Raw genomic sequence first — 58,565 nt, 5'->3', positions numbered from 1 at the left:
GCTTGAGACTTTGCTTTGGGGCATTCAATGTTTGACTCTAAAATGAAAATAGACTTACCGGTTGTTTGTTTGTTTTTGTAAAGATGGTATACAAGCCTATAGAAAATTCATATGATAGGGGGGAAAAAATAATAATAATAAAAAAAAGTAAAAACCACCCCTATCCCACTCCTCAGAGGTAAGGAATCTTACAGTAAACTCGACTCTGCAGAGAGGAAGTGAGCTGTTCCGAGGTAGACCTGGGGTGTAGGACTGTGGCTTTATTTTTGCAAAAGACCCTTAATGCCACCCCTGGACTGCTTGGAAAATGTTCAGGGGGATCCAATAATTCTGAAGCTCTCACAAGCAGAAATGACAATGTCATACAGATATCACACACACACACACACAAGCACGCACGCACGCACGCACACACACACACACACACACACACACATTGGTGGCCAGGAGTTCATCTCTTGGCAGACATGCTACTTTTTCATGCAACATTGTGGCAGCCTTTCCACAATCAGTCACACATACAGACTTTTCAACTCCTGGAGTGTGTTAAGGAAAGGAAGGGGGCCACCCCTTACCTCTTGATACAACACCTTCAGAATCTTAAAACGGAGACGGCAAGGGATTTACCGAAAGTCATGGTGCTAACAGGTTTGAAAAGGGACTCTGGGGCGATACCGAACTTGAAAGGTGTTCATTAACTTTCCTTTGAGTCATAAAAAGGATCAGCTATGTCATTTCCACACACACATACACACACTTCCCACTGTCAAACAAAAGCGAATGGTCGGCTGAGGCAACACTCGGATACCCTGGAAACATTTCTCAGAAGTAATTAGCTAATGGGCATCACATCCCACGCTCCTAGAGACTGAAGGGGGGACACTGGCCCAGGTGCCCACAAATGGAAACAGAGATTTGGGGTGCACACAACTGCTCCACCTCAGAACTCTCCCCTACTCAGGACGTTCCCGTTCTTGTAGGAAGAGATAAAAGTTGAAACAAACTTACATATAAAGATAGAGCTGCAGATAAAGGCCTAATACAAACACTAAATATCCAAATGTTGACATTAGCTCCACGTCTGGTTAGTTTTTTGTTTTTAACCTTTGTATATCTATCTGAATTCCTAAGTGTCCTACCTGGATGTTCTTGGGGAATTAATTTTAGAGTTTTAAAAGGGAAGTAATTCATCCACAATCTAGGTTGGTCTATTTGGATTTCATTTTTCACTGTAGAAAAATACAGATCGAAAACCCTAAGAGGGCCCGCCCCTCTGCCCAGTGTCACAGAAGCAGAAAGGGTGTAAGAGGCTCAAACCTCATGAAGACTGCAATCCAGTAGGAACGCTCACTACCCCTACCACCCGGACAGACAGACACCAGGATGAACAGACGGCAGGAACTGCTCCTTTCTTTTCAGTCGCTAATGTGTATGGAAAATGAAGATTATAAATCATTTTCTCCTTCAAGTGCAATTACCCCCACACACACTCCCCCCCCCTCCATGAGTTCACAGACCTCTGCTTCCTGAAACAGTGTCCGATGCATCTGTCCCCAACCCCATGGCCCCCAGCCACAAAATTATCCATGCCACTTAGAATCTGCAAACCTCACTTGGGGTGGTGAACCCACAATATACAGCCGATGAGTTACAGAACTGGACACCTGAAACCTACATAACTTTATTAACCAAGGTCACCCTAATAAACTCAATAAATAAATAAATATCTGCAAACCTCCTCCAGGAACCCAATTCGAGGGAACCCCTTTTTTCCAAGTCTGTTTCTAAAAAAGCTATCCCTCCTCTTCTGCAAGTTTCACAAACACGGGATCCCACCCAACCGACGCAGAATCTTTCCTTCTACCAATTACTAATCATTGTTGACTACAATCCACAGAGCCGGAGGGAAGATTATGTTAACAGAAAGGGTTAGTTTTCACGGAGCCCAAGAAAGACAAACAGGAGTTAAAGAGCAAAAAGAGTTTGTTAGCGTGTCCTAGCCACAGCGCGAAATGGGTGGGGGTGGGGAGGCAATAGCCAGAAGACAAAAACATGTCTTTCTGCAGTTTCATTTCTCGTGGCTGGTTAATACACTGAGTGTATGTATCAGTCTCTTCCAAGTTTGATTAGTAAGTCAGTCTCCCGGGGCCCAATCAGCGCTGAGAGTCCTGCGAAAACTGAATTTTGGGTCTATAAAAACTGAGAACCAGACCCTAAAGCATACTGACCCCGCCCATATAAAGCCACCTCCGGCAGGACATCTGTCTCTACTCTTTAACGGCCAACACCCACCACTGTAAGTATCTGATATATATAATATTCGCTGACAGCTCCCCATGGTATACAGAATAAAATTCCAGCTTCTTGACCTGCCCTTCACGGCTCCAACTTGGCTTTCCAGCCTCGTCGCCAGACAATCCAAGCCTCTCATGACTGACTCCATGTCTTCACACATGGTTCTCTCTACCTAGAATGTCTGTTGCCCACTCTTGCCTGTAAAATTCCTATTCTTCCTCTGAAGCCCAGTTCAAAAGCCACCTCCTCCCAGAAGCCTTCCCCACGTCCCCCGGCCTTGAAGTTCTTACTGCTCCAGATAGGTCTCTAATTACAGGTATGTTAGAGAACTTCTTAAATACACTGTAGCTCATCCTTTTAAAATACCTTACCTCCCCTGGATACCCTGAGCTTCTTCAGAGAAGGAAGTCACTTTGTATCCGTAAGTCCTAGCACAATGTCACAAATGAAGTGGGAGATTAATGTTGAATGATTGATCACATACATGGAACATGGTAGGAGGAAGTTATTTAGAGGAAAAAGGAGGGAATGAGAGTCTCGAAAAATTCAAGAATTTAATTATCTATATATTTAATCTCCTCCAAAAAGACTGAAATATGCTGAGAGGCAGCGTGGATGCTTAAAATGTTTAAACAGTAATAACAACTCATATTTGAGCTAGGCATCACAATGTTTACATGGCTTAATTAATGTGATCCACATGTCAACCTTATGGGATGGGTCCTTTTTATCTTTAGGTAATCTGGGGAAAGCATGAAGCTTTCCCAATCAGGAAACTGAGGCACAGGACAGGTTCACTTACTCAAGATCATTCAGTTAGAAGCTGTGCGGAAGCAAGATGCAAACTTGAGTCGTCTAGCTCGGGAGCCACGGGGCTCTGGAATCAGGCAGACCTGGGTTTGAATGCAGATTGTGTTACAGAGGTGGTTTAAGATAAGTTGTCTATCCCCTCTGGGCTTGTTTTCTGTCCCCTCTGGGCTTGTATCTGTCAAGGGGCAGGACAACCCCTTTCTCTTAGGGTGCAGAGGGGATTAGATTAAATGCGATAGCCTAAGCAAAAGTCTCTAAAACTGATCGCCCAGCCTAGCACGCGCTCCGTAAATGCTAATTCATTTTCCCTTCCCTTCCTAAAAGCTGGGCAACGGAGACCCGCTGAGGAAAAGGGTCTCCCCCAGACTGCTTGAGACTTTTCCAAGCCTACCAAGCAAGGAGTGGGGCCACTCAACACTGAAAGCCTTGCCCTCCTTACCTGCTTACCTCAAAGTACATGCCCCATACAGAAGCCAGAGACCTTTCAAAATGTAAATGTAATCATGTCACATACTTAAAACCCTTGGAAGGTTCCTAATAACACCCAGGGATGAAATCCAAAGTAAGGCCTGTGCCCAAGGCCCCCTGTGATCTGACCCACCCTCTGCAGACTTATCTCCCCTCTCCCTCCCCCCCTTCCCCCCCTTCCCCCCCCCCCAGCCACAAAGGCCTCTTTCACTTCCTCCAACTGGCCAAGCTCTGGGCTGCTCCACACATGGTTAACTCCTAACCCTCCTTCGGGTCTAGGCCTGATCATCACTTCCTTCCGAGAGCCCCCAGCCCAAATCAGGGCCCAGTTACGCTCTCCCCCCACTTTCTTCATCTTTCTCCCCTGCGCGCACATCCCATTTCGAAATGATCCGTGTATCATGTCACAGGTTTATTCAGAAGCCACCTTCTTAGGAGCCCTTCCCAGGCCGCGTGAGTGTGACTTCAACCCCACCGGGTATCTCATATCCCCTTTCCCGATTTTCCTTTTCTCCCCGGCGCTTAGCACTTTTTAACACACTCTATGTTTTTACTACGCGTTGTACTTCACTCTCTCTCCCCCTACAAAAACGAAAGCTCCCCAAGGGGAGCTGGTTTTTTGCTTGCTGCCTTTACAGCATCTGAAACAATGCCTGGCACACCGCTTCTTAATAAATACGTGTTGTTGGATGCAATTTCCACATCACTTGTTTATTATTGGGCCTGCCCCCCCACCCCCCCACCCCCCCACCCCCCAGGCTATGAGCTCGAGCGAAAACACGTCTTTCTGGTTCACCGGCCACGCTCCCGACACCTAGGCCAGTGTCTGGCACATAGTAAGTGCTCAGTAAACACTTAATGAATCAAAGCCAACGACCCATGGGGGGTGATGGTGGGGGAAATGGTCAAAATGGTCAAAAAACGTGTTAAAGCCACCACACTTCCTCTTTCACTCGGCAATGGACCTGCGAGTTTGAGGATCCCACCACGCACCTCCCGGGCCAGGCATCTGTCTGTCCACATCCTGTAGGCTCAGCCACACGGTTCACACGAGCAGATGCTCGGGGGGCAGGCCCCGCGTGAACCCGGAGCCGACGGCAGGCGAGTGGGCCACCCCCCCACCCCCCGGGGCCACGCACCACCCTGCCCCGCGCCCCCTCCTAGGCGAGTCCTGGGGGCCAGGCGCGCTGCCCCCCGGACGGGCCTGCGGGATTCGCGCGATCCAGGGCTTTCCACGCCGCCTCTGGCCTACTCCAAACAAACAAACACAAACAGATACATAAGCAAACAAACAGATACAAAGTAACGAGTTCCCGGGCAGCTCTCGGCAGCCGGCTCCCGGCGGCGGGCGCACCTAAGGTCGCGCGGACCCCTCCCCCGCGCACGCGCGGACCCGCGGCCAGGAGGCCATCTGTCCGGCAGCCGCCGCTCCGTCCTCTGTCCGCCTTCGGGTCACATTGAGCCTCCCCCCCGGGTTGGCAGGAAGAGCGTCTGCGGAGGGGCCGTTTCCACCCCGACCGCGGGCCCGCTCGCCCCCGGGACCCCCGCGAACCCCGCTCCGGCTCCGGGGCAAAGGCAGGGGCAGGGCTACCTGTCCGCGCGCGGGGAGTCCGGCCCCGGGTCGCCCCTCGGGCGGGGGCGGGTGGGGGAGGGACCGCGGGGCGCCCGGGAGGGTCGCGCGACCGAGGTCCCGCCTCCTGCGGGCGCCAGCGCCTCGGGCGGCGGGGACGCGGGTGACAGGGCGTCCCGGCGGGGAAAGCGCCCCGTTATCGGCGGCCGGGCGGGGGCCGCGGGCTGTCGGCGAAGCGGCCGGTGTCGCGCGCGCGGGGAGGGGGCGGCGAGGCGGGGCCGGGGGCGGGGTGGGGAGGCGGCCGGGCCCCGCGGGCGGCGGTCGGGGCAGCGGCTGCGCCCGGGGCGGCGCGCGGGGTCCGCCTGGCTGCAGGGCCGGGGCCCCGTCGCGGGCGCGCGCTCGCCGCCGCGGGGTCTGCTCGGCCCCGGCCCTCGCTCGGGCGGCCTCGGCGGCGGCCCCGGCCCCGGCCCCGCCCGGCCCGGCCCGCGGGGGGCGCTTACCTGGCGGCGGCGGCGGCGGCAGGCCCCGGGCTCGGCCGCGCGCGTCCCCGGCGCCGGCTGCGGGCGCCACAACATGGCGACGGCGGCGGCGGGCGGGGCTGCGGCTCCGGGGGCGGAGCGGGGGCGGGAGCCGGGCTGGCGGCGGGACCCGGCTGGGGCCGCGGGCGGGGCGGCGGGCGGAAGGCGGCTCGGACCTGGGCACCGGCCCAGCGCGGCGCGGCCGACGGGCTGCGGGGCTGCCCCGGCCCGGCCTCCGCCTCCGCCTCCCGCCCAGTCGGGCTGCGCGGTCCCGACCCCGCGGCTCCGAGCGGGGCTGACCTGGGACCCCGGACCCCGAGACCCCGGCCCAGGGCCCCCGGCGCCCCGCGAGCACCGCACGGCCCGCACCCCGCGACCCGGGCCGCGTCCTGTGCGGCGCCCGCCGGGCCGGCCTCGGGGGCCTCCGGGGCCTCGGGGGCGCGGTCGCCCGCTAGGGGGCCCTGCGCCTCGGCCTCGCCCCGCGCGCGCCTGACGCCCGGACGCCGCCGGGGCACAGGAAGCGGGGCCCCCGAGGGCCTGGAGGCGCGGGGCGCGCGGTCACCGCGGGGCCCCCCAGGGGCGCCCCGGGACGCGTCAGTCCTGGGAGCGGGGCCCGGGCGGGGCGGGGCCCCGCGCACCTGGAGCCCGAGCGGGGAAGAGACGCCCGTCGGCCTGCGGGACGGAGCGGCCGAGGTGAGCACCTGGGGACGGAGTGCGCGCCGCCGAAGCCGTGACGGCGGGAACTGGGGTGACGCTGCCCAGAAGTTTGGAGGCGAGAGAGAGAGAAAAAAAAATAGTAATAATAATAATAATAAGCGGGCCTGTGTTCTGTTCCGTTTCGGTTTGAGGCGCTCTCAGGTCAGGAGCGGGGAGGGGGGCTCGGTGCGTTGGGTGTCGCCCCCCTGCGCCCCAAGGTCGCCGGTTCGATTCCCGGGCAGGGCGTGAGATCCCCAGCAGGGGGCGCGCAGAAGGCAGCCCATCCTTGACTCTCAAAACTGATGCTGCTCTGTCCCTCCCTCTCCCTTCCTCTCTCTGAAAATCAATTTTTTAAATAATTTTTAAAAAGAGAGAGGAGGGGGAGATAGGATAGTTCAATGAATGGTGCCAGAGATGGGGGTGGGAAAAGGCACAGTTAGAGAGTTAAAGGATCATAAATATAGACAGACAGACAGACCTGCAGGGGGGAGGCCTGCACACTGCCCCCTGCATGTGTCTTTGGGTCAGCTGCCCAGGTGACACCCCGCCCCCCAGGTCATCCACAGGCCTCTGGGGTAACTGTCCTTTAAACAAGTGCAATTGGCTCAAACCTCTATTTCACTTAAAGTGGGAAACCAGCTTATCTAAAATATTCCTAAAGATCCCTAAGAGGTGGGGAGTGTGTGTGTGGGGGGTACTTCCATTTCTCCTAATTATCTCTGACCCCAATGTTCTATTTCCAAAAAAAATAATGAGGCTCTTTCGGGAAATTTGTCATTACAGTCTTGATATACCCCATATGCACCCCCCCCCCCAATACAGTGCCATTGTGGAAAACAAGGGACGTGCCCAACATGATGGGATTGTTATAGCCGTTAAAAGTCCTGTTGAAGAAACAGACTAAGATGACACTACGCCAGCTTGTAACATATAAATATACATCTATGTATCGTGCATAAAAAAATGTGATTATTTTTTTTTTCTTCTGAGACTTCTGTATTTTCTTATTTTTATGATACATGAATGTTTCTCTTAATGTCAGGGGAAAATGGTATTCTTTCTGCATATATAATTTATCTTTTTGTTGAAAGTATTACAAGTGCCCTCGTTTCCCCCCATTGATCCCCTCCACTCTGCACCCCATTGTTCCCCCCTCGCTCCCCCAGGCCTTCTCCACACTAAAAATGGTATTCTCGAGTATATCATTAAAGTATCTTTAAGAAAGGTATGTCTTTAAAAGATATTTATGGAATTTAACAGAAGGACCTTGGAGAACCCAGCAAGGAAATTGCAAATGGATCTCTGAAGGATGGATGGGACTGTGGCAGGCAGAGACAGGCTCGTTGAGGACGCCGAAGGAACAGTGCGGTCGAGGACCCGGGATGAGAAACGGAAGGAGTGTTGTGGGAACACCAGGACGTCGGTCTGGGAAGGTGAGTCAGGGCCCTGGTTCTGAAGGCTAACCTGACCCCTTCGTCATGGGCTGGCTGCGAAGAACCGCTGGACCTTGAACCGTGGGGGTAAATTTCTTTTTTTTTTCACTAATCAACTAATCATGTTCCATTTTTTCTTATTCTCTGAAGACATTTAGTCTTGAATTTTTTATTTTTTAATTTATCTTTATTGTTGAAAGCATTACATATGTCCCTCTTTTCCCCCCACTGATCCCCTCCATCCCACGTCCATACCCCTCCAGGCCTTCCCCACACTACTGTCTGTGTCCACGGGTTACGCACATAAGTACTTTGTTTAATCTCTCCCCACCCACCTACCCACCCACCCCGGCCTTCCCTCTGAGATTCCTCAGTCTGTTCCATGCTTCTGTGTCTCTGGATCTACATGTAGGTAAATTTTAAAGTAAATCTTCTTGGGGGTTCTAGCGCTCAACCCTTCTATGGTAATGATATTTGGACATTTGATTGACTCAAAGCAATGAGGTAGGAGCAGCTGTTTTTTGCATCCCAGCTGTTTACAAAGTGAGGATTGGCCCTTCTGGTTGTTAATTACAAGTTTCATTCAAAAGGCAGCAGTTTCTGAGCAAATTAGCAAAGAGCAAAACTGAGAGGAAGAAGAAATATGTGCCTGAAACCAGTGCTTTGCAAACTTTTTTTTTTTTTTTACAATTTTCCATTAAGAGTCCACATGCAAGTGAGATCATACGGTATTCACCTTTCTCTGTCTGACTTATTTCACTTAGCACAACGCCCTCAAGACCATCCATGTTGTTGAAAATGGCAGGATTTCCTTTCTTATAGCTAAATAATATTCTCCACAAGCTTTTTTAACTGTGCTCCCCACCCCCATAAGAAGAAATACATTTTAATTCTTAATCCAGAATGTCCACACGCATGCGCACAGATACACACACCTCTGAGAAAGAACTTTGCTGAAATATTACCCTTGCTTTATGCAATGCATGCTGTTGCGTGTGTTTTTTTTTTTTCTATTTCAAGTCTATCATTATTTTAAGAAGGATATTTGAGGGTTTTTACTGCTTTATTGAGGTATAGTTGATATACAATAAACCACGTGTGCTTAAAGTGGGTATATTTTTCCATTGATTTTTTTCAGAGAGAGTGGAAAGAAGGAGGAGGGACAGAAAGAGAGAAACGGCAACGTGACCGGGGTGGGGATCAAGCCTGCAACTGAGGTATGTGCCTGTGACTGGAATCGAACCCGAGACCCTTCAGTCCACGGGCCAGCACTCTAACCACTGAGCCAAACCAGCTAAGGCTTAAAATGTACATTTTTGTTTTGACATATATACACTTATTTACATGCTGATGTTTCCAACTTTATTATCTTTGTTTCTTTTTAAATACTGGCCAGGACCCACTACATTGATTTTATGACCCACTGTGGGGTTACAAAATGCCTTAAAGCACGTTGAAAAGAGACTAGACTGTTCCCTGCTATGTTTGCAGTTCTCATTTGAACAGCCACACGGACTGTGATCTTAGGTTTGCCATGTTTGCCTGTCCTGGAAATCAGGACGAGTGAGGAGGTGACACTCTAACCAACCGAGCTACCAGGCAAGGGCTGACTTTTCCTTTTAAAAGGATTATATCAATTCGCATGCCACAGCTTTCTCTGAATGGACCGATTGCATCATCTCATTAGCACTGGAAAGACACCTAAGGTTTACATATTTTGCTAATATAGTAGGTGGTATTACCATTTGAACTTCTTTGATAGCCATACCAATCCTAAGCCATTTAAAGCCATTTTTAGCTAAATGGGAATGAAGGGGCAGTGATTTTGAGGGTACAGAGAAGGCGAAGGGATTTGTTCCTCAATATACTTTCCCCTCCATCCAGCCTGTTCATCCTGTTTGCCTATCAGTTTCCTCCTCAGTGAGCGATGCACCTTCGGGGCCTCGCCTGGTGCCTGGCACTGTCCTGAGTATCAACCAACCTTTATAAAATGGATAAACCATGGAAGAATGTTAAAATATACGCACATAGAGTCGGTCATACTACCCTATGAGCATTAACGGTTCTCCTTATAATGGACTCTCTGGCTCAACACTTCCCATTCCCTGCGAATTAATGTAGTGCCCCTCACCCACGGCCAGCTGAGCGCTTTGGAGAGGCGGTTCCTCTCTGCAATACCCACGCGCATCTTCCTGCAAGTTGAGTTAGATGCCTGACGAGAGTCGGTTTGGTCCCCGGTCAGGGCACATATGAGAATCAGCTAATGAGCCCGGCCGGGCGTGGCTCAGCGGTTGAGCGTTGACCTAGGATCCAGGCGATCGGGGTTCGATTCCCGGTCAGGGCACATGCCCGGGTTGTGGGCTTGATCAATGACTCTCTCATCATTGATGTTTCTCTCTCTCTCTCCCTCTCCTTTCTTCTCTCTGAAATCAATAAAGGTATATTTAAAAAAAAAAAAAAAAAGAATCAAATAAGTAGAATAACAAATCTTGCTCTCAACAAAAAAAGTTAGTAAATTTTTTTAATTAATTATTTTTTTAAAAGAAGAGCAATATGAGAATACTTCTGAAGAGCCTTAATAGAGGTATAACTCCCTTTTGACTCATTAATATCACTCCTAAAAACTTTCCCTTGAGAAATAATCCTCCCCAGAAGAGAATTGCCACATGCAGCATGTTTACAACAGCTTTTTTTGTGATAACAAAAGTTTGAAAGGTGTGAATGGCTAACTAATTTACGATGTGCAACACTGTATAACTTGCCATTGAGTACTCAGACAACGGGTAACTTGGAAAACATTTAATTACATATTAAATGAACAAAAGATAGTTTGCTCAACTTGACTAAAAACCACCAAATCCCACACTTTAAAAGAGTGAATTTTGTGATTCATATCTCCATCTAAAAAAAAATGATACAATCTGCCTTTTTGCTTTTGTATCAGCCAAGATCAGCATCAAAGTACACAGATGGCTGGCTCAAAATGTGTAACTGAAGAGAATGAATGAGTGGACAGCATACAAAGTTGTGAGCAGGGCCCGGCTGGGCGTGGCTCAGCGGTTGAGCATCAACCTAGGATCTAGGCGGTCGGGGTTCGAGTCCCGGTCAGGGCACATGCCCAGGTTGAGGGCTTGATCAATGACTCTCTCATCATTGATGTTTCTGTCTCTCTCCCTCCCTCTCCTTTCCTCTCTCTGAAATCAATAAAGATGTATTTAAAAACAAACAAACAAACAAACAAAACGAAGTTGTGAGCAGGGGTGAGGGGCACCAACAAGGGATAGCGAAGCACCCCAAGGCTAGCGTCTGCAGAAAAGCTATTAACAACTATAGTCCCGAAGGGGCAAAGAGATGAAACTAGTGCTCAGAGAAATGGTTCAAGAGGAGAGAGGGCCAACAGCAGCTTAGAGAAATACAGCCCTACCTCCCTCCCTCCCTCCCTCCCTCTCTCTCTCTCTCTCTCTCTCGCCCTCAGATCTCCTGTGGTACCTCCCAGCGGCTGACTCCAAGAGGAAGACTTAAGGGTAAGTGAGCCCAGATGATGCTGTCCTGCAAGGTCAGCCCTGGAGAAGGGTGGAGAGTGGACCTGGAGGAACAAAGCAGAATTATCTAGCAGGTATGTGATCCTGTAACAATGTGAGAACTGTCTAAGCACATGGCCAGGACCTTAAGGGCACCTGGAAAACCAGGGTTTCTAGAGATACAAAGCGGAGATAGTAGAGAGCAGGTAGGAGGAGGTAAAAGGACAGGAAAGATTGTTATCTCAGGCTGAGACAAGGGCCAGAATATTTTTAACCCTCAACCAATGGGAGATGCAAGCCACCGGATAAATGCCCTGGGCTCCTATCCTTTAGATGGACAATTCCGGGAGGCCTTTTGTACACCTCTCGGGTCTCCACGGAATCACGCCCCTCCGTGAACTCTTCCCCCTCCCTTGCCTCGCTTGCTCCGTCACTCCTGCCTCCTGAGGTCACTTCCCAAATAAACAACCAGTACCCAAGTTCTTGTCCCGGTCTCTGCTTTCAGGGAACCCCGTGTAACACAACCAATTTCCTGAGAATGAACATCTGGGTGTTGCAGGGTTTTGCTATTGCCAGTGTGCTACTAAAAATCTTCTCGTAACACCCACTGGTGCACAAGGACAAGAACCTCTCTGACGTGTTTACTTTGGGGTAGAGCTGCTGGGGCAGAGGCTAAGGGAGCTTCCAAGTCTACAAGATGATTCCAGACTGTTCACCAAAGTGGCAGGGATGTAAATTTTTACCAACTTACAGTTCCAGCAACATTGTCTGTGAGGTCCCATTGTCCGCATTCCTGCCAACACTTGGTATTGTCAGGTTTCTTCATTTTCACCACTCAGATATCAGATGGAATCCCGTGTGGCCTCAGTGTGACCTTGATGATTAATGAGGGTGCACATGTCCTCATATGTTTATTGACCGTAAATGTCTTATCTCCTGGGAAATGTCTTTTCATAGCTCTGGCCCATTTTTTTCTATTGGTCGGTTTGCCTTTCCCCATCAGTTTGGCTAATTCTTTGACAGTTACGGTCCGTTCCTCTTGGAACTCGGGTGGTCAGGACTGAATTCACGATCATCGTGACTCTTTTCCTGGTTACAAAACTGCCTGCTTGTCATAAAAGAAACACGTAGAGCGTATGGACGCGTTTGACTTAGCAGAAGCTTCCTCCTCTACTCTGAGCTCCATCCTACCTCCACGCAGGAGTCCCTGCCGTGAATAGCTTGTCATCCCGTATTTGGGGGATTTTGACTGATAGTTTCTCGAGGGTGAGAACTGGGTTTTACTCATCCTCGGGTTCTCAGCGCCTGGCCCAGGTCAGGCACGCGATCCGTTCCACTACTGAGTGAACTGCCGGAGGGTGGGTTAGAACAGATGTTTTGAAACTATAAGAAGACGCGTTTGACTGGAACAGAGGAGGGGATGGGCCGCAGTCCTGGTCAGATGTGCGGGGGCTCGGTTACTGACAGTGTCTGCTGTTGGGCAAAGGGCTTGGTTTTTATCCTGGATGTAGTCAGCCAGGGAGGCAGCCAGGGCTTTTTTAGGTGGAGGGAAGGTATTTGTCCCTACATTTTTACCAGTTAACAGAATTAAAATAAAACATATACAGCCTAGTCACCTAGTGGCCACATACAGGCTGTAACGGGGAGGAGGCTGATGACAACGAAACCGAAGACAGAAAAATGGACAAATCAAGGAGTTACTCACCTTTTTTGGACACAGGCTCCTCTGAAAAACTCAAGAAAATGATACCTTCTTTCAGAAAAATAGACATAAGCCCATGTACTTCTTTCTTCTCTAAAAGTCAGGAGATCTAGCCAGGCCAGTGTGGCTCAGTGGTAGAGCATCGACCTATGAACCAGGAGGTCAGGGTTCGATTCCCGGTCAGGGCACAAGCCCGGTTGCAGGCTCCTCGATCCCCAGCAGGGGGCAAGCAGGAGGCAGCCGATCAGTGACTCTCATGGATGTTTCTCTCCCTCTCCCCCTCTCCCTTCCTCTCTCTGAAATCAACAAAAACATATATGAAGTTGGCGTGATTGGGAAAGTGTCACTTTACATAGAAGAAAACTCTGGCCAGAGAACTGAGCCGACCTGACCTTTATGTAGTGACAGAACTGCCTGGAACAAGGCCAAGAAAGTTACAGCTGAAGACTCAGGACACTTGTGTGGCCAGTTGGTTCACCCAACCCTCTACCCAAACAGTTGCTTGATGGGAAAATCAATCTCCCCTTAACTCAAAAGGATGAAGGAGAAGACAGTTAGCACTTGTTAACAAGCTGTTTATTACAGTGATCAACGGGGGGCATCCTGTGATGTGTTTCTCCTCTATCGGTACTTTCCCGTAGGCGACTTAAAAATCTCTGCATAAAGAACAGACCTCACCTCTTTCTGCCAAACTCCCAACTGCAACAAACACAGAGAAAACCAAAACCAAACCATAGGCCACCGGAAACTGGGTAGTGTTACTGTCAGGTCGCAGGCCAGGGCCCGAGGCAGAAACAGCCCTGGCGAGCAACTGGGCAAACAGGACCCGAGATCAGGATACAGGGGGCAGGCCCTGTTGTGCCCCCAGAGATCACACCAAAGGCAGTGGAGAAAGTGCTAGGGTTCAAGGGCACCATCCGGTTGACCAGGGAAAGACCGAAATACCAGATCTGAGCAGAAAGGAGAGAGCCACGTGCCGAGCTTGCAAATTAACCTCTGCATGCCCACAAAAACAGTGTTAAGTTATCTAGTAGCCATACTGAAAACAGAGAAAAGGAACAGGTGAAATTAAATGTAATATATTTTATGTTTTCTTGAACTCGGTATATCAAAGTGTTACCGTTTCAACTTGTAATCAACAGGACCGATGTCGTTTACAACGATCCCTTTTTTCCCTACCAAATCTTCAAGATGTGGGGTGTGTTCCGTAGCACGTCTCCATCCGGACTAGCCCCATGTCAAGGGCTCAGTGGCCCACGTGGCTAGTGGCTTCTGTGTCGGGCAGCACAGGCTTGGAGAAAACCATACTTAACATTTTGACATTAAAGCGTTTTGCCTGTATTTTCTGTTTTCTTTCTCTTTTCTCTGTTTCTCTTAGCGACAGTGACTGAACATCGACCAAGGGTCAGGGACTGTGCCTAGGGCTAGCTTTCAGGTGCATTCCCTGGCACGTGAACCCTGCAATTTAGCCAAAGAGGAGACATATAATTACAATAAAATGTAGCAAGTGTGATTGGAGCAGGACGAGGTGCTCAGAGGCTACCTGGAAGAGTAATTTCAGTATCTCGGGAGGTAAGGGAAGCCTTAGGGGGTGGAGAAGAGAATGAAGGTTGAATAAAGAACAGCTAAGAAGAGGGAGACCGGAGGACTGGGAAATGCTCGCGGCAGAAAGAGCAGCTGTAGGGAAGGCCCGGAAGCCTTTGGCGGAACTGGAAGCGGTGCTGTTGGGGCCCCCAGGGTGAGAGGTAAGGCCGATGTGTATTCTCCAGAGCTGGAGGGCAGGATGTTGACAGATCTGGAAAGGCCCAGCACAGGAAGCACTCCCCCCCCCCCAAAAAAAAATATTCCCTCACCAGTTCAGTTCACGTTTACTAGTCATAGAGACTCTGAATGGGTTAACGAGCTGTTTTTATAAAAGCAAGAATCTCTCCTACAGTGATCACTCCCTTTTCAGATTATGTCAGGCCTTGATGCCTTACTAGATTCACAAAATTGAGCACGATTGACGTTCCATAAGTAGCCTTTAGGTAGATGTTTTGTTTTGTTTTACCTGTATTGTTGGATGTATTACAGATGTCCGGTAGGTAAATGTTTTCATTCCTTGACTGCCTGTATAAGTGATTGCTAAGGATCGTATCTTGGAATGTGTCTGAGTGAAGAGAATGTTACGTTCACACCCAGATTCATGGGAGCCATGTTTCCTGCAGTGATTCCCATAGGATCCCTTCAGCTCTCCAGAGGAGCCGGGCCCCTGTCGTTAAGCTATAAGACGCAAAAGCCCAAAAGGCAAGTCCCCAGTGACAGGAGGTGGAAACCCCGGTTTCAGGGGAGAGGCCAAGGTTGCCTCTACTCCCAGCCCTTCACCCACGGGACCCCCAGATCCACAGCCGCGCTCTCGCCTCTCTAAGAACTTATAAAACAGGCAGCAAGGCCCCTTTCTTCCTTCAGCTGAATCAGAACGGCCAAACAGGAAACTGGTAACTCCCACCCCCAGCACACTACACACGAACCAACCCAGACGGCTGGGGCTTCCTCCCCGCAGCTGGCCAGGACCGTTTAGAGAGAGCCCTCCAAAAACCTTCCAGGGAGACTGGAGTGACCAGTAATCCCGATGCATGGAAGGCACCTTTCGTTTTGGGGAATGGTGTTTCTTCCTGACACCCCGTGTTATACAGAGCTGCTGCATTTAAAAAAACAAACACGGTCTCCGATGAGGCACAAGGCCCCATCTCTTTAGCCCCTGATCTGACCTTGGGGAGGCTGGGTGGATGGGTCCTCCCAGCAAACCCAGATAGATAGACCCTTTGGGGAGGTGGCGCCAGAAGACAGAGAACTAAGCTTCCAGGGTGGCCTGTCCTGGCATATCTGGGCCACTTCCTTTCCCAGCAGGGTCATAAGGGGACCTTCTCCTTCCACCCTCCGCTTCCTTCATTCCCGAGCACAAGGAGAAACTGGCGAGATCGTGGTTATTTTGAGTAGCGTTTTGAGAAATGGAGTCCACTTTGCTTCTGGCGGTAGAAACCCTTAATTTGTACAGAAACGATTACCTAGGGCGCAGCCATGGCGACAGGTGTCCTTAGCCCTGCTCCTTGGGACACCAGTTTGAACCCACGTCTTGTTTTCAGGAACCAACATTGAGTGTGCACGTAACCGTTTGTCATCCATTCTGCCAACAGCGGGACTAACGTGTACTAGCTTGTTTAATCTTCAAATGGTATAAATTATTTTTTATTCCCACTTTGCATACCAGAAAACTGATTAAAAAAAAAAGTTCGCCGATTGGCCCAAGATTACAACAGCTAGTGAGTGACTGATTGATCTGTGACTCAGAGCCAGGTGGGTCTGACTTACTTAATCTCGGGAATACGGTGCCTCCCGTAGGCAGGCCAGCAGGCTGTGTGTGAAGGAAAACACCAGGCATGCCACTGTGACCCGTGGAGTCCAAAAGACTTTACGGGAAGGTCGGCGGCCTGGCGGGCAGAGAAAAGAGCACGTCAGAGTCCCACACTGGGAAAATTTAATTCCTTAGGCTTTATATATCTTTTATCTAGTCTGGGATCGCCCGTCCAAAATATCTGAATTATGTTTATCAGGGGTACCGTTTCCTCCCGGCTCTGCAGGGAAACCTCAGCAAGGCCTCTCCCGACCTACCCAGTTTGCATTAGCCCCTGGGTCCTATTCCTCCCCAGGGCATTCTTTCTGCTCCAGTTATTTCTTGCTCAGCCCTCCTGTGCTCAAGCCTGTGAGCTCCCAGCAAGGAAGCCTGGGTCCCAGCTGCCTCCCCGCTCCTCACCCCATTTTTTTTTTTTTTTTTTTTAAATATATCTTTATTGATTTCATAGAAAGGAAAGGAGAGGGATAGATAGATAGATAGAAACATCAATGATGAGAGTCATTGATCGGCTGCCCCCTGCACGCCCCCAACTGGGGATGAGCCCGCAACCCGGGCCTGTGCCCTGACCGGGAATCGAACCCCGATCGCCTGGATCCTGGGTCCACGCTAAGCCGCTGAGCCACCCCGGCCGGGCTCACCCCGTTTCTGACCCGGGCCTGGCAGGGCGCTTCCTCCTCTGCAGCGCGGGGCGGCCCGAGCCCGCTCCTGGAAGGTCCTTTCTCCGATTTCTGTGCGTGTCTCTGATCTAAGAGTCTTGCACCCGAACTTGGCTATTGTCATAAAGACACTCACTGCGCAATTTTTTTATTTTTTTATTTTTTTGCATTATAAGATGCTGGAGGTAAGAAGGTTAAGTAGGAAGGGCCTCGTCCCGTTCCCCCCCCTCCCCCCCAAGCGGGAGACAGTTATTTTGGAGAAGAGGGAAATAATAATAGCAGGAGGCCGGCTGCGGCCCCTCCCGCCCGGGGTGCCCCGCAGGGCTCCAGCGGTCGGAGCCGAGGCCGTCTGCGGGACATCGCGGCCCGGGGCGGCGGGCGAAGGCTCCCGTGCAGGCGCCGCGGGTCGAGGTCGGGGAGGAAGGGGCGTCCCGATCCCGCCCCGCCCCCGCCGCGCCCCCGACTCGCGCAGGGCGGTTTCCTCTGCCCCCGGGGGGAGGTCCGGGTGCCGCTTTCAAAGGCTCTCGCACCCTCCGCCTGTAAGGGGAAAAAAGCACTTCTCGAAACCCGGTCGGCTGCCGGCTTCCTGCAGCCCCGCCCGCCCGCGACCGCAGAGCCCCGCGGGCCGCACGCCCACGGCCCCACCCAGGCCCGCGCCCGCCGCCCCGCCGCGCCCGCCGCTCAGGGGCCGCTGCTGCCGTCGGACGCCGGGGACGCGGCTCCCCATTGGCCAGCCGTGCACGAGCGCCCGCCCCCCGGAAGTGGCGGGGCGGCCTCCTCTCCTCCAACCTCCGGTGTCGACGCCTCCGCGGGGCCGAGCGCGGGAGCGGCTTCGGGCGGCTGTCAGCCCGCGAGGTCCGGCGGGCGAGCCCTGCTGCCGCGAGGCCGGGGTCAGGGAGGCCGTCAGTCCCTCCGTCCACCGGCCGCAGCGCAGGGGCGGGCGGTGCCGGTGGCTGCCCCGGAAGCGGAAGCGAGGGCGCGGCGGGGTCCCGTCCAGCGCGAGCTCAGCCCGGCGTCGGTCGTCCCGCCCGCCGGTCGCCTCGCGCGCTGCCCGCCGCCGGTGTCGCCGTCGCCGGCCCCACCATGCTGTCTCTCGATTTTCTGGACGACGTGCGGCGGATGAACAAGCGGCAGGTGAGGTTGGCCGCCCCGCTGTTTCCCGGGGCTCCCCTCGTCCCTCCGACGCTGCCGCTGCGGGGCCCCGCGGCCCTGCCCCCCCCCCCCCCCCGGGGCCCGACGCCCCGCTGGTCGGACCCTCTGTGGGGCCCGAGGCCGCGCGCGGGCCGCGGTCGCCGCCGCCCCGTGTTTCCAGCCCCGAGTGACTCGGGGCCTCGTAGGGGCGGAGCGGAAAGCCGGGTCTTCACCTTCCCTTCCTCCCCGTGGGGCAGAGGCGCGGGTGGAAACGGGGGGGGCCACCCTCTGCCGGGGGGAGGAAGGGGTGTCGGGGCCGCTTGTCGTCTTGTTTCAGACGCGGCGAGGCGGCTGCCGAGGGCCCCGGAGACGAGGGTCAGCGCCCTGCCGGCGGGAAGGGCGCGGTGGGCCCGGGGAGGCCGGGCCGCTGCTTCCGCGCCGGGTGCGCCCCGGGCCCCGTCTGACCCGGGGCCGGGCCCGTGCAGCCTCGGGGGGCAGCCGTCGGAACCCGCCCGACCTCAGTGGCACGGGGACCTTGACATTTACGTCTCCTGATTTCTGTCCTGAAGTCTTCACTCCGTGTGGGACTTGGCTGCGTAACGAATCGCTCAGGTTTTGATGTTAAAAATACAAGCGTTAGCCTCCGTGACCCACTCACCCACCGCCCCACCCCCACACAAGGTCATTCCAGGTAAAACTAAGTTATAAATTACACGCACTATCCAAGGGCACCGTCGTCTGGAGCGCACCCAGGCGTCACGCTTGATCCTATGTAACTTGGAGCAAAATCTACAGCACCATAGTGAGAATTAGGGCCTTTACTTGCTACGCTGCTTAGATCTTTTTTTTTTTTTTTTTAATTGATTTGAGAGAGAGAGAGAAACATGGATGTGTTGCTCCACTTATTTATGCATCATGGGTTGCTGCTTGTATGTGTCCTGACCGGGGATCGAACCTGCAACCTTGGCGCATGGAGAGGACACTAACCAGCAGAGCTACCCAGCCAGGGCTGATAAGTCATATTTCTTTAGTAGTTTTTCTTTTCTTTTTATTCCACAATATCCTTTCCACGGACATGGAGACGAGCATGATTATTCATTCCCATGGCCAGGTGGCACAAGCCTTGGACACTGGAGATGAGCTCCGCTTAAGCAGGAATTGTGATTATAATTCCTCTTCTCCAAATAGGTCTCTTTTCTGACTTCAGGGAAGGAGGTGAGATACCCACAGGGCAGAAAGCTTTGTCTGAAAAACATGGTTTTTTGGTCAGGTTTAGTCTGGGAAGCAGAACCACTATAAATATTACGATTTAAGGGATTCATTAGAGGAATAATACTTTTTTTTTTTTTAATCCTCACGTGAGGATATTTTTTCATTGCTTTTTCAGAGAGAGTGGAAGGGGGAGAGAGAGAGAGAGAGAGAGAGACATCGATATCGATGTGAGAGAGACACATCGGGTGGTCACCTCCTGCACACACACCCCACCCCCGCATCAGGGCCGGGGATCAAGCCTGCAACCGAGGTATATGCCTTTGATCAGAATTGAACCTGGAACCCTTCAGTCCGCAGGCCGATGCTCTAACCACTGATCAAAACTGGCCAGGGCAGGAGTAAGATCTTAACGCAATTGTGGGAGAAGCTGGATAAGTCAGAGTAAAACTGAGAGGTAGAGCATCAGAAGTGTCACTAACTAGCTCTTCTGAAGTGCTGTGATGGGTAGACAGACCCATGCTTGCCCTGGAATCGGGGAGTGTCACATCTGGCTGACGGAGTGGACCACACCAAAGGAGAGTGGATGAAGCGTAAGGCTGTTGCCTCTACACTGGTCTCTGTTATTCCGATGAGCTAGACATAGAGCCTGGGAGTGGGAGGACGAGCTGGATTCTGCCAGGCCCTTAATGGTTCACGCCTAACCACAGTGGCCTTCAACAGAACAGCACCTGCTTCCCTTTCACCTTTCAGATCTTGGGCAAATTTCTCCTTTGGCCACCTCTAACCAGAACCATACAGGGAGGGGAGTTTGGGGAAACCTAGTTCAAGCTTAGTTAGCCAAGTTGGCAAAGTACTAAATGACTGTAGTCAATCCTTTGTCAACCCAGCATCTAGACACACCTTTTCATCATATTTAACTTCAAATAAAGATAAAAGCAAAATTATGCTTCTGTCTTCTACGCAGCTATCCTGTTTTTATAGTATTTCCTTTCTGAGTTACTTTGGGTTTCATTTGTTTTTCCTCGTGTTTTAAAGTGGAGGCTTGCTTTGGGAAATCTACAAATATTTGGAAATCAAACAGTGCATTTCTAAATAACACATAGGTCAAAGGAGAATCACAAGGGAAATTACAAAATATTTGAACTGAGTATAAACAAAAATACAACATATAATCTGAGGCTTTTACTGCTATAAAATTCTATGTTCTACTTTAGGTGCCTCCCACAAATTTTAAATAAGAAAAAAAATATATTTACCAACATATACTATATCTAGAGTGCTTCATTTCTGTGTGTAAATCCAGATTTCATTTGGTATTTTCTTTTTTCCTGGAGGACTTTTTAAAAAACTTTTTTTTTTTTTTTTTTTTTTTTTTGGTAATGTAGGTCTGCTCGTAATGAATTATTTTAGTTTTGGTGCCTTTGAAAAGGCTTTTTTTTCCCCCTCCATTTTTAAAACATATTTTTTATTGATTTTTAGAGAGCGAGAAACACTGATATGAGAGCAAAACATCAACCCGCTGCCTCCTCGCAGCCTGTCCTGGGCCTTGATCCCGAAACCCAGGCATGTGCCCAGACTTGGAATCGAACCCACGACGTTTCAGTACACAGGATGACACCCAGTCAACTGAGCCACACCAGCTAGGGCTTGCCTTCATTTTTGGAAAAAAATTTCTCAGGGTATAGAATTTTAGATTGATAGTTTTTTCCTAGTACTTTCAAGAAGTCTGCTGTTATTTCAAGGGCTCCAGCTATTCCTGCCCCATATGAGTGTTGAGAGTTGTTCCATCTGCTCCTTGGATGGTAATTTCCTCACGTGCCTGTGCCTGTGCTGATTGGTCATCGCTGATCGTCTCTCTGCTGAGGACTTGAGCAGAGACCCTCATTCCCTCCTCCGCTGTGGCCTCTAGCTACCTTTGCACCCCACCGCCCCAAACTCCCAGTTCCTGACCCTCCAGTCAAGGAGGCTTCCAGGGTCTGCCTACGTTTCCCCGTTGTCCTTGCTCTGTAAACGCCCCAGTCTGAGTTGGGCAGTCATAGGGCTCCCCTTTGTTTCTGCTCCCCGAGTAATCAGAGTCTATGGCTACTTGGATGCAGTCACATGTCCACTGTCTGAAAACCTTAGTTTCATATATTCTGCCTGGTGTTAGTGCAGGCAGGGAGGTAAGCTTGGTCCCTGTTACTCCAGCTTGGCCTAAACAGCCTATTTTTGAGGTTCATCCTTGTGTGTATTTATCAGCAGTTCATTCTTTTCCTGGGTAGTATTCTGGTATCTAGAGTTACTGGCAGTTTGTTTACTCACCTGTTGGTGGACATTTGTTGTTTTTTCCATTTGAGCCCGTCATGAATGAAGCGACTGTACCTGTGTTGTATAGATGTCTTCATTTGTCAGATTTTAGAAACAGTTTAACATTTTTAAAATGAAACTTGTCTTACTGTTACTGATATTATGCCTGTTTGACTACTTGGGACTTTTGTTGTCATTATCTTGTAAGAGCCTCACTGGGACAAGCAGTGACTTTATTGGGCCATAGTAACAGTGTCTGTTGTGAACGTGCTTCAGTTTTTCCAGTGCCATCGGTTTTATGTCTAGCTTCTGATCGTGTCTTCTGAGCGTTAGAAAGCAGGGAATTGTGGTTTGGGTTCTGAGTCTGTTAGTTTGAGGTTCGAAGATAAGACTGAGGCCAACTGCTGTTTTGCAAGCTCTGGCACATTTCACTTCTCTGGTCACTTCTATCTTAAAATTGCTGAAAGTCCGACTTCTGTGAAAATATCCTACACATTGAACTTCAGGGATCTCTTATGAGACTGGAAATATAACTGGTATATTTGATAACTATAATAGATAAATGAGCAGTACATGACTTTCAGATTATGGCCCATTAAATGACAGTTAAAGTTACTGTCACTTTTATTTTGCTGAATTTTCTGTCCTCGGTTGTATCTCCCTCGTCCTTTTTAACCTAGAATAGTCTCCCGTGCTTATTTTCATGATACTGAATTTTTGAAAATGAGAACAGTTGTGCTTTAGATTGTCCACATGCACGTATATTTTTAAAATAGCAAAAGTGAGCTTAATTTGCACAAATTTTTGTTTTTTCACTTTAAAGCATCTTATGGATGTCTTTTCAGGTTCACGTTTTCAGTGGTACATTCAAGGTTCTGTATGATCTGGGATTAATATGCTTCTCAGATTTAAGTCAGAAAGAAGGCTGGCCTCCAAGTCCTAACTATGTGACTGACAAGCTGTAGGACTGGTGAAGTCACTGCCTTTCTCTCAGACTAAATTTCCTCAGCTGTGAAAGGAGGGGTGGGATTAAATGTCACTGAATAGCCGTGATTATCAAGGAATAAATATTATAGACAAGTAAGGACTAGAGAAGTCAGAAGCAGAGGTTCATCACTGTTGGCTGGTATGTATCATGACTATGATTGAATTGAAGCTAGTGGTTGTGAAGTCCAAATGAAATAACTTATATAGAGGTTCTGAAAATAATAAGCTATATAAACAAAACCTATTTTAACAAACAAAATGGAGCAGGGGACTGGGGTGAGAGGAAGAGGGCTGTTCTAGGATGCTGATGGTGTAATAATTACAGAATTTCAAAGACTCAGAACTTCAGCTGCCCTAATAGTGCTACTTGGAACTTTCAAGTTGCTCCTACTCTCAGTTCTTTCCTGGGGGGGGGATACTCACAGCTCTAATCTCTTCTCCTTTGTTCTTACAGCTGTATTATCAAGTCCTAAATTTTGGAATGATTGTCTCCTCAGCACTAATGATCTGGAAGGGGTTAATGGTCATAACTGGAAGTGAAAGTCCAATTGTAGTGGTGCTCAGGTAATACTTTTTCTTTTCAAGGCATGGGATTGCATGGCATTGCCTGGGAGGAAAATTGAGATGTTGAGTAATTGAATAATTCCTCTAGAAACGACTCCTTCCCAGGAGAGGGCCTGGAATACGGTTATTATTTATTTCTCAGTCCTGAAAAATTCTAAACATGTTAGACACTTTACATTCAGGCCCAAAGACAAGACGTTTACTGTCTGAGCTTTAGTTTCCACACATCTCTTAAGTAAGTGTTCCAGTACTGTATCTTCCTGAAGTTCTGTCTTGCACGTCACTGTGATACATCAGGCTGGTATTTAGTTGTTAGTTTGTTGATTACAAATCAACTCCAGAGTAAGAGTTTCTCTGCAGCATGTTCTCAGTGTCAGTACAGAAGCATCACTATTTATTTCCATGTTTCCTGCTGACCTGTAACTATCACTTATGTATAGGCTTCAGGAATCTTGAATGTGTGGATGCCATCTCTTAAAGTGACAAACAGTACTGAATTTTTTTCTCCATTGTACTTCCTTTCCCCTCCTTATGTTCCTACTAATAATAGTGCTTTAAAAACCTAATTTACTCGCCCAGCTGGTGTGGCTCAGCAGTTGAGCATCGACCTAGGATCCAGGAGATCGGGGTTCGATTCCCAGCCAGGGCACATGCCCGGGCTGCAGGCTCCTCGATCCCCAACAGAGGGCGTGCAGGAGGCAGCCCATCAGTGACTCTCTCATCATTGATGTTTCTCTTTCTGTCCCTCTCCCTTCCTCTCTCTGAAATCAATAAAGATATATTTAAAAAGGAAAAAAACACACCTAACTTACTCATTTTTGGAGAGTTACCACTTGGTTACTTAATTGAACCATTATAGTTCTGTGTTATTTGGGGCTTAATTCTGTAAGCTCTCCCAAGTCTTCTCTGAAGATAATGGAGTATAAACATAAGCTGAATTACTAACATTATCTAGAGTCCAGTTAGCAGTTCACTGCTCTCAGCAAGATGAATTTGACTCCTCATTGTCACATAGGATATTCTTCCAGTAATAGGCGGTGGAAGCACTGGGTCTCCGGTGTCTTAGTCATCCCTTAGTTCTGTTTTTATTAATAATCAGATGCAACTGTAACTTTACAGACCCGCAGAGATGCGTGGATTTTACTAGCTGGGGGAGCGTTCAGTGTGCTGCTCTGAGAGTGTAGAGACTTGGCACTTCATCTCTCTCACTCTCCAACTACAACCTCGGGCAAGTCACTCACTCACTGAACCGTCGTTTCATCTAGAAAACGAGTCCTAAGCCTAGACGATATCAGAAGACCTTTCCAGTTCTAACATTGTGTGGCCACAAGTTCCCAGTCAGTCTTGGCTTCAGTGGAGAGCTTCCGTGGGTGAGGTACTCAAACACTGACAGGGGAAGCCACCCCGGTTGGCTCTGGGCAGGTGTAGAGAGAGGGCCCGGGGAGGCTTCCTGCGGGGAGGCTTCTGGGATTATCTCAGGCTGCGTTTCCTCAGTGGAGATGTTTAAGGACAGCCTAACAACCTTTGAACCCAAGATGTTGGAGTGAGGAGGAGGTTAAACTAAGGACTTGCCCATTGATGGTTCTGAAAACGGTCCACTTTTGCTGTAGCTGGAAAATGTGTGATCAGTTGGGACTTACAGGTGGTTGGGTAAGTTATTTGGTAGCTAGGTTGTTTCTCTACTAAGCTTTTCTGATTGCCAGTGTGGACTGAAGACAAGCAGTAAGAGACCAGGTCATCTTAGAGGAGAATCTGGTCAGGACCGGAAGGAGCAGTTGTTAGAGACAGGCAGTTTAGTGATTGGGTGGCCTGCCCAGTTTTCAGGTTACTCCAAGGAATATAATTTTTACCTGAACCAAACATGCCTCAGAGGACTCAGGCCAACTGACAGCCCACTTCTAGGACTTTTGTTACGCCATTAGGGATAAAGACAAATACTTCCTTATTTATTTGATTAACTGGAGTTTCAGGGAACATTCAGAACCTTTCCCTTTACGGAGCTGGAGTCAATTTTAAAACATTCAAATGATTTAGATATAATGTCTTACAAAATTTATCGTGACTGATGTTTAAATTTAAAAGTACAGTTTAATCAAATAATATTAGAAAGGTTACTAATAATTAATTTCATGTTTAAAAAGCTTCCCCTGACCCTGGCCGGGTAGCTCTGCTGGTTAGAGCATCGTCCTGATACGGCAAGGCTGTGAGTTCAGTCCTTGGTCAGGGCACATACAAGAATCAGCCAATGAAGCGTAAATAGGTGGAGCAACAAACCCATCTTCCTTCCTTCCTTCCTCCCCCACCCCATCTCTAAAATCAATAAAAAGAATAAATTTTTTAAAAAGTAATAAAGTAAAAAGTTCCCCTGCTTTATTTCTTTGAAGGTCCTGTCACTGCGCACTTATGTGTGTCTAGTTGCCATCTGTATTTCTTTACTTTTGTTTTCACCCCACACTGGGCCCCTGCACCTGCACCTTAACCAGGCACTTGAAACTCCATGGTTTTCCCCATTTTTCTGTGACTCTCACTGCCATCTGCTCAGTTTCCAGTGTTAAAAGCCCAGGGGTCATTCTGTGGTATCCGTTTGGCCAGCAGGTTGGTTTTTTTCCCAATCCCTGTTCTGCCCTTTTAGAGCCGTCCCCTGCTGCTGTTCTCTTCCAGGCCCCCATCCTTTCCTGCCTGGGGTGTTGTAGTGACCTTTAAAAAATGCTGCTTTAATCAGGAAAAAAGTTAGTATATTTTCATTATATGAAATGTTGAAAACATACACAAAATCTAAATGAAACTAAGTCACCCATAGTTCTGAGATATAATTGTTGTTAACACCTTGGTCTCTTTTTCGTGTGTATTATTTCTTACATAATTGAGGTAATTCTGTATTACCCCCTTTTCTCTGTATTTTCCCCCTTATTCTCCTGGGTCCATTTTTTAATAACACTCTTAGTATTTGCCAAATGTTCAATTATAAGTAATAGGCTGGCAGCTGGTCTCCCAGTCTCCCTTCTCATCTACCCCACTTACTAGTTCGGTACATGTCTGAATGTCTTCTGTATACTCTAGCTTCTGATGTGATGGTTCTAAAATGCAAATACTATTATGATGCTTCCTGCTTAAAATTCTAGAGTGGCTCGGAGGCAGTTTGGCTCAGCGAGAACGGATTCCGTTGGCCTCCCTTGGTTCAGATCTCACCTTTATCGCCTTCTTGATGTGTAACTTTAGGCCTCTCTAAGCCTCAGTCAGTCTCCTAGGGAGAGGGACACGTCTTAGGACCTTTGAGGAACTTGGTACAGTGTGGAACAGAGAGAGGTGAGAGGTTCGTCCTCAGTAATTGCCATGGAATTGAATTCTTTGCTCATCTCTGAAATTCTCAGGCAGAAATCCCTTCTACTGTCCTTGGTTTTCTTGTTTCTTTTTTTAAAATAAATAAATTGATAGCACAGGCATTATCTCTGTAGCTGTTTGTTCTTTGACTTGATGAGCTGTTCCTCTTAATCACTTGAAATCATAAGGTCATCTTGGTCTGCATCTTTCTAAATGGCAGGAGAGGACAACCCAGTGCTCATTTGAATACTTGAATATGTTTAGTGTTTTCAGATGAAGTGGGAATAAGGGTAGTGATTATAAAGTTCACTCTTTAATATTCTGTCTGTCACTTGAAATTTTAAAAGGTTAAAGAATTAGTAGCATTGCCCTTTTCAAAGATTTATCTCCTTTGAATAGTAATGCTTGAAATGGGACTAGTGAGTGAATGCTAATAGCTAAAGAAGCTTTAGGGTAACTCATTTGAGGAAACCATGTTTTCAGAACTGTGTACGTTTATGTCAGTATGTTTGTTAAGGTATTGAGTATACATCAAGGGTGATGCTTCAGATTGTTTTATTGAATGTCTAATTTTGAAAGTAAATTTAATCTCAGACTCTTTGCTGTTGTGTCTTCTTTCCCTCCCAGTGGCAGCATGGAGCCTGCATTTCATAGAGGAGATCTTCTCTTCCTAACTAATCGAGTTGAAGATCCCATACGAGTGGGAGAAATTGTTGTTTTTAGAATAGAAGGAAGAGAGATTCCTATAGTTCATCGAGTCTTGAAGATTCATGAAAAGTATGTGCAAATGATATCTTTTTTTGTTTTAAAATATTTTTATGTTTCGGTGTTCACGGTGTTTAATTTTGATAACCTAAAGGTTAAGGAGGGTGGGAAACTCCTAGGCCTTTCTTCCAGTACATTTTTACGAATGTCTGCAGGCTTGGGGAACATTTGAAAACAAAATCATTATTTATTAATTCATTTATTTCCCTGAAGGTTTTTCTTGGTTCCCAACCAGATCAGTAACCCGGCCTATTTCAAAGCGGTCAGCAACTTAATGGGCCTGTGTATCTACATAAGAACATTCCTTTCAGATGACACAGGCCTGGCGGTCACTGTCACTCAGAGCAACTTGCTTAAAATGGCATCGGGCACGTCACGCACCAGAAATCATTTTGCCTTACCCTCCACCCCTCATGATCAGCTCTTAAAATCTCACATGCCCATGCCCCTTTCTTTGGGAATGGTCCCAGAGCCTCTGAGGGGATGGAGGAACACAGTTGGCACTTTTCTTGGCATCAGTTGTCTGCATTGTAGTGAAAGGCCACAAGAACAGTATACTATTACTGTGTGCGTGCGTGTGCGGTTACACATGCTGCTGTGTACATTGGAAAATACAGAAAACAATCCCATGTAATCCCAGCACCCAGAGATGATGTTAAATTTGGGATAATTCTCTCTTTGTTTTACAAACAGACTGCATAGTTTATCTTTTGCTGTCTATAAAGAGGTCATCTCCTCCTTCCTACCATCACAGTATTGTGATGGTTGAATTAAATTGTAAGCATGTTGAGCTCCTTAGAGGGTGTCCCCTCCTTAGAGGGGGCCTATGAGTTGAGCTGGTGCCACCAGAGGATATTTGTCACACTGTCAACTGGATGAAGGAGACCTGTGCTTTTTCAAACAGCTACAGCGACTGGAGTCTCCTGACTGTATTCTTGGGGGTATGTTTGGTTGGTTGGCAGATCCAGCCTTTGGAAAGAGCAGAGACCCCCGGAGCGTCCCTTTCCTTCTTGGAGTCTTCCTCTCCTGCTCCTTGGTTTTCCTTTCCTCCGCCTGTGTGGTCGCAGTTACCTTCATGGCTGGACTGGCTCGCCTCCCGCTGCTCCTGGCTTTCAGGCTTGCACTAGCCCCTCTCAGTACCTGTCCCCTTTCCCCCACCAGCATTTTTCAGATGTTCGTTCACTTACTGAGTTGTCAGCTGCAGGTTCTTTTTCTCTGTATATATTTGCATTTTTTCCTGTTGGAATCTCACTTTTAATGTGGCTGCTTGCACCTAGCTGTTTTTGGTGTTTGCAACACCTCCCAATTTAGTTTCATCTGCAGATTTAGTGTCTAGTGGGCCAGTTTCTGGTTTAGCATCTCAGTGAAGATGAGTCAGTAGGAGTCGAAGCTCATTTTCTTCTGGTTAGTGGTTAACCCAGACTCACTTGAACTGATGTTAAGATGGTTTTAATCAACTGTAAAATGTCCTTTGCCTTCAATTAAATTTTAAAATTACTAGAAACCTCATGTTCTTTAGAAGAATTAAACTAGGCAGTTTCTGATTAAATAAGGTGCTGTTATTTTTCCTCTTAGTTTTTAAATATGGAAAATTTCTAACACACATAAAAGTAGAACAGTACAGTGAACTCCCATGTACCTTCACCCAGTCCCAATAATTACTAATCTCTGGCCAATTCTGTCCCACCTACACTACCACCTTTCCCCCTTTCCTGCCTGTATTGTTTTGAATCAAATTGTAGATACTGCATCATGTCATATGTAAATATTTTAGTAAATGTCTATGACACATAACCAAGGAGCTTTTTTTAACAGTGTGAACCCAGATTCTGATAAGGTTCTCAGTTGCAGTTGGTTGATATGACTATAGTCTCTCTTATTTAATACGTAAATTTGTTTCGCAACTCTTTTGTTCTTTGTAGTTTACTGGTTGAAGAAACTGAGTCAATGTGTAGTTTTACATATCCTGTGTGTGGTTTAATGTGTTCCTTTGCTCCTTGTATTTCGAATAAATGGGCGGTTTGTGTTTGTTTTCATATAAAACTTAGATTAAATTGTACATGCTATTTTGTAATCTTTTCTTAATGCAGTTTATGTGATCTTCCAGTGTCATTACATAGTCCAGTGTCATTAGTCTTTTGTAACAGTGTCCCTCACGCTTGCTTAGTATTTCAGCTCCTGAATGTAGACTTTTAGCTTGTTTCCCGTCTTTCCCTAGTATAAGCTACACAGCTATAAACATCCTTTTAGCTAAATAAGTAATGCTTTTTCATCTTGGGAATGGTGATAAAATATCACAGTTCCATGGGAATTTGGGGTTAACAAGAACAAATTCTATACTTTGAAATGACATCGAGGTATTTGATGACCTGGGTTCCTCTTACTCTTTCCAGGCAAAATGGACATATCAAGTTTTTGACCAAAGGAGACAATAATGCAGTTGATGACCGAGGCCTCTATAAACAAGGACAGCACTGGCTAGAGAAAAAAGATGTCGTGGGGCGAGCAAGGGGGTGAGTATAGAAGAGCGTGTGCTGGGTTTTTCATGTCTCTTGAAACGTGGCCTCTCGGTCATGTTGTCTGGTCACACACAGCTGAAGACAGTGGTTGGGCCCTGGCTCCACCAGATCACCTTGTATCCTTTGAAAAGTATGCTTCTTAAAGTACATCTAAAACTTGGGGTATACTGCTCAGAGGGGAGGAAATGGGGCCCAGTAAAGGAATAGAGTGTTAGTGATGAGCTGCAGTGACTTAAAAATTCATTTGTTTCTTTAATTCCGTTAAGAAATGTTAGGCACCACCATCCATGTACTCAGATGTCTGTACTCTGCTGGGCTCTGGGAATCCAGAGCAGTTTTAATCCTGCTTCGTGAAACTTACATTTCTTAAGGATTGACTGAGTCGGCAACTTAAAGTGTTCATCTGCATTAACTTGATCATATTAATTTATTCCACACTGTTTTATTTCTAGTCTTGAAATTATTGAGGTCAAATGAAATTTAAAAGTTATATAAAGCCTGTTTATTTCAGATTTTATCAGGAGAACAGATGAGTGGAGGACAGGAATTGGAAGTGACTGGTATGAGGAAGTACGGATTGTAACTCCCTTCATGCTCTTACTAGTATTAACAATAACTGACGTTTCTTAGGGCTTACTATGTGCCAGCGATTCATCCTAAGTGCTTTGCAAATATTACCTCTTTTAACCTCAGAACAACCCTAATATTTCCATTCTATAGATGAGGAAACACAGCCGAGTTAGGACACTGAGGGTAAGTGGCTGGCTGACCCGGAGCCCACTTTCTTAGCCCTCACGCCAGAATCACAGGCACAGCAGTTGTGAAACCAGCAGCTGCTGGGTCCCGCTGTTCAGATACCGCCTGGCAGGCATTCTTCCTGCTGGGAGAGCACCTGCTCCCGACCTAGAACAGACAATGTGGGTTCAGAGGGATTTCTCCAGGGCAGCACTTTTCAGCCCTTTCATCCCAGCACACGTGAGCTAATTACTAAAATTCTGCGGCACACCCAAAGATACATTTTTTGCCGATCTGACCAAAAAAGTAGGTATGATTTTGACTCGTTCACACCGGACGGCTGTTGCTGTGTTACTGTTGTCATTGTTTTATTTGACAATCTAAGGGGAAAGAGGTCAGCATCCCTGGCTAAATGGTCAGATATTGCACATTTTAAAAATTGTTGTGGCTCACACACGGGTTGAAAATGGCTGCTCTAGCAAACATCGGTTCCCACAGAGAAGTAAGTGCGAGTTACTAAGTGGAAGCTGCCACTGTGACAGCAGGAGAGATGCTCAGTGTGGGGCCAGAGAGATCTGATAAGAATAAGCGCCCGTGTGCTTTGTCTGTGGCAGTGCTGGGGGTTTGCTGTGCGTGCCGCCCGTTAAGGAGAGCTGCGTGTCCTAAGACAGAGCCAGACTTTATACCGTCAGCATCCAAATGGGATCCCCAGCGATTCTGAGAAATCATTGCCCCTCTCTCGGTTCCCATGATGCTGCTATTAATGGGTATTCAGACTCATCACCCTTTTTGAGTCTTTTTGTTTTTACTTTCATTTGAAATGTACAGATTCCTGTAGAAACACAAGGAAATAACAGTCATCAAAAAGCAAAGTCACTTCTCTTCTTCGGCTCCCCCTCCAGAAATAGTTAACTTCTTGGTGTATGGTTTTTTAGCCTCAATGTATAAAGGGGGGGGGGGGGCACATTCAGAAACACATTCCGTGTATAGGGAAAGAATGGTCACAATTTATAGCCTCCTTCATCCCCCAAAGTCATCAGTATCTTTGCAAATCATAAGATTTATCTCCGTATCACCATTTTCAAAGCTCTATGCTAGTCCACTATATGCATAGACCATTTTTATTTAGACAGTCCACTGTTCTTGGACACTTTGATTTTTTCCATTTTTTAAATTATGAGCAATGTTAGGACGAGTGTCCTTGTTACATATATTTCAGTGCCTCTGCCAGTCATTTCTTCACAGTCCATTCTTAGAGGTGGAATTACTGGGTGACACAGAAGGCTTTCCACAACTCTTGCCATCGTGTTTTATTTACACTCCCACCAGAATGACAGTGTGTCCCTTTATCTGGATCTTCATAGGTGCTTAATGCAGCTCTGTCTGCTCACAAGGGCCCCTGTTGGGTAAAGGATGCACCACCCTATCTAAACGATATGCAATGCTATTTCTAAATTCCAACATTGAAGATACAGACCTTTTTGTGGCTTTTAATAAAGAAGTATAAAGCCGGTACTTTCTGAAGTAGGTAACTTTCCATGAGGTACAGACATCTGGGCATGAACAGCAGGGCACAGGATCTTAGCTGCGCAAATTCACTTTCCGCTGATTATGCCGCCGCTTACCTTGACACTTAATGGGCTGTATCACCTCCTTCTGTGGAAATTGTGTTTATAAAGCCCTAAACTGATATTTCAGAGTCACACTGTACCCAGACTTTGAGGACAGAGCTTTCCTGCAGGTCATTCTGTGACTGTGGTACGAATGTCTTCATGCGTTAAAAACAATGCAATGTGGGGTTTTTCCGACAGCTGCCTGCACACAGGACTAAGGCCCTAACTAAAACAAATTAAAGACACTTTGTTGAGATATAATTCACATATATTGGGACATAAAATTCATCACTTTAAAGTGAATATAATTCATTAGGTTTTACTATATTCATAAGGTGTGTGCAGCCATCACCACTATCGCATTCCAGGACACTCCCACACCCCAGAAAAAGCCTCCACTCATTTGCAGTCACTCCCCAACCGCTTTCCCCTGCAGCCCCTGGCAACCACTAATCTACTTTCTGTCTCTCTGGATTGCCAGCTCTGGACATTTTACATAAACAGAATCTTACACTATGAAGTTTTTTATGTCTGGCTTTTAGAAAATGAAAGTAATACTGAGCCAACTAAGCGTTTAATAGGAGTGATTCTTTCTAAATTCAGGGAGTTAAAAAACAAGAGGACCTGTTAGTGAAAGAAGAGCTGACAGCACTGGAGGAAGGAGTGAAAGCTGGTGGGTCACGGAGTGGAGACATCTCGACATTGAAAACAAGTAAAAATAGGAGCAGAGCGACTGAGCTGCTGTTGGCGGAAGTCAGCCAGCTTATGGATGAGGCTTTTGAAAGGTTCTCTTTACTTAACTTGAACCAGGCTTTTCTGGGATGGGCACCGTGGTCCTTTTTAAGTCCGCTACAGGAGTCCGCACTTCTCAGATACAGATCTCTCTTAACTTCTGACAAAACTGTTTTCCGCTACGACCTCAGCAGGCGCTCTTCCTCCTCCTGAGGCTCCCTCACAGCACTTTGATCCAGGACACACAGGACACGCACATCTGCACTCCCTGCCTTCAGGGTGACGCGGCACAGGCTGGTGCTAGAGGTGGCCTTGCTTGTGGGTGGCATTTGGTTTACTTATATTGAACCTTCTACTTGTCGCCAGCTCTGCTTTAGCGGACTTGATCTTCGCAGGGAGGGAAAAGGGCATCTGATTGAATTGAAGATGACTGATGATCACAGCACTGTGCTCTCTGCCGTCTCTGTCCACGGAGGGAGATGGTGATCCAGACGATTAGGTCTTTTGTGTGGCTTTGGCCTGCCTGCCATAGGCTACCTTATGTGTCTGTGGATAACTCAAGCAGTGTGGTTCTATGAGCATCAGGATCATTGCAAGGAGGTAACAGTGAAAGTCTCCACCCAGGAGAATGGCCAGAATTAGCAGCCTGATGTTGTCTTAATAGAGAAACCACTGATGCTTTTATAGCTATTAATCTGCATTTTATCATCAGGCATTTGCTGTTACGTTCTCAGATTAGGTGATTTACCTTTACTGAAAGCTCTTGCTTTCATGAAGGTGTAATAAATGAGACAAAAGAGATGACATCAAAGAGTTATTACATTAAAAAGGAAAATGCTTGTGTTAAAAATCTAGAGACCCTCTCTCTGCCCTCTGATAGCTGTGCCATTCTGCAGTGACTGCTATTCTCAGAGGTTTCGGGGTGGAAACCACATGTGGGCCCTCTGAGGGGTGACATTTGCCACCACATGTCTGTTGCATGCATGCCGTGTGCTAGAGCAGCGCTTCTTGTGCTCAGTGTGCAGAAACATCGCTTGAGCTCTACCTTCCAGAGATGGTCCAATTAGTAAATCTGGAGAAGATACAGTGATCTGCATTTTTAACCGGTATTCGAGTGATTTTGACAAAGGAGGTCTAGGTTTCAAGAAACAGCAACTTAACAAATGGGGAGTGGAGGTGGAGGGGTGGAGGGGGTGGGTCTGGGTAATGCTGCCAGAGGGAGAGGGGCAGGACAGGGTAGGACAGGAGACAGGAAGTAAGAGGAGTTCTTGGAAGGAAGTGAAATGTACCAAAAACAAAATTTCTGTTTTTTAAGTTTGCCCAAGACTTTGATGGTGGAGGTGTTAGGTGGTAGTGGAGGTGTTATGTGGGAGGTGATTTCTGTCTGTGCACCTTTGGCATGCTGCAAAGGTTGTGGATGTTCGGAGTGAAAGTATCTGGGCTATTTTGTTTTTTTATTTCCTTTTTTAATCCTTACCTGAGGATATTTTTTCCATTGCTTTTCAGAGATAGTGGAAGGGGGAGAGAGAGAAAGAAACGTTAATGCAGGAGAGACACATTGGTTGGTTGCCCCCCATACACGCCCCGACCAGGGCCAGGGAATCAAAATCAAGCCCACAACCGAGGGACGTGCCATTGGCTGGAATCGAACCCGGGACCCTTCTGTCCTTGGGCCAGCGCTCGAACCACTGAGCCAAGCTGGCTAGGGCTATCTGGGCTATTTTAAAATATGCAAAGGTCATGCTGTCCTTCAGCCCACCCTCCCTTCTCTTGTACAGGGTGCAGGACAGCATCACCCGTCCACTCAGGTCCAGTCAGTTTCCGCCCACGTCGATAGTACCCTGCTGACTTCCTCTTCCCCAAGCTCTTATGTTGAGTCTTTTGCATTGAGGGGAGAATTGAAGTCCTGGGAGAAAATGAGATCCCCAAGGGAAAGAGAAAAGAAGAGGCCTGGACATAGATTGAGTGAGACGGTAGTGACTGGATGCCTACTGTGTGCAAGGTGTTGTTTGCCCTTGAGGATATGTTGTGCACAAGATCGGCTTAGAGTCTAGTAGGAGAGACAGACATTGTACAGCTAGTTATACAACTAATATGCCATTAAAATCATGATGAAGGAACTATGTCAGGTGCTGTGAGATTGTTGAGCAGGTGCTTTTACCTAGTTTAAGGGCAAGAAGAAAGAATGAACTAGTGAAAAACACAAAGGAGAAGTCGAAGCGTATGTGTTACAGACCAAGAAGGGTTTCGAGGGCAAGCTCGCGGTCGTCAGAGTCAGAGGCTGCAGAACAGAGGAGGGGAGCTGAGACTGGTCAGCTGCGTGCAGTGACTTAAACTGCTCTGGAAAGTTTCAGGGTTAAGAGAGCCAAAGCCAGATTACAGGTGGCTGATGAATGAGGCTGAGGACCTGTTAAGGACTGGAATAGGCTCTTACACTCCCTTCTGGACACTTAGCATGAAGGACCTTGTCATGTCCCGGCTGTTTGCCTTGTCTCTCCAACTAGATTGACAGCTCCCGACGTGAAGGTCATGGCGACAACCCAGCCCCAGCACTGAGTCAGCAGGTTGAATTAGAGCCACCAAATAGATGTCTAAACTCGGATTCGGTACTGGTTCTGCCACAGAAGCCACGTGCCGTGGCCAGGAGCATCTGTTTCCTCATCTATAGAATGGATGTCCCTAACTTCCCTATCACGGGCTGTTGAAAGGGTCTGATAGGACAACGGTATATACAGATGGACTTTGTAAACCAGAAATTGGTTTTCCGTGGAAGATACTGAGCATGCTCAGTAAGTAATAATAGCTACTTGCGAAGTTCTGTGACGATCAGCTTTTTGTTTGTTTCTTTGTTTAGATTTGTTCCTTATATTGGGATTGTGACGATCCTCATGAATGACTATCCTAAATTTAAGGTAAGATCCTGTACTTTATGTTTCATTAAAAACGTGATCTTTGGCTAAGTTTGGGGAACTATTAAATGGGTTGCACTTAAATATAGAAGGTTAATTGGATAGTCGGACGATATGGTCTGGTTACAAAGGCCGGTTTATTTGTTGAGTCAGGGCGCGTGCACGTGTGAGGCCTCTGACTGGCTCTGTTTCTCTTCCAGTATGCAGTGCTCTTCCTGCTGGGTTTATTTGTGCTGGTCCATCGTGAGTAAGAAGCTGCCTTGCTGGTCCTGGGAGGTGCCCATACTCTGTGTTACTGATGTTTGTGGTAGATGTTGGTCTGTGATTGGTGGAGTGGAGCGCACACGCCGGCCCTTCTTGGTAGCACTGGTTTGCATTAGTTTATGTTTCCACCCAGAGTCTGTATGGGCGGGTGTGCGCGCACCACTGCGCGCTCCTCGGGGACTCAGTCACAGGATTTCATATGTTGTCGTCACACTTTCGCATTTTTGTACATCAGTGAATTTTTTATATTAAAAGGTTGAGCCAAAGCCCCCAGTGTTTGTATTTTGAAGCCAAGCTTCACTTCTAAAGTGCCTGCAGAGTCTGTCAGGAGCACGCAGCTCTGCCCGAGTCTGAAGCCGCCTGTTCCTCCCTGTGATGGGAATGGCGTATGCTGAGGTGGTTGGAAGTTTTAACGTTTCAAAATGTTAAATAAAAGACTTTGCATATTGAACCCTTTATCCCTGACTTGTGTTTGTCGGGAAAACTTTCTGCAGTTTGCCTTTTAGTGCTGGTGCCCAGCGCCCCCTGGGGAGATGTGAACAGTCCTCCCCCTAAGAAGGTTGTCCTCAAACTGCCAGCTGTTTCTTTGTTTGCTTATTTGTTGTGTTTTTTGTTTTTGTGAAGTCAAAGTAGCCATTGACGTTCATAGAGCATCTCTTAGTCACAAAATTCATTCTTCACCAGGGTGTGACGCAGATGTATGTAAACCCAGCCGGCGCTGCTGAGAGGTCCAGAAAATCTCACTTTGCTGTAGACCCAACCTTTTGTACACTGGCAGCCCTGTCTGCCTGAGGCAGTGGGTTTCCCCCTCTGGAGGAGGCAAGCAGGCCACTGTTTCCTTTAGACTCCGATCTGCCTGGATCTGTCCCCGTAAGTTCTGCAGACCTCAGGAGGCAAGGTTTCCAGTAGCAATACCAAGGCTCAGGTGTTTTCCTCATTTACTCTGGAGGCAGGGAGGGAGTCAGGGAAGTAGGGAACGTAGCCCATGTCTTTGAAGCACAAAATACTTTTTTTTTTAAACATGTCTTTATTGATTTCAGAGAGCGGAAGGGGGAGAGAGAGAGAAACATCAATGATGAGAGTCATTGATCGGCTGCCTCCTGCACGCCCCCTACTGGGGATCAAGCCCGCAACCCAGGCATGTGCCCTGACCAGGAATCAAACCGAGACATCCTGGTTCATAGGTCGATGCTCAACTGCTGAGCCATGCGGGCCGGGCGCGCAAGATACTCTTAATTCTTTGTTTTCTCCTTATAGTTATGTGAAATCTCAGAGTAAACAGGTTTTCAGTGTTGGGCTAAGTGCACAGTTTCTATTCTTCATTCCCACTGAAGTGGGAATTGGTTCACACTAACGCTAATGGAACAAGAAGAGGGACAGTTGGCCTTCTGAGGCCTCCCCTGTGGAAAGAATTGTCCTGGATCCATTAAGGAGGCTTCAGCCTGCAGGCCCTGGTTATGGCTGTTAATGATCCCAGTGAGGGTGAAACTTGGCAAACCACAGCTGACAAGTGCTCCTCGAACCCGTGGGGATTGTCACCCTTCCTCTTTAGAGGGAGGTGTTGTGAATATGGCCTTTAAAAAATTTTATTTTGACAGTTTCAGTTTCTGACTCTGGGAAATTGTGCAGAATATCCCTGATTCTCCCTTTCACACCTCAAAAGATTCTGCTGTTTTCCTGATTCTGCAGCCCCTTCCTTAATCTGAGACTAAGGAAGGGACCTGAGCCCTGGCTGGGGTGGCTCAGCTGGTGGGGCATCACCGCGCAGGGCAGCCTGGGTGTGGTTCGGGAAAGCAGCATCTGCCCTGAGGGTCAGAACGGACCGAAGTCTGATTCCAGTGTGACATCTGGGCTGTTCCCAGCTGGAGAGAGAGGCGAACCTGCCAAATAAGGTTCCTTGAAGCGGTTAAGCGGGGCAGCACTCGGTGCCAGCGCCTGTGTTCCCACCAGTTGCTGCATCGAGGGCCAGAGGCAACAGGGTGGATGCGGGGCTGTTAGGGAGGCGATGAGAGCTGTATCTACACCATGCTGAGCAGTGAGGACGGAGAGGTGTAAGTGCCAGGTGGGGTGAGAGGCAAGGAGATGGAGGAAGAGCCAGCGCCCAGCGCAGTGCCCCTCGCCTGTCCTCTGTGTCGTGCTCACGGGAGCTCAGCATGGTGAGCCGCCTCTCGTGCCCGCTTCCCCTGCGGGGAGGGGTCCCGTGGAGCTGGCAAGCCTAGTAGCAGAGCCGTTATCCCGCAGGTTCTGTGGCAGCCGCCCTGTGTGGAGTTTCAGGGAAGGGTCCGGGGCCCAGGGGTCGTCCTTTGTCATCACTCCGTGTACTCCCCTCCCCCGGGACATGGTGACCTCCCTCGGGAGCAGGGACCTCTCTTTTGTCTGCCTCCTGCGGTGCCTAGCACAGTGCTCTGCACTTTTAAGCCAGAGGGAGGCTTACTCGGAGCAGCGTCGCCCACTCATGAGGCGGCGCCCCGGCCAGGCGGCCCTGGGGCCCACGCACACATCTGTAGGAAATGCGGTGTTAGCGGGCAGGGCGGGAGGATGTCGCACCTGCCGCCTGCGGGGGCTCCCGGCCCAGTGCTCGCTCCGACCCACCCGGAGCCCGGCTCCAGCAGGCGGCGCCCAGGCCGCGTGTCGTCGTCGTCCCCCCCCCCGCCCCCCCCCCCCGGTCCGGCGGACGTCCCAGCTCCTGCCGCCGCTCCGGGGGAGGCGGGTCCCGGGCGGGGCAGGTCCCCCGGTACCTCTCTGCAGGGCGCCAGCGGGTGACCCCAGGGGAGGCGGCCTGGTCCCCACTTGTCCGCTTAGAGGCGGAGCGGGAGGGGGGCCAGGGCCTTAGCGTGAAGGTGGGGGGCTCGGGGCGGGGAGCGCACCCGCGGAAGCGGTGCCCCTGCGGCAGGAGTGCGGGTTGGGGGCCCTGCCGGAGACCCGAGAAGGGCCGGCGGGGCGGGGCGGGGCGGGGCGGGCCCCCGCAGGCTCCGCCCCCGGGGCGCGGGTTTAAAGCGGGCAGGAGGGCGCGGGAGCCGAGCCTCAGCCATGGCCCTGCGCGCGGGGGGCGCGCGGCGGCTCGGCCGCGTCCTGCTCCTCGCCCTGCTCGCGGCCGGCGCCGCCCTCAGCTGGGATCTCCCGCAGCCGCGCCTGCGGGGCAGCAGAATCCGGGTGCACCCGCGGGGCAACCTCTGGGCCACCGGTAAGTCTGGGACCCGGGCAAGCGCGTGCCACCACCGAGCGCTCACCCCCTTCTCCCCTCCGGCCGCCCCTCAGCCGTCGGCGCCTGGGCTGGGCCCTGGAGCCCAGCTGCTCGGCAGCAGGGAGCCCGAGGCCCCGGCAGGCAGGCAGCTGCTAAGATCACTCAGGGGCTCGGGCACAGCCGCGCCCCACCCTGACCTGCCTGCCAGCCGGCGCCCCTTCCCCGGAGCAAGACTCCTGCCTCGCCCAGCCCCGCGTGTCTCCCCCGCACCTCCTCCCACTGGCCTCTTCTTTCTCGGCTCCTTCCTGCACACCTGGCCGAGCTTCTCCCGGCCTGGCCCATCCCGCCTCCCCCTGGCTGTGCCAGCCTCTCCACCGGTTCAGGAAAAGTTGAGATACAGGCCTTGCCACCAGCAGGGGTCTTTATGGCTCCTTGGTGAGGAGGAAGGCGCCTATGTTCCCGCCGTGAGACCGAGGGATGGGAGGGACTGGGGCTTTCCCACTGCCATGGGACCCCCACTCTCTGACTTCCTTGTGCCTCGGCACCTCCTTTCTAGGGCACTTCATGGGCAAGAAGAGTCTGGAGCCCCCTAGCCCATCCCTACAGGGGACAGCTCCCCACATCCACCTGGGGGACCAGAGACTGCAGCTGAGTCATGATCTGCTCAGGATCCTCCTGCTGAAGAAAGCTCTGGGCGTGAGCCCCCGAGGCCCAGCACCTCACACCCAGGTGAGCCAGCCCCCCAGGCCCAGGAGAGGCTCAGCCGGGGCTGCCCCTGGGTCCAGCATTGGGTGTAGGGTGTGCCTGCCCGACCAGGGTGTGATGGGCCTGCCTCAGGCGAGAGCCCGTCCCTGTCTAACTCGGGATGTCTGACACTTAGGCATGGCAGGGTCCCATTATTGGCCCCTCCGCCCAGGCCAGCTCCTCTGCTCCCCTTCAGTACAGGAGGCCGCTGGTGCAAATGCTGCGGGAGTGACGCCGTTAGTGAGGACACAGCGCCAAGGCTCAGACTGTGCCCACCCGGGAAAGATGCTGAATGGGACCCTGGCGGTGGCCCCATTTGGATGTAAATCCTGGGCTGGAATCTCTGTTGCTCCATTACTGTGATTTCTGGTCGGGCCACCAGGCATGTCGCCAATGCAGACACAAGTTATGTTCCTGCTGAAGTTATGAATAAAACCCTGCTCTTTACACCGAATGTGTGGTCCTCTCCTTCCAGCACGTTTGGGGGGATGGGAGGGAAGGGGGGCTGCAGATGCGGCTGGCTCCAGGAAGCCCAGAACACGCGGCGCCACCCGCCTGGCACTGACTCGGGCTCCCGCCCCTGAGCTCATTCATTCGGCGAGCGGGTCCTCAGCGCCCGCTGTGCGCCCGGCCCCTGCAGCCACGGGGCCCACTCGCTCGCCCCCTGCTGGCCCGGCCAGGCTCGCGCTTGGAGCGGAGCAGCCCGCACGGCGGGGCTTGGCTCACCCGGTTCCTTCCTTCCTCCCGCACGCCGGCCTCGGGGCCCCCGCGCAGCTGTGAGCCAGACCCCGCTGCGCGCCCTCTCCTCCGGCTTTCGGTAGAATTCCCAGTTAGCAAAAGTACAGGACACACGATTAAATCGGAATTTCAGATACACGGCCTTTTTCTCTTTTCGGGATGAGACGGCCTGGATGCGATGGCCTGGCATTGCGCGGACATACAAGAAAAACCTCTCGTTCACCGAAAATTCGAATTTAGCCGGGTGTCCCGTGTCCTATCCGGCCTTGGCCCTCGGATCTGCAAGAACCCGGCCCCTCAGGCGCCGCCCGGGGCTGACAGCCTGGGGACCCCTGACCCCGCCGCATTTTCCGGGACCTTTTGCCGGGAGAAACCCCTAAGCTAGCGGGGCGCGGGTACGGCGGGGGCGCGGCGGCGCTCGGGCAACTCTAGGCCCCGCCCCCGGTGTGAGGCCACGCCCACTTCTCGCGAGAAGGCAGCTCCCGCCCAGGACGGTTCGGAGGCGGAAGTGGGGTACCGGAAGCGGCCGTTGTCATGGATCCCGCGGAGGACTGGCTGGTGGAGTCCTTGCGCTTGTGAGTCGCGGGGATGCGGGGTGCGGGCCGGCGGGAGCGAGGTGCGGCGCGTGGGGCGCCTGTGCGGGGCCGGCGGGCGCTGGCGGCGGGACCGGGCGGGCCGGGGACGCCGCGGGGCCTGGGCGCAGGTTGTGCGGGGCCCGGTAGGAGCCATGCTGGGCCGGGGGCGCCACAAGCCACCAGCCTCCGGGCTGAGCAGCAGAGGACCGCGTGGATTCTTTTATTATCGTTATTATTATTTTAATCTTCACCCGAGGATATTTTTCCCATTACTTTTCGGAGAGAGAGAGAGAAACATGGATGCGAGAGAGACACGTGGGCGGGTCGCCTCCCCCGGGAGCCCGGCCCGGGCCAGGGACGGAGCCTGCAGCCGGTCCCGTGCCCTCCGCGGGGATTGAACCCGGGACCCGTTCAGCCCGCGCGGGCGGCGCGCTGACCGCCGAGCAGACCGGCCAGGGCGCTCCTGGGCCCTTCCCGTCGGCCTGGGGCAAGCCTGGGCCCTCGGGGAGCCCCGTTTACAGATGACCGCCGAGGCCCAGGGACACTGGGACCGGCCTGGCTCCAGTCACACAGGGAGCAAAATGTGCAGCCAGACCGGATCCTGGGTTTGCCTGAGGTCAGAGCCTGGGCCTGCAACCCCGGAAACCTCTGAGTTCCTTCTTTAGCAGCTGTGAAGCGCCCTGCACCTTGTGACAGTGTGTCCCTACCATGCAGGTACCAGGATTTCCACGCATTCGACCTCTCAGGAGCCACCCGAGTCCTCGAATGGGTTGGTGACAAAGGTGAGGAGATGGCATCCCACCCAGGCTAGGACTCAAGAGCTCATCAGCCCTGAGGGACCCAGCCCTCTCTTCTGAGGGCCTCTTGGTCACTTGTGGCAATTTTGTGCCCCGTCTGCACTTACTAAGTTCTAGATCTCTTCCATTCCCCCAGTACAAGGCTGTGTATCAGTGACAACGAAATTTATCTTTGCTTCGGCGGGTTTGGCAGAGTTTCTAGATCCAGCCATGGTCCAGAGTCTTTCTAATGGTATGTCACAGCCGCTTCTGCTTCTTTTTCCCCAGGAGTTTTTGTTGCTGGCTATGAAAACCTGAAAAAAAATGAAATTCTTCATCTGATATTACCTCCCAGACTTTGTGTAAAAGAAAACCAGGTAACTTGAAATGTAAATGCTGAGTATATGTGCCTACTTTTAGGCATTTGTTAAACCTTTATAGAGCTATTGTTGTTTACTAGCTATTGTTCTGGATACTAGAGACAGTGGAAGGGGGAAAGAGAGAGAGAGAAACATCAATTGAGTGATACACATCGACTGGTTGCCTCCCACATGAGACCCAGCCAGGGCCCGGGGATTGAGCCTGCAACCGAGGTACTTGCCCTTGACTGGAATCGAACTTGGGACCCTTCAGTCCATGGCCCGATGCTCTAACCACTGTGCAAAACCAGGCAGGGCTCTAGCTTTTTTTGATGAAGCTGTGAAGCCTTTGTGACTCCTCTAAGAATGCCTGGAGTGTAACACTTGAGCTAGAGTGAAAAGGGGCTAGAGAAAGGTTAGGAGAAGGGTTTTGGACGTGCAGGAAGAAAGCAAGCTGTCCATGTGGGCAGCTGAGACCAACTGAAAAATAGCACACAAGGCCCCGCAGGGAGAAGCATCTGTTGCCAGCAGAGCAGCTTCTGTGGCTTCCTGCCAGGCTGGGATCTGACTGCTTACCTGGAGCTTGTTTGAAACACTCCTTTGCAAAGCAGGCCCTATCTGATTGGCCACCCCTCTGTATTTCAGGGCTTATTCCCAGAAAGAGATTTCAAGGTACGCCATGGAGGATTTTCAGACAGGTCTGTCTTTGATCTGAAGCACGTGCCAGACACCAGGTACGGTCAGCTCTGTTACCCAGACCCTCCATTCAGGATGGCGTGGCTGGAAATGTCAAGGGTATTCTGCCTCTTTATCACCATCCCTCCCCTACCCCCTCAGCACATGTAAGCGCGCAGGCACACAGAAGTCTAGAGTACAAAGATCCTATTGCTTGGGGCTTCACAGTCCCTCAGAAGACCTTTCAACTACTATAATCCTCAGATCTCTGGAGCTGCTCCAAATGAACAGAGAGCAGAAGGCTGCTCTTAGTTTCTCAGAGAGTTGAGGGTAGGTGGCTGCGGCTCATAGCTCCGTTGGCAGAGACTGAGATTCTGGATCAGGGCTGTGTGTTCAGGTTCATTCTGGTGTCCTCTCAAGGACACTTCAGGCCACATGGAAGCCTGGACTCAGTCCCGTGGCTCACCATGGCTGTGGGCATGCCCCTAAAGTGGAGTGAGCCTGCTCCTCCTGTTAAATGAGGGTAACGGGATGATCCTTTCCTGCAGTGCACTTTCCTGAGGTGGGCATGTAGGGATCCCAAGCTGAGTGGGCTGGAGAGGGGGGAGGCTGGGGTATGTGGGTGAGCTCCTCACTGTCTGAATCAAGATTTCCTATCCATCCTAAATAGGTTGTTGGTGACCAGTGGCCTTCCAGGTTGTTATCTGCAAGTGTGGCAGGTCGCAGAGGACAGCGGTGAGTGAATTTGGTGCAGGTTGACACACACCTCCATCCCTTAATCTGAGCCAATTAAGAAGTAGACTCAGAGCCAGGTGGGAATCACAATCCAGTGCTTACTTTAATGTGGGCAGAGATGAACTGGCAACCACAGCATAGTGTACAGGCCCTGAATGGAGCTTCAGTAACTTGCTTCAGGAATTGAGGTTACCAACCCAATCATAGGCAGAGCTCGGAGTGAATTACCTCTTCCCCAGGCAGGTGCAGTGCAGAGGCTAGGACAGAGCTATGACCACTCGGTTGAGCTCACCTCTTGAAGCAAGTCTGGATTGAGTGCTCTGGGAACCCTCAGGCTTGGGGAGCAATAAGTACTCAGACCCTCCGCATTCTCGTTCAGCCCAGACAGGGCCTTCTGCACGCTCCTTGCTTGTGAACTCTCGTGGGGGTCTTGTTTAAGTGCTTGCTGCTGCATACGTCATGTTAGTACTGGTTCCTTCTCTCATTCATCCTGCTCACTCCCCGACTTTTACCTGTTCTTTAGAATTTAAAACACATAGGCCTGCCTCCCTTTTCTTCAGAGAACATGGGAACCAAATAATGCCCCCCCTCTTGGAGCAGGAAAATGTGCGTCTCCCTTTAAGTAGCGTGTGCAGCAGGCTACTTGTTCTGAACTGCGTTCTAAATGGCTTCTGTTGAAGGAAGCCTCAGTTGTAGATGCAGAGACAAGAGCCTGCCTGCCCACTAAGCAAACTGAGACACACAAATAGAACTAAAACGGATCCAACTTGAGGTGTCTCTTTCCTGTTTCGCGTGAAAAGGGCATGGACTTTCTTGAAGACAGTGGCATCTGCATAGCAGCCTTTACCTGCAAGGCTTCGGCAAAGTGCGAGGTCGTAGAGCATGTTTTTGAAGACATAGTTCATGACCGTGTACCTGTTATTTTCAGTGGAGTGAATGACACCATCAGTGTGTTCTTTCCTTTTATTCATACTCCACAAAACTGTAAAAAGCCAGAGCTGCTTTGGGGGCTTTCGAGATGGTGGCTGTGACGCATTATCTCCCGTTTGCAAAACAGTTCATAAGACAAATCATAAAGACGTTAAAGTGCTTCTGGCAGTTTCAAAATGTAAATATAATGCGGTGTTTGTTTCCACAGCCTCTCTTGCCAGCTGTCAGTGCCCTTCCTTCCTTGACCATCTAAATGTACAAGGGAAGGCCTGTGGCCGGCTTTCACCTGCCATGTTTCAAACCTTCATTCACATTCTGGATTCTCCCTCCCCTCGTTCACTTTCCCCTAGATGTCATCGAAGCTGTCAGCACCGTTGCTGTGCATGAGAAAGAGGGGAGTCTCTGGCCGAGGCTTGCCATCTTCTCATCAATGGCACCTGGAGTCCTCCACGGGGTGCGGCTCAGCGGTCTGAAGGTCGTGGATCTGGAATCCCAGAAGACCACGTACGCCTCAGGTATGGCCACAGTTTGCCCCTTGTTGGCTCCTCCAGCCCCTGTCTGCTTTCCAGTCCTACTCAGCCACGTTTGGACTGAATTCAACCCTGTGTGCCAGATGTCAGGGATACAAGATGAATGAAAGGCAAGCCCTGGCTTCTAGGGGCTCCTGTGCTAGGTTGGAGGAGGCAGTCCCAGGGACCAGCACCCACCCAGCTGGGTAGAACAGCAAAATGAACAGGAAAGGGGAGACATGGTTTATTCTCCCTGGGACTGGGGGTGCTTCCCCAAGCAAGGGACTTGTGACTAGCCAGCCCTGCCAGGTTGCCAGACCGATGTGACTCCAGCAGCTTTTCGCTTTCACTATCTTCCAGGTGTCAGTGACAGTGCGGAGCTAAGTAGCCTGCAGGTCTTGGATGCAGACACCTTTGCCTTCTGCTGCACCTCGGGCCGGCTGGGGCTTGTTGACACCCGCCAGCAGTGGGCACCATCAGAGACCGTCAGCCCTAGCCCTGGGTCTGGTGGAGGGAGGTGGTGTGCAGAAGTCAGGGGCAAGGGCCAGGGCCCTGGACCCAACATCGCCAGCCTTTGCTCAGAGGGGCAGCTCTGTCTTCTTGACCCTCGGGACCTCTGCCATCCTGTGAGCTCAGTCCAGTGCCCAGTGTCCACACCCAGCCCTGACCCACAGCTGCTTCGAGTGACTTGGGCTCCAGGCCTGGACAACTGCTTGGCCATTTCAGGTACTGCATCTGTTGTATGAGCTTTCTCTTCCAAAGGACTGTCGAGTGCTTAGGAAGGAGCCTCTGGCCCCAAAAGTTAAAGTTGCTCACAGAGAATCTCCAAAAGAACTCTCCAGGCTCTGCAGGGGCCGCCCCTTCCCCATTCTGGCTGCTAAACTTCCATACCTGAGTAGCAGGGCTTTCCTATCCTAGCAGGAATTCCGTTCTGAGGTTGGTCGAGAGGCCTGCAGATATTAAGACACTAGGACAGCCATGGGGCTGTACCAGAAAGAAAAGTAAAAGAATGTATGTCCAGGATCAGCCTCAGGCCTGGCACGTGATAGATATACCACAGATTCTCGTCATCACGTGCCCCGTGGAGTTGGCAGCTGCCTGCACAAGGGCAGATGTTCCACCCCTTGGTTGGCGCATAGCCTGTTTTGGTGCCTTAGAGCAAACTATAAAAATTATTTTAGAGGTCCACTGTCAATCTTCTCATCTCTCGTTCATCCTCAGGTTTCGGTGGCACAGTCCAGGTCTATGACGTCACGTCTTGGGGTGGATTGGAGGGCCAAGTAGAGCCTCTCTTCACTCACAAAGGTCACATCTTCCTGGATGGCAATGGGACAGGCACTGCTCCACTGGTCACCACCCACACCTGGCACCCCCACAAACCAAGGACTTTGTTGTCAGCAGCAAGTGATGCCTCTCTGCACGTGTGGGACTGGGTGGACCTCCGTGCCTCCCGCTGACACCAGCGTCTTCCTGCCGGGTCTCTGGAAGAGGAGCTGCTGTATGTACAATGGTACTGATTTAGGACTCAAGTGACCACAGGTCGTTGTTATCAGCTGAGTGGCTTTGGGCCAGTTAAGCAGCCTCTCTTAACCTCAGTGTCTTTATTAGTAAGATGGGAAAGTTAGAAGAAATATATGGAAAACATCAGGTAGGGTGCATGGTAGAGATTTGGTGGCTACTCTTGGATCAGAGCAGTTGTGGGAGACAGGATCCTGCTGCTTCCAGCAGGTTTCAGTCCGTAGGCTTTTGGCATGAGAGACGCTTTCCTCACCCAGTGGACTGTGGGAGGCATTCTCAAGCAATGTTGACCATACACAATCATCCCTGTGTACTGGCTTACAGCCCACCCCCCATGTAAGCTGTGGCTCCAGCACTTTGCACTGTTGGGAGGCTGATATTAACAAGGATTAAGGCACTTGTGTTGGAGTCAGATCAGGTGTGGGTGTGTGGAAGACTTCAGAGACACAAGGTGTGGAGCCCAGGCCCAGTGCAACCTGCCCACCAGCTCTCTTGGGGCTGCTCCTGTTAACCCCCAGGCAAAACTCAGATCCAGCCAACAATACGGCTGCTTTGCAATAGGACTCAAAGGTTCATAATGTCAATAAAGACCAGTGAAGCCCCATGATTCAGGCTGGATGACAGCTGTTCTCCAAAAAGAAAACAGTTTTGTGTGCTCTCCTTCATCAGAGTGGTGTTTAGCCAGTGTAAGCAGTTTTAACGACAGGGACAACAGTCAGGGCAGCCAGTGTTGTGCATTCTCTGAAGAGAGTCTGAGCCAGATGCGAGCTGCAGGCCCAGGGGATAAGCAAATTCCACTTTGACACAAACAGCAAAGTGTTTATTACACACGCCCCACACGGCTGGCAACCCAGGTGGCTCTTGTCTCTCACATTCCTCTATTTTAACTACTCAGAACTAGGTTCCTGTATCTCACCAGCTCCCATATTTCAGGTTCTTTCTGCAAGTCCTCCACCAGGGTCATTGCCTCCTCTCTACTTTCCGGATGCTTTTGTCTCACCCAGATCTGGATCTCTTGGGGAAGAACAGTGAGATCTGTTCCTTTGTGCACCTCCCTGGTTTCAGCCACTGGCAACAGAGCTGGAGTTGGATGACAGCCTCCAAGGGTCCTGATGCTTCTGGCTAGTGGAAATGCCAAAAGTGCTGGCAGGAGATGTCTGGTCCAGGGTCACTCCCTTGAAGGGAAATTTTCTGCTCCCAGTAGGAATCATCTCCCAGCTTCACTATTGGAAGCTCTTCTTGTACTTGAGGAACCTGGATTTGTTGGTCCACAGCTACAGCCATTGTTCAGCTCAGAGGAGAACCTTGCAGCTCTGCTCTTGAAGTTCAAACATCTTCCTTGACCTCACTGGGAAGCCACCTTCACATAGGAGTCACTAAGGAGAACTTGAAATTCTAGGGCCAGGGACACACATTCCAGAGTGAACCCTAGTGAAAACCACAAAGTGTGAGCCCAGCAGGTTGGAGGTGAAGGAATGAGCTTTCCTGTTCCCGGGGGGGTCTCGCCTGGTCACCGGGGAGGCAGCTCCAGAAGTTTGATTGAGAGGTCAAAGGCCGACGGTCTGGCTGGTAAGGGGGCTAGAGGCCGTTTGCACAGCAGTTCGATTAAGGCCGAGAAAATGCCGGTGACCCGCCGGAAGAATGAGGGTAGCCGCCCACCCTCCCAGGTCAATGGTCGTCAGGGTCGCAAAGGGGACGTGCCGGCAAGTATCGAGGGTGCCCAAGGGAGCAGCACCTTGGAGAGCAGCGCCAGCTCCCCCCGCAGTTCAAGTGCCCTGGAGGAGGGGCCGTGGTGGGGCTACAGGCTTTAATAAGAACACTCCCACGGGCCTGGGCCACTGTCGGACCCCGGGTCTCTCCCCAGCCACACGCTCCCAGCCGGGGCGGCCTGAGCCCCAGGGGAGACCCGCGCCGCCCGCCTGCAGGAGGCCTGGCCCTGCCACCCTGCAGCGTCCCCACACTGCGCCGGAACCGGTGCCACAAGGTGTGGGCACCAGAAGCGGAAACGTGAGCTCTGTCTCACACTCTAAAGTCAAGATTTTAAAACTTGGGGGGAAAAAGAGATGTGAAGCAGGTGACAGGCACTGAAGCTGGAGAGGACGGGTGTGGTGGCAGTGTCAGGCCTCCCGGAAAAGTGCAGGGAGGGCCTCATGGAGGAGGTGGTGGGAGTCTCTTCTAGTAAAACCTGACGAAGACAGGTCACCGACTTCCTGTTCACAGCCTCCCCAGTACCTAGCAGTAATGGAATTGATGGGGATTTCACAGCCAGTGTGGTTTGTTTTAACAACGGTCAGTACTTAGGTTAGAAACCTCCTCCGTGTGTCTGACTTAGTTGATTCTGGATGGAGATGATTCAGGAGGCCAGCTGGCTCCTCAGCCAAAGCTGCCACTCCAAGTCTTGGTTGACAGGTTGGATATAGAGTTGGCAGAGGACACTGGGAAGGTGTGTGCGCTGGTCAAGAACACAGATCTAGGTTCACCCAAAGGTGTCCTTTTTCAAGCAAATGATTTTTTACTCCCTGAAGGTCCTGGACCATTTTCAGCCTGGGGCAGGAGGAGGGATGGTGGGGAAGTGAGGTGCAGGTTTGCTAACGACAGCCAAGTTCAGGTTTCTGACGCACATTAAAGACAGAGTCGGGAAGGATGGGACTCTACTTTATTAGGCAACACTGAGCATCCATCCTACAAGAACCAAGGCCCATTCTGAGCGCAGGCCCCATGCACAGGAGGCGGTGGTTTCACATTTCCCAGAAATACCTTTCTACTCTCCTTTTCTCCTGACAAACCCCTTCACCAGCTATCACCCCATCTTCACCATTTCAAGGAGCAAGGACCCAAGAACAAAGCCCTGGTAGCACCCTAAAAGCAGGGGCAACCTCTGTAGGACAACGCTCGATTCAAGCCCAGATCTCTCCAGGGGACAGATGACATGTCCTCAAAACACTTCCTTAGAAGTAACCCTCTTAGTATACAAAAGCTACCGCATGGAATTCTAGCCCTGCGTGTGCAAAGGAAAAAACATAATGAGGAACTGACAAGCATAGACGAGTGGTTACAGAGCTTTGTGTCTGTGGGGTAAAGACATGAGCCCACCCTGCGGAGTGCAGGACTGCGTCACTGAACGCTGATGAGAGAAACTGCCATCCACCAGGGTAGACAGCTGGGGTCTCCGCCTTCGCACTCAAAAAATGAAGTCCGAAAAAAACTAGTGCGTTCCCCCTGGCAGCCAACTCACCACAGGATAATAACAGAGACAAAGCAAAAGTGTAAATCTGATTTTACACCTTCCCTGGCAGGCCCTGTTCAACTCAATGGAAAGGTTACTGGGACAACGGGTCCAGGCCATACTCCGTGTTTCAGTGTTACTGACACATTCCAGGAACAGAGGACTTGACCTTCATGTGGTGACACAGAACTGGAGAAGCCTCTCCACCTTGACCTGGAATCCAAGCCCAGGACAGAGCCGGGAAGAGCTGGTGCTGACAGGGGCAAGGGGCCTGGAATGCTAGTAGCTCGGGCTGAAGGCACCACAGCCGCCAGGCCGCACCAAGAGATTCCCAGTATTTCTCTCTGAGGACTCAGCGGGATGCGGGCCATGCTGCCTTGCGTTCCCCATGGGGAAACGCCCTCATTCTACCAAAGAGGAAACGGGGGTGCAGAGGGATCAGGAGAAAGGGAGCCAATCAAGCCATGAGACGAAACAGGAAAAGACCCAGCTTCCTGACTTTGCAGCCCTACACTGTTCTTGGGGTTTGGCTCCGTCCACTATTGATGGCGGGGTCCTAGGAATGAGGAGGAGCAGTGGTGAGATTCTGACACATCCCCAGAGACCATTTGGGAAGAATGGCTCTTCTAATGAACATCCCTGCGGGGGACAGTGTGACAGTTCCCTCCCCTGGGCCAGCCCCCTCACGGTTCCTCTTTGCCACGTCAATAAAGTTTCTCTTTCATGTGAGTTCTCTGATGTGTAATGAAATTGGAGCTGTTGCTGAAGCCTTTGCCACACTCGGGGCATTTGTAGGGCTTCTCCCCTGTGTGGATTCGCTGGTGTATGATGAGAACTGAATTCCAGCTAAAGCCCTTCCCACATTCAGGGCACCTGTAGGGCTTGTCCCCCAAGTGGGCCCTCTGGTGCATGACCAGGATGGAGCCCCGGCTGAAGCTCTTGCCACACATGAGACATTCGTAGGGCTTCTCGCCCGTGTGGGTCCGCTGGTGCACCACAAGCTGGGAGCGCTGGCTGAAGCACTTCCCACACTCGCTGCACTTGTAGGGTTTCTCCCCCGTGTGGATCCTCTGGTGCTTGATGAGGTTGGAGCTCCAGCTGAAGCTCTCCCCGCAGGTCAGGCACTCATAGGGCTTCTCACCCGTGTGCATCCCCTGGTGAGCGATCAGGCTGGAGCTCTGGCTGAAGCTCTTCCCACACTCCCCGCATTTATAGGGCTTCTCCACCAGGTGGGTTCTGCGGTGCGTGGCCAGATTGGAGCTGCGGCTGAAGCTCTTCCCACACTCGCTGCACTGGTAGGGCTTCTCTCCTGTGTGAGTTCTCCGGTGGGTGATGAGGGCTGAGCTCTGACTGAACCTCTGCCCACAGTCGGGACATTTGTAGGGTTTCTCCCCTGTGTGGATCCTCTGGTGTCGTATCAGGTTAGAGTTGTAACTAAAGCTTTCGCCGCATTCCTTACATTCGTAGGGCTTTTCTCCAGTGTGGATTCCCTGATGTGTATTGAGGCTGGACCGGTTGCCAAAGCTCTTGCCACACTCAGGGCATGAGTATGGTTTCTCTCCTGTGTGGGTTCGCTGGTGAGCGATGAGATTGGGGCTCCTGCTGAAACTCTTGCCACACTCAGCACACTGAAAGGGTTTCTCGCCCGTGTGGATCCTCTGGTGGGTTATGAGGTTTGCGCTGCGGCTAAAGCTTTTCCCACAATCCCTGCATTTGTAAGGTTTCTCCCCGGTGTGAGTCGTTTGGTGTCTACTAAAGTTCGAACCATCACTAAAGCTTTTTCCACATTCGTCACATTTGTAGTATTTCTCTCCTGTGTGGGTTCGCTCATGCGTGATTAGGTGGGATTTCCGGCTGAAGGTCTTCCCGCACTGGGGACATTCATAGGGCTTCTCACCCAGGTAGGTGCCCTGGAGGCCTATGAGCTGTCCAACTTCCCTGCCTTGTGATGGCACATCCCTGTGGTCCTTACTTGAGGCATTTCCCTGGGGCCTCCTGGAGGGGCAGTTCCTCTCAAAGTCACTTTCCCAGTCAGACTGCTGAACGCCTTCCCCTTCAGGCATATCTGAGAAGATCTCATGTGACTCCACGTCCTCAAATATGTCTTGATTAGAGTTCTCCCCATTTTCACTGTGGATCTCAAAATCTGAAATAATGAAGAAAAACATACAATTTACACTCAATCCCCAGTTGGGGGCGTGGAGGAGGCAGCTGATCAATGACTCATCATTGATGTTTCTCTCTCTCTCCCTCTCCCTCCCTCTCTGAAATCAATAAAGACATACATTTTTTAAAAGGAGCTTATAGAATAATCTCATGCATTAAAATATGTCCTCAGACTAGGGACTCTAATAAATCTATCCCAGGATTAAGCCAGAGCAGCAAAGCTGTGGGCCTGCATCACACTGTTCTGACCACGGGGACCTGTTCACTGAACTGAGTGTTGGTTTAATGGCTCTGGCCGATTGTGACGCACACTCTAAGGAGTGTCATTAGTACTTAATGGCCGTCAGGAACACGGTGGCTGCCAGGAAGCTGTTAAGGGCATTGTTTATAACACACAGTGTCCTCCTGATGAGCCCAAGGAGGAAATCTCCCTTTGACCGAAATACAAGCTAACAACCGAAAACATTTTTTTTTTTTAATGACTTGAGTAAACTGCTCTCTTCTGAGTGGGAACATTGGCTATTAAAGGTTTCACTGCCTTAAAATCAGAAGCCCTGGTACATTGTAGGATGAGCTCAGAAGCTACAGGGGAAACAAACACAAACTCACACTTCATTTCAGTGAAACTAGGAAGGGAATCGATAGGCAGACACTAATGCACGTAAGGCCTTCCAAAAACAGGCGAGGCTGGGCAGAGCCCATGTGGAGGGAGAGGGATGGTACTCGGGGGAAGATCTCGAAAAGCTCCGGCAGAAGTCACTTCCTGAAGGTGAGGACTTGCCCTCGAGGACAGCAATGCATTTGGGGACTGAGATAAGCAGGGCTGGCTGCTTTGGTTCGGAGGAGAAATAGAAGGTGAGGCTACACCCAGAACCACACGGAGGAGCCCCACGAGGAGAGCGCCTTCGACTCGCAGGCACTGATCACGGGAGGTATTACTCGAGAGAAAAGTGACTGGTTTTCATCCACAAAAAAAGTTAAATGGAGCAACGGCGTCTCTGAAGAAAGACCCTAGAGCAGGATGTGAGGAAGCGATGGCGAGGCGAAGAACTGTGAGCTGGCAAAACGGAGGAAAGGGGGGGACACCCAGAGACATGAACACCAGTGGGAAGAAGCACAAAGAACACAGGCACCTCGGAAAGCACAGAAACGGAGGGGGGTGAAATGGGAAAAGCAACGGAATGAAAAGGAAACAAAGGAAGAGGTGAGAAGAATTCAGGAGATGTTAGAAGAATCAGTACACAAAGCGGAGTTCTCAAGAAAGGGAAACGAAACCAAAGGAACAGCACAAACCTTTATAAAGGCGTAGGAGCCGTGAGAGGTGTGTTGTGTGCCCAGGTGGTTCATGAGACCGAGCACAAGGAGGCAAAAAGGTGAAAATCATATGGGGGAAGAAAAGCAACGGGCCTCAGGTTCCCCTGCAGTAGCCCCCGGCGCCGGCAGAGCAGGCAGCAACCTCGACCCCTCACGTAAGGAAGGAAACGCGCACCAAGGACCTCACGTTCAACAAGACGGTCCTTGGGGTACAGAGTTTATAGGCAAACAGCTTCGAATATACACAGTTCCCCAGAGTACTGGTCCAGTGAGCCCCTCCGGGGGACTACGAGGGGGTAATTTTATCAACCAGGAGACGAAGGGACCTCTGAAGCAGCAGGACTGGGGGTGAACACCTGATATGCACAACTCGAGGAGCCCTAAAACAACCATGGCGAATGGGGTGGTTGGTTTTGGGTGCTTTTTTAAAAATATATCTTTATTTCAGAAAGAGCAAAGGAGAGGGAGAGAGAAAGATAGAAACATCCATGATGGGAGAGTCATTGATCGGCTGCCTCCTGCACGCCCCCGACTGGGGATCGAGCCCGCAACCCAGGCATGTGCCCTGACCGGGAATCGAACCTCAAAAAATTAAAAATAGAGCTACCCTCTGGCCCCACAGTCCCTCTTCTGGGTGTGTACTGCATCCTAAGCAACAACATCACTATCTCTGAGAGATCTGCGCCCCGGCATTCACTGCAGCATTACTTACAATAGCCAAGGCAAGAGAGTTTTAGAAACACTATCAAATTTCTGAGGGTCCCATAAGCAAAAGAATAGTCTCTAAGGCTGAATTTATTTCCTATAACTCGAGAGACAGGAATCTGTTTCTGTGCAAGTTACGAATAGGGACCCAATCTTGGTTTTTCAAATACGGCTCACTGACTGGTTCTTGAACTGCCACAGGGCCTCTTCCCTTATGGGTCCGTAGGCACGAGCTGCAGTCGTAGCTCAGTCTAAACCCGTGGTTCTTGTATTTTCTAACCTTCGACACACACTCGACTCCCACGCACAGCACACTCCCTATGGCTGTGGCTGTTCAAGGGGCCGCGTGTGTCCCCCTGCCTGGCAAGAGGCCTCCTCTTTCCCTCCCATGCTAGAAAGCACATCAGAATGAGTGTGAGGAAAACTGGTGTCCATGTGGGGATGAACCCGAATTTACTATAATTTATTTATGACAATGAAACTGGTCACTAACTGGGGTGCTGTAGCGTGGGTCAGGCTCAAATTCTCAAAAAGCCCCTCCCACCTGATTGCGACACACGGCCGTGTCTCAACACCACGGCTGTACCTTCAGAGGCACTGGTCTGAAACACAGAAGTGGCCCCATACAGCTTGTGTCCAACTCGGGCTCTCCCCACAGGAGCCCCACCCCGAAGAGCCTGGCGGGAACCTGATCAAACCCGAGTGACCGGGAACATTGTTCCACCTGAACTCTGGCTGCCTGAAAGACTAGCCACTGATAGAAACAGTAGTGAGCTCTCTTATCAGTGTAAGTGAAGGACGGCCAAACATTTTACGTTATAACATTACATCTCTCTAAGAGTTCTGTATCGTACACATTCCAAATACTTAAGTGGATTCAAAGTGATTTTGTCTTGAAGCTGAGAATCATAGCTTTAGATAGAAAAGGGAGGGAGGGAGGGAGGGAGGGAGGGAGGGAGGGAGGGAGGGAGGGAGGGAGGGAGGGAGGGAGGGAGGGAGACAAGATGTAATATGATAAAAACTCCAAAAGGGAAAACTGAAGATGCACTGGAGAGAAGACCACCAGGCGAGGTGATGGGAGATGCTCCCCGGTGGGGGGAGCTGGGGACGGGGAAGAGGGACCGGAAGAAGGGACAGCTTTACTTCCTCACGGAGTGGGTCTCCAGGCTGTACACTCACAGGAAGACCGGGGTGTTATCACTCGGGATGGGACAAAACCACTCCAAGTCAAGATTCAGGAGCACAGGTGAATGCTAGGAAGCGCAGACACGCCCAAGAAACAGCAAGAGCAGCTCTGAACGGAGCCGGAGCCGCAGCAGGGGGACCAGGGAAAACTGGCCGCAGGGCCCTCTGAGCCACGTCTCACAGGCCACGGGCTCCAGGCAGAACAAGGTCACACCTGACCTGGAGACACTGGGGAACTCACGAAGACTTTTAGGCAGGAGAGTGACCGGTCCCTCAGATAGGGGCGGGGCAGCTGTAATGAAAGGGGAAAGAGGCTGAAGGCAGGTTCCCTTCGGAGGCTCCTACAGGAGGGCGGGAGAAATTCCAAGAGCCCAAACGGGGGCTAGGGCCTAAAACGTGGGAAACGCTCACTGAGAGAGGAGCTTTGTCCCTCAACCTGTTAACAGAGGTCCAGTCTCAACTGGGATGGTAAGATACGCTGAGCACCTCCAGTGCCTGCCTGCAAATCAAAGCACCACACCGGGTACATGTGTCCAAAGGTCCCCAGCTGGACAAACAGAGTAGAGGCCTTATGTTGAGGGTTCGTTCATATCTCCCAAGTCCCTGAAGGCTGTCAGGACCTCTGCCCTTTCTCTTCTTTCCCAGACCTCCGAATCCTCCAGACCAGAGGCCTCTGAGTTAGTCACTTCTGTCTCCGCCCTAGTCCTCAGGTGCTAGGCACACTGTCTGGCTCACTGAAAGGGGTCGACAAGTGCTAGGTATTGTTACTGAGTCCCTTCTCATGTGTGCCATCTCCTCCCCTTCCCCTGCGGTCCCCATCCTGGCCTGACCCCTGCACACCTGATGGTTTCCTGGCCGCTCCCCTGCCTCCAGCCTCTCCCTGCTCTAATCAAACCCACATCCTGTTGCCAAACTCAGCTTCCTCCCCTGCCCCTTGGGCCCCAGTTCAAGAAACTGCTGAGGCCATGACAGTCAGTCCAAGTTGCTGCCCACCCTTCCCCAAAACTCTACTTCCTCCCACTTCCTAAACACGCAGTTTCCACTCCAAACCACCAGCCTTCCTTACTGTCACCTGAACTATGCTATGTCGGTCCACCCTTCTGAGCCTCTGCTTAGCACAGCTCCTCCGCCTGCCCCGCAAATTCTACGGCAGCCTGCAACTCCTGCTCAGGTTCCACATGCCCCCGAGGCCTCCCTGACCTCCCCGCTCCTCCTGCAGCTCTCCTCAGCACACGGGCAGCCATTTCCCATGGGTCCTGAGGCAGTGCTAGGGGCACAGGCGGACTGGGAGCAAACACCGGGAAATCGAGGGAGTCCAGTTTACAAGCGAAGAGCAGGCAGAGGCAGTGCAGTTGAGTGGCGCGCCTAGTCCCGCGGTGCATTAGGAACACGGGAGACAAGGATATTAACCGTTGCAAAGAACTCAAGTTTCTAATTCCTCTTTTAAGAGCCCAGCATGACTCTGTGCCACAGAAAGTCCCTAGTTACCCGTCATTCGTCTTGGTTTCATGAAAATAATCTCTCTCTAAAACTAGGATTTGGTTTTTCTAACTGCCGGAACTTCAAGTATTTGGATGTTCATTGCACAACCAAGTGAAGGAGCCTAGAGGTGATTTATAGGGCACCCAGCCCCTCCCCGCAAACATCCACCAGCTTCCCAACCACTCGGAATAAACTCAGAAGTGAAAACCGTGCTTACTACACAAATACAGCTTGGAAAACGCTCCCCTCAGCCCCCTCTACATGGAAATCCTGGAGCTGTCACTGCACCCAGGGACTTTAGAAGGGTGACAATGTCCTGATTTTCCGCAGACAGCACAGAGGGGTGGAGCTGTCCCAAATTCTGTCCTGTACACCACCTTGTCGTCCACCTCAGGAGGCGTCCCCACCCTCTCCCTGTGAGTTTAGGCATCTCACCCCTGTCCCGAAGGGTCTGGGTCAAGTCTTCCACCAGGGCCACTGCCTCCTCGCTGCTCTCGGGCCTGTGTTCTTGCAGCCAGGCCTGAATCTCCCTCGGCATCACGGTGAGCATCTGCTCCTTGGTGTGCACCTCCGGCCTCAGCCAGCGCCGACAGAGCTCTCGAAGGCGGCCGAGTGCACCCTGCGGCCCTCCAGCGGCCTCCTCTCGGGGGCTGCCCTTGCCAGCACTCTGGGGAAAGGGCTCGGACTCAGGGCCATCCTCCTGCAGCACGGCTTCCTGTACCCAAGAGTCGTCCTCCAGGATCATGGTGGTGACCTCCGCCTCCTGTTCGTCTTCCTCTTGAGGTACCTGGACCAAGGGGCTCAGGGGAGTGGTTACTCCCGGTACCTCTGCAGCCATCACCCACGTTCTTGGGACAAACACTCAGGCTTCTAGCCTTTAACTTCAGTCTTCGCCAGCCAGGCTCTCTGAGAAGACACCTCCCTCCTCAGATGTCAACAAGTAGCCCAGCTGAGAAACGAGAAAGGGAACCAGAATCAGTAAGTAAACTGTCCTAACGTGATCTAACTCACAGCAGCCCGGGTCAGGCTGCCAAGTAATTCTTACGTCCGCAAATCAACACAAGTTTCCTGTCCCTCTTAACGGAAAAATGGCTTATTCCTGAAAATCTAGCTCTCTCCATGGCAAGAGAAGTTAAGCAGGATCATAAACACAAAATACACAGCACTTTTCTTTCCAGAAGACCAAAGCATGAGGATCAGAAATCCAAAGCCCTTGCAAGTATCCGGGACTGAGGTATCCTGCCCGAAGTCAGCTCGGACTTGCTGCAGAGTGGGTGACCTTGACCTAATATACTCGACCTCACTGACCTCCACCAAGTAGAGATAATAACATCCATCCCTCTTATTTTACGGGGACATCTTAAGGATTAGCAATGGGTCAGATGTCAAGAGACTCTGAGCCTCACTAGAAGGAAGACAATATCTCAACTGCATTTTTAACATATTTTGAAGCATGAAGTTTTTAAGTGTTCATACTCTTTGGTCCAGCCTTGGCCCCTCGGGAGCTTATCTTTTAAAATCACCATCTTTGCAAAGAGAAACTTATTTGCTCAACCATAGCATTCTTTCTGATCACACACACAGAAAAATCGACCTGTACAAATCCAGCAGCAGGGGGATGGTTAATCAGTTATGGCTCGTGC

At 50.7% G+C, this 58,565-nt stretch overlaps 4 protein-coding genes and 1 long non-coding RNA gene across 8 annotated transcripts; 4 read left to right on the top strand and 1 right to left on the bottom strand.

Moving 5' to 3' along the window:
- The first annotated feature begins 6,294 nt into the window (after nucleotides 1-6,294).
- On the top strand, nucleotides 6,295-13,822 carry LOC107540412 (uncharacterized). Of its 3 annotated transcripts, XR_015716350.1 has the most exons (4): nucleotides 6,295-6,354; nucleotides 7,618-9,007; nucleotides 11,266-11,406; nucleotides 13,337-13,822. It is a non-coding gene; the product is annotated as an uncharacterized LOC107540412 (long non-coding RNA). The 3 variants fall into 3 exon arrangements; XR_015716349.1 differs by lacking the exon at nucleotides 13,337-13,822 and having other exon boundaries at nucleotides 7,618-7,877; nucleotides 11,266-11,790; XR_015716348.1 differs by lacking the exon at nucleotides 13,337-13,822 and having other exon boundaries at nucleotides 11,266-11,790.
- Nucleotides 13,823-18,051: 4,229 nt separating this feature from the next.
- Nucleotides 18,052-36,559, top strand: SEC11A (SEC11 homolog A, signal peptidase complex subunit). Its single transcript, XM_087829172.1, has 6 exons — nucleotides 18,052-18,197; nucleotides 23,134-23,243; nucleotides 27,192-27,341; nucleotides 29,723-29,842; nucleotides 35,783-35,840; nucleotides 36,038-36,559. The coding sequence occupies exons 1-6, from the start codon at nucleotides 18,147-18,149 to the stop codon at nucleotides 36,086-36,088; spliced, it is 540 nt and encodes a 179-aa protein (XP_087685298.1). The 5' UTR covers nucleotides 18,052-18,146; the 3' UTR covers nucleotides 36,089-36,559.
- Nucleotides 36,560-39,131: 2,572 nt separating this feature from the next.
- Nucleotides 39,132-40,483, top strand: NMB (neuromedin B). Of its 2 annotated transcripts, none has more exons than XM_016217138.2 (3): nucleotides 39,132-39,285; nucleotides 39,842-40,014; nucleotides 40,231-40,483. In XM_016217138.2, exons 1-3 carry the CDS (start codon nucleotides 39,132-39,134, stop codon nucleotides 40,390-40,392), a joined length of 489 nt encoding a protein of 162 aa, XP_016072624.2. In that variant the 3' UTR covers nucleotides 40,393-40,483. The 2 variants fall into 2 exon arrangements, with proteins under 2 accessions (XP_016072624.2, XP_087685210.1); XM_087829084.1 differs by having other exon boundaries at nucleotides 40,226-40,357.
- Nucleotides 40,484-41,279: 796 nt separating this feature from the next.
- Nucleotides 41,280-47,451, top strand: WDR73 (WD repeat domain 73). The gene is made up of 8 exons (XM_016217155.2): nucleotides 41,280-41,342; nucleotides 42,057-42,124; nucleotides 42,407-42,495; nucleotides 43,123-43,211; nucleotides 43,823-43,887; nucleotides 45,168-45,332; nucleotides 45,687-46,052; nucleotides 46,548-47,451. Exons 1-8 carry the CDS (start codon nucleotides 41,302-41,304, stop codon nucleotides 46,781-46,783), a joined length of 1,119 nt encoding a protein of 372 aa, XP_016072641.1. The 5' UTR covers nucleotides 41,280-41,301; the 3' UTR covers nucleotides 46,784-47,451.
- Nucleotides 47,452-50,624: 3,173 nt separating this feature from the next.
- ZSCAN2 (zinc finger and SCAN domain containing 2) lies at nucleotides 50,625-58,332 on the bottom strand. Its single transcript, XM_016217147.2, has 2 exons — nucleotides 57,358-58,332; nucleotides 50,625-52,216 (listed from the first exon to the last, which is right to left on the bottom strand). The coding sequence occupies exons 1-2, from the start codon at nucleotides 57,758-57,760 to the stop codon at nucleotides 50,775-50,777; spliced, it is 1,845 nt and encodes a 614-aa protein (XP_016072633.1). The 5' UTR covers nucleotides 57,761-58,332; the 3' UTR covers nucleotides 50,625-50,774.
- Between the last annotated feature and the right edge of the window lie 233 nt (nucleotides 58,333-58,565).

The sequence above is a fragment of the Miniopterus natalensis genome, chromosome 22 (assembly GCF_054644295.1).
Source record: "Miniopterus natalensis isolate mMinNat1 chromosome 22, mMinNat1.hap1, whole genome shotgun sequence".
NCBI classification, from domain to species: Eukaryota; Metazoa; Chordata; class Mammalia; order Chiroptera; family Miniopteridae; genus Miniopterus; species Miniopterus natalensis.
This window is presented reverse-complemented; position numbering and strand designations above follow the sequence as displayed.

Coding starts and splice junctions, on each gene's coding strand:
- NMB (XM_016217138.2), top strand. CDS start 39,132: ATGGCCCTGCGCGCGGGGGGCGCGCGGCGGCTCGGCCGCGTCCTGCTC. Junction 39,286..39,841: donor GGGCAACCTCTGGGCCACCG/GTAAGTCTGGGA, acceptor CCTCCTTTCTAG/GGCACTTCATGGGCAAGAAG. Junction 40,015..40,230: donor GCCCAGCACCTCACACCCAG/GTGAGCCAGCCC, acceptor CCTTCAGTACAG/GAGGCCGCTGGTGCAAATGC.
- WDR73 (XM_016217155.2), top strand. CDS start 41,302: ATGGATCCCGCGGAGGACTGGCTGGTGGAGTCCTTGCGCTT. Junction 43,212..43,822: donor AAGCACGTGCCAGACACCAG/GTACGGTCAGCT, acceptor CATCCTAAATAG/GTTGTTGGTGACCAGTGGCC. Junction 43,888..45,167: donor GCAGGTCGCAGAGGACAGCG/GTGAGTGAATTT, acceptor ACTTTCCCCTAG/ATGTCATCGAAGCTGTCAGC.
- ZSCAN2 (XM_016217147.2), bottom strand. CDS start 57,760: ATGGCTGCAGAGGTACCGGGAGTAACCACTCCCCTGAGCCCCTTGGTC. Junction 52,217..57,357: donor CCAGACCCTTCGGGACAGGG/GTGAGATGCCTA, acceptor TCATTATTTCAG/ATTTTGAGATCCACAGTGAA.
- SEC11A (XM_087829172.1), top strand. CDS start 18,147: ATGCTGTCTCTCGATTTTCTGGACGACGTGCGGCGGATGAACAAGCGG. Junction 18,198..23,133: donor GGCGGATGAACAAGCGGCAG/GTGAGGTTGGCC, acceptor TTGTTCTTACAG/CTGTATTATCAAGTCCTAAA. Junction 27,342..29,722: donor GTCTTGAAGATTCATGAAAA/GTATGTGCAAAT, acceptor TACTCTTTCCAG/GCAAAATGGACATATCAAGT.